Consider the following 72,089-nt stretch of genomic DNA (forward strand, 5'->3'; position numbering starts at 1 on the left):
AGAGGTCAGAGTAGTCGAACCCTGAAACAGGGGAGACTTTAATTAATAAACTGTACTAATTGGCCTGACCAAAAATTCTAGAAAAAAATTAGTAGATAGATATATGAGTCTAGTTTCAGGAAAAATTTACAGAATTGGATTTCGAGTTTCAGAACTCGAGATATGATTTTTAAAGAGACTGTGATGCAGTTAGCCAACTTGTCTAGAAATTTTAAAATGAATTGTATGAGCTGTTTAATTAATGAATTAAGTCCGTTAACACCTCGTGTTCGACTCCGGTAACGGTCTCGGGTATGGGGCGTTACAAGTAATGATTTGATGGTTGTTCCTGTGCCGATTAGAAAGATAATCAATGCTCTCAAGTGGGAACGATTTTGTGATGCTCGTTCACTTCTTGATGATGAACTAGTTCGAGAATTCTATGCAAGTTTGACGACACAAGATGCTACTGAGGTCATCATTTGAAAGTAAAAAGTACCTCTTACTTCTAAGTCCATCAATGATTTGTTTAACTTACCTAATGTTGAAAAGATGAGTACTACCCTATGATGAACAATATCAATTGGGATTTTCTTCAACAAGTGCTTGATGTTGTGACAAATCCAGGATTCCAATGGATTATAAGGAAGTATGGGAGCCATTCTTCCCGAAGGGAATACCTAAAACTAGTAGCAAAGGTATGGTTTTATTTTGTTCGCTACAGTTTTATGCCTATCTCTCATAGTTCCACCATCTCGATGGAACGGATGCTCTTGTTATATAAAATCTTGACAGAAAAGTCCATTAATGTTAGGAAAATTATTCTCAAGGAGATTCATGATTGTGCTAAAAAGAAGGCAGGAAGTGCTTATTTCCCATCATTAATCACTTCACTTTGCTTAAGGGCCCGTGTTAAAATACAAGAAAATTTGAAGGGGCGATATGTTCAAGGGTGCGTTTCAAATTAAGATCTTGAAAGGTTAGTAGAGAGGGTACATGAGCTGAATCAAGGCGAGCAAGAAGAGCCAACTGAGTCAGATACCAAGGAATTAACAAATGGAACTGAGACTGAACCTAATTCAGTTATAGACACTGAAGAGGAAGAATCTGATAAGGAACTAAACAGTCCTAAACCAGTTGAAGGATCTGAAAACCCTGAACCAAGGGTTGAGCCAAAAGAAGAACCAGTCAAGCTAAGTGTTAAACCTGAACATACAACTCCCATGCCGACTTCTACAAGTACTTCAAGGAAATCAGAGTTGTCAATTTTGATAGATATGTGCAAGTTCATACACAATCAACAATAAACTTACTGGAAATATGCAAAAATTAGAGATGACTGAATTCGAAATTCTTTTAAGAATATCTCTAATACATTTGTTCCTGTGTTTCCAAATGCTATCTTTGAGACATGGATGGAAGATATTGACGGAGATGGAGCTGAAAAAGACAAGGGGAATGAGTCAAGAAAATAAAACAAGGGACTCTTAATTTTAGGTCCTTAGGAATTTATTTCTTTCGTAATTAGGATTTAATTTCTGCAGAATAAAACATAGCAAGCATGAATAAACTTAACACTTCTTTAGAAAGGAAAAGACTAAGTGATGTGGTAATGGGAATGAACATGTCTAGAATTGGGTTATTTTGAAAGACTTGGTATTTAAGCAGTCTTAATGACTCACCTCTCTTTCTTTACAACCCTACGTGGTGTTCAGTTTTCATCCATTACTTTGTTCTTGCAATGAGAACATTTCTTCTTTTTAAAGGGGGTAAGGCAATAAATTGCTCAAACTTTTAAATTTTTTTCAAGTATGTTTCAATCATTTCTTTCATAAATATGTTTTAATAAATGAATGTTTAGAGATATTTTTTGTTAATGAGATAATCTGTATGCAAGTATGAATGATGATTTTATCTGAGTGAAAGTATGTTATCATGAAGAATGGAATGCTTGTATGTTCTTAGCCTTAGTAATATTTTCCATGAAAACTTAGTTTCTTTTGAGATTAGACATGCATGAAGGTTTATATGTTTAGAATTGACTTAGTAACTTTCTTAAGGCAAAATCCTAGGGGACATAAAAATCTAAAATGATATAGGCACTATTTCTTTGGACCGTTTGAGCCTTTTCAAGCCAACCCTATGATATTAGACCCTTGAAACTGAAATTTTTAGCTTAAAGGCCTGTTTGTTGCAATGAACCTACATTATAAGCCATATTACCATCTTTTAAAGTTATCCTAATTTTGTGCACCTATCTTAACTAAAGTTGTCTTGGTAATCAACATTTAAGGAAGTTTTCATAAAGATGTATGTGCTCATGCTTAAAAAAAAAGCGAAGAAAAGTTTGCTCAGTCTCCAAAAAGGAAAAATGTATGAGCTTGAGTTCAAAATAAGTTTGGGGGTGTTCAAAAGGTTCACTTAAAGAAAAAGGTTGTATTACGAGAAAACCATGACAAAGTTAAAGGTTAAGATTTTCTTTTAAAAATCAAAATGTCTCATCTCTTAAAATCTCTACCTTTAACCGAGCCCTATTACAACCTTATAAAAGACCTATTGATTTGATGATTATGTCACCTACATTAGTGGAGAGGAAGTCCTAACTTCATCATATGAAGATCATAAATAAGTCTTGTGATTGTTTTCTTGATTGATAGGAAATTATGTTGAATGAAGAATGTTGTCTATGGCTGTGAGTACATGCAAACTATGATTCATGTTGGCATATTTTGAAGCTTAGTGTAATCTTAAGGAATGTTTGCATGTGAATTACTTGTTAACAAAGAAGATCGAAGAGCATGAAGTTATTATTGCATGATTATGGGATAAAGATTGATGCTACTTACACAATTTGCAATTTTTGCCTTAGCAAGACCTTTTGTTATGCATGAACATTACTTGGGACGAGCAATGATTTAAGTTTAGGGGTGTGTAAACAGAAAAATATATAGGATTTTTCCTATGTAATTTATAACCTTTTTACTTAAATTTGTTGGTAAAACTAAGTAATTGTTTAATAAATTGATGAAATATGTGAAAATATGAAATTAGGACATAGAAATTATTAAAATGTGATTTTATGCTTTATTATATAGTTTTCATGCAATAAATGGCTTATTTTATATTAATTTGAATATATTATATTTTTTAAGACATAAAGTGCACCATGCATGATTAAATTAAATAATAAAATATAAAATTATATTTAATAATTTATTTTAAAATATTTTATTAATAATTTGGGTTTTAAATTAATTAATTAAATTGGATAAATTTTATTCTTTGGTCCTCTAACTTGTTAATTTATTCTGGACAGGTCTGATAGCTTTGCTAGATTACAAAACTATCCAAATTGGGGACCAAGTCAACCCAAAATTTGGCTGCACATGGTTTTCCATAAACCACTTTTTGGATTAATTGCACAAGGTCCTTGAGAGTTGAAGAAATTAGAGATTTACCTAAAGATTTGCACTTGACCGAGTCTCAGTCCTGAGTTGTTATGGCACTCAAATTGACCAAAATAAAGCATAAATCAGCTCAAATTCTCCAATTTATGGCCGGCCACCCATGGAAGATGCTTCAAAAGATGAAAACTCCAATTTTTAGTAAACTATCCCCCTCTCCTCACCTATAAATAAGACCTCATTCTCACATTTCTAGTCATCCCTCATCATTCAATCATTCTCTCCTTCCTAAATTCTCTTAGCATTCTTCTTTTCTCCCCACACCTATCATCATCTTTTCATAAGGATTTTAGTATTTGAGCCTCTTAAAGAACCCTTGGTCAGCCACATTGGAGAGCCATCAGTAAAGGAGCGAAACAAAGGAATGAAGGAGCTTTGTCAGTTAGAGTCTTGTGTGACAGCCACTCTGAATTGGGTTTAAAATTTCTTTTCTTTAATTTAATTTAAGAATGTTTGCTATGTGTTCAATGTTCTTGTTTACAATAATGATAGCTTAATTTTATTTAAGCTAGGATGATTGCTTTGATTAAATAATATTTATTAGATTCATGGCTATAATATTTGTGCCTCAATCGATCATGTTTTCAATTAAAATCAAGTCTGTATTTCGTTCAAACGTGATTGAAATGAACCTGAATTAGATGAGCGATCCTAATCAGATGACGGCTAGTGGACGCATAATAGAAATGTGCATGCTCAATTTAGATCCTAACCTGATTAAATTGCAAGTTGCATAACAACCCTAACCAGGCTCTGTTATCTGCATAGTTTTTAGATTTGTGTGATTAAACTGTTTCAAGCCTAACACGTCTCTATTACCTTCCACGAATGCTAAGAAACCCTTAATAAATAAAGATTCGTAAAATGCGTATTCACAAAGTAAAGGATTCCGAAAGGACCTTATGTGGTTTCCAAACTCATGAAAGATCAAGTTGTCATGGAATGGTTTTCCGAATATTATTGCGCATGTTGATAATTAATTGAGTTTAATTAAAGTAATTGTCCTAGTCTATTTATGTTATAATTGTTGCAAATTGTGTTTAATTTTTCTAAAATCTATTTCATTCATATAGTTTGCATACTTAGGATAATTTTCATCAGGGATCATTGCATTTAGTTTAATATATTTTAATCATCACTTTTCAACTATATTGTGTTTTTATTTACCAAATTGTTAATATAATTTTACAAATTACGTGACTTAGCACAAATACAATCCCTCTGGAGACGATAACTGATACATACTTATTACTTGATAACGACTGTGTACACTTGTACAAACCTATGCGTTACACATGTGCTTCCATTTCGAATGTTCACATGGCCTGTGACACGGGCGTGTCTGGTGGCCATGTGAGACACACGACCTGGTGTGTCCTCTATTTTGAGAAAACCTTTCTAAGTGTTCCAAATGTTTTAAAAGTTATCGGTTTAGTCCCGAACCAATCCCAATGTATTTTTAGGGCCTCATAGGTTTTTTTTTGGAACATGTTGAATGAGATTGAATGATGAATGTTTGAATTAAGAAAATGTATGCTAAAAGTATGTATAATTGTGTTGTAAGTCTGGTAATGCTCCCTAACCCTATTCTGACATTGAATACGGGTGAGGGGTTTACATTTATTGGTATCAAAGCCACTGTTTAGTCGATTATAGGACTAACATAGCATGTTTGAGAATCTAGCTATACATGCCATATATAAATTGTGGTAGTGTTATGACTCCTAACATTTTAAAATATATTTTCATATAGAAATGACTCTCAATCGAGCTATAGCTGATGAGTTTGAAAGTAATACGCCCGCTCTCGCTCAAGGGACGACGCCGTTTGATTCTAGACCCGTAACGGGCAGCTAGGGAGGAGAGGCCAGGGATGCCTTCTTCCAAATGATGAACAAGTGGTTCACACAATATATTTAAATGAACCCATCTGCTCAACAACCTTCACCCCCTCTTAATCCCCAACCTGTTCCCGTAGCTCCTCAAGGAATCGAGCTTCTAAGATTGAATAAGCCTCCAGTAAACAAGATCCGTTAACACGGAGCTGAAGAATTCAGAGCCAATGTTGACGATGATCCTGAGAGAGCCAATTTTTGGCTTGAAAACACTATTCAGTACTTGATGAACTTTCTTGTACATCGACTGAATGTTTAAAATGTGTTATATCATTGTTGAGAGACACTGCATATTAGTGGTGGAATACGTTAGTATCCGTGGTGCCGAGAGAGTGAGTCACCTGGGAATTCATTCAGACTAAGTTCCAAAAGAAATACATAAGTCAACGGTTATGGATCAGAAGCATAAAGAGTTTATAGAACTAAAAGAAGGCTGCATTACTGTAATCGAATATGAAAGAGAATTTGTACGCTTGTGCAAGTACGCTCGGGAGTATGTTTCTACTTAAGAAATCATGTGCAAGTGGTTCGTTGATGGGTTGAACGAGGACATTAAACTTCTAGTTGGAATTTTAGAACTGAAGTAATCTGTTGTTTTAGTTGACAGAGCTTGCAATGTCGATGAAGTGATCGATAAGTAAACCTTATCATTCCTCATCAAAGAAATAAAAAAATTATTTTAACCGATCGACCATTTGATAGGGATATTCCAATAGAGATCGCAAAAAGCAATCCATCAGTCCTAAAGCTCATGCTACATCGTATTGAGTGTTGGCAACATGAAAGACATAAAACCTGAGTGTTAAAAGTGTGGAAGACGATATTTTGGAGATTGTTGGGTGAAACCAAATAATAGAGGTTGTTACAGTTGTGGTTTGAGAGATCATTTTATCTAAGATTGTCCTGAGTTAAATAAATAAAGATAAATCTCAGGAAATGCAAGTGGTATTCATGGTACAAAGAAAGATTCTACAATGAGATCTGAGGCCAGAGTACCTGCTAGAGCTTATGCTATTCACGACCTCAAAGATGCATCATCACCAGATGTTATTACCGGTACATTTTCTCTTTACGACACTAATGTTATTGCATTGATTGATCCTGTATCGACTCATTTGTATATATGTATGAATTTGGTATCTAATAAGAGTTTGCTTGTTGAGTCTACTGAGTTTGTTATTAAAGTATCGAACCCCTTAGGCAAGTATGTTCTAGTTGACAAAGTATGTAAGAACTACCCTTTAATGACTCGGGGTTACTATTTTTTAGCTGAGTTGATGCTTTTACCATTTGATGAGTTTGATGTGATTCTAGGTATGGATTGGTTGACTTTACATGATGCCGTTGTGAACTGTAGATGAAAGATTATAGAATTGAAGTGTTAGAATAATGAAATTCTTCAGACTGAATCAAATGAATCGAATGAATTGCCTATTGTGATTTCGCCTACGTTAGCTCATAGATGTGTGAAAAAAGGTTACGAGGCTTATCTTACTTATGTTTTGGATACAAAAGTGTCTGAATCAAAGATTGAATCACTGGCAGTTTTCTGTGAATATCTGGATGTATTTCTTGAAGAATTACCGAGGTTGCCACCTATTAGAGAGGTTGAATTTGCTATTAAATTAGTGCTGAGAACTTCACCGATAACTATAGCTCCGTATAGAATGGCTCTAACAGAGTTGAAAGAGTTGAAAGCTCAATTGCAAGAGTTAACAGATAGAGGTTTTGCACGACTGCGTTTTTCACCCTAGGGTGCACTAGTATTGTTTGTTAAAAAGAAAGACGGGTAAATGAGAATGTATATTGATTATTGGCAGCTCAATAATGTTACGATAAAGAACAAGTATCTATTGCCAAGAATAAATGATTTGTTTGATCAGTTGAAAGGTGTAATAGTGTTTTCAAAGATTGATTTGAGATCTGTCTATTATCAATTGCGAGTTAAAGACTCAGATGTGCCGAAAACTGTGTTCAGAAAGAGGTACGGACATTATGAATTTCTTATTATGCCTTTTGGACTAACTAATGCTCCCACCATTTTATGAATTTGATGAATCAGATCTTTAGACCGCATTTAGATAGATTTGTTGTTGTGTTCATTGACAACATTCTGATCTATTCACGAAAAGAGTCTAAGCATGCCGAGCATTTAAGGATTGTGTTTCAAACCTTGAGAGATAAGCAATTGTGTGCTAAATTCAGTAAGTGTGAGTTTTGGCTCCGTGAAGTCATATTTTTGGGACATATTGTCTAGGTGGATGGCATTCGAGTTGATCTAGTAAGATTTTTGCAGTTATTGACGGGAAACCACCTAGAAATGTATCTGTGGTCAGAAGCTTTATGGGATTCGCTGGTTACAATCAATGTTTTGTAAAAGGGTTCTCGATGGTTGCTATACCAATGACCAGACTGCTACAGAAAGGTGTCAAGTTTAAATGGTCCGAGAAATGTCAAAAAAGTTTCGATCAATTAAAAGCATTATTAACTGAGGCACCAGTATTGATTCAACCTAAATTGGGTAAAGAATTTGTGATTTATAGCGATTCGTCATTGAACGGTTTGGGTTGCGTATTGATGCAAAAGGGAAAAGCTATAGCTTATGCCTCTAGACAATTGAAATAGCATGAAAAAAACTATCCGACGCACGATTTAGAGTTTGCCACTATAGTTTTTGCACTGAAAATTTGGCGTCATTATTTGTACAGTGAAAAATGCCACATCTTTACTGATCATAAAAGCTTAAAGTATATTATGACTTAGAAAGATCTGAATTTGTTACAACGGAGATAACTCAAGCTACTAAAAGATTATGAGTTAGTAATCGATTATCATCCGGGGAAAGCAAATGTAGTTGCAAATGATTTAAGTAGGAAATAGTTTTTTGCTTTGAGAGCAATGAATACACGGTTGACATTATCTGATGATGGTTCGATATTAGCTAAATTAAAGGCTAAACCAATTTTTATTCAACAAATTTGCGAATCTCAAAGGTGTGATACTGAGTTACAATCTAAAAGAGTGCAATGCGAGTTGGATAGTGATTTCGAGTATCAAATCAGATCCAATGATTGTTTGATGTTCCGAGATAGAATCTGCATATCGAAAATTCCAAAGTTGAATCAGAAAATTTTACACAAGGCACATAGTGGTCGCTTATCTGCTCATCTGGGGAGTACCAAAATGTACAATGATTTGAAGAAATTGTATTGGTGGTCAGCTATGAAACAAGACATTTCTGAGTTTGTATCGAAGTGTTTGATTTGCTAATAACTGAAAGCCAAGCATCAAGTACCTTCGGGTTTACTTCAACCTATGATGATACCAAAGTGGAAATGGGACAGGGTTACAATGGATTTTGTATCGAGATTGGCTTTAACTCCGAAAGAGAAAGATACTATTTGGGTTGTTTTTGATCAATTAACGAAATTAGTACATTCCATCCCGGTACGTATTAACTATTCAATCGATAGATTAGTCGAATTGTGCATTGTTGAGATTGTTAGGTTGCACAGGGTACCAATTTAGATTATTTCGGATAGAGATCTGAGGTTCACGTCGTGATTTTGGAAGAAATTGCAAGAAGCTTTGGATACAAAGTTGAACTTTAGTACAGCTTTCATCCGCAAACTGACGGACAGTCTAAACGAGTAATTCAAACCCTCGAAGATATGCTCTAATCTTATGTTTTAGAATTCGAAGGCAACTGGGAGAAATTTTTTCTGCTGGTTGAATTTGCATATAATAACAGCTTTCAATCAAGCATAAAGATGCACCGTACGAAGATTTGTATGGTAGCAAATGCCGAATCCATTGTATTGGATCGAGCTTAGCGAAAAATAGATTCACGGGGTTAGAGAAACTGAAGAGAAAGTGAAAGTAATTCGCGATTATTTAAAAGCAGCTTTAGATCATCAAAAATTGTACGTGGATTTGAAACGATAAGACATTGAATTTCAGATTGGTGACAAAGTGTTTTTGAAAGTGTCTCAATGGAAGTAAATCCTTCGATTTGGTCATAAAAGAAAATTGAGTTTGCGTTTTATCAGGACGTATGAGATTATTGAACGAATAGGACCAGTGGCATATCGGCTAGCATTACCAATTGAGTTAGAGAAGATTCATAATGTATTTCATGTATCAATGTTGCATCGTTATATATAGAATCCATCACATGTGATTTCTCCGTCAGAGATCGAAATTCATCCTAATATGACGTGCAACGAAGAACCGATTAGAATTCTAGCACGTGAGGTTAAACAGTTGAGAAATAAAATCATAGCTCTCGTGAAAGTACTTTGGCAATGTCACAGTGTTGAAGAGGCTACGTGGGAGCCTGAGGAAGCTATGAGAAAACAATACCCTAACCTTTTCATTGGTAAGATTTTCGGGGACAGAAATCCCTAAAGGGGCAGAGTTGTAACAGTCCGTTTTTAGTCAAATTGGAACAGTGGTTTCGGAACCACAAATCTAAAGTCAAAATGTTTATTTTATTATTATTTTAACATTTACAGCATGATTGAGTAATTGTGTGAAATTTTCATTAAGAAATTTTTGAATGTCAATTTGACAAAAAGAACTAAATCACATAAAGTGTAAAACTTGTCTTCTATTAGCTAAAGGTATCTAACAGCTATAGAACCTTAAAGTAAAGGTCCTTAAGTGATAATTAACCCATTTGAGAGATAGTGGATGATATTGGAATGGTATTTGGTGTAATTACTAATGTTTTTAAAGGTTAAATTTAGAAACTTATAATTTAAGATAAAATAAATTAAATCAAAACATTTTATCACCTTTTAATTTCTTCTTCAACCAAATATTAGAGTGCAAACTCCATTGTTGAATACTCAACATTTGACCAAGTTCATTTGTGCAATTGTAAGTTTGTTTTTGTCCTGTTTTTAATGATTTCTATGTTTTTGTGATCGTTGCAACTAGTTCTAGCTAGCCCAGGGACTATTTTGTAAAACTGTTAAAGGTTTTGAATGATGCCATTGATGAATAAGCATGTGTTTTGAAGTTTCTTGTTAGATTATGAATGTCTGTCAATAGATATACAAGTTTTGTTAAGTGATTTTTAGTGAAAATGCAAAATTGGGATTAAATTAAGAAATGTTGAAACTTTGTGGTTGAAATGTGAAATAAATGAAAAATATGGGTTGCTAGGGCATTATAGTAATTCAGCTAGCATGAGTTTATTTTGAATTTCATTAATTTGTGATTAAATGAAATAAGGACTAAATTGTAAAAGATGTGAAACATTAGGGGCAATTATATAAAAATACCTTAAAGTAAATTTTGGACTAAATTGAATAGAGAGGTGATTAAATAAACTAATTTTGATTGCATATATATCAAAAAAAGCAAAACTCGGATCTAGATTGAAGGAAAAACAAATTTCTCGACTAATCGATCAATTTAGATAATTTTACATCCGAGGTAAGTTTATATGTAATAAGTGTTATTATAATTATTCTTTAAATGCTTTGACATTGAATAAATTGTGTATATGAGACTACAGTCATATTTGACGACAATTTAGCTATGTATGGCACTTAATGTGCGACTTGAGATAGCTTCGGCTATGTATGGCACTTAGTGTTCAATTCGAGATAGCTTCGGCTATGTATTAGCACTTAGTGTGTTAGAATTCGAGTATTTGACATTTTCCATTTCGATATAAGTCTATTACAGATTGGTTCAGTTATGCATATGAATCATACGAGCTTTAAATTGAAGAAGTTATGAAGTTTGCATATAAGTATATGATTAAGCATGTGGAAGGTTTGTTAGTATTTATGAATTACAAATTAACAAGTTCAAATTGATGAATTGTGTATTTATGATTAGTTGAGTTTATTTTGATACGAGCTTACTAAGCTATAAAGCATACTTTGTTTATTTTTCACATCTTTTATAGTGATTTCAAAGCCAGCTCAGATTCGGGGATCGTTAGAGACTACGTCACACTATCCAACCATCACTTTGGTACTTTTGAGCTTATGGTCTAGTCATATGGCATGTATAGAATTATGGTCATTTTGATATGTATCTTGGTAGTGAGTTTTTCCATCTGATATGGCTTATGAATGGTTATGTTTTGTGTTGTATTTATAGCCATGAGACTTGGTTTAATTTGAATAGTTTGGTTATGTATATATAAGTGTGTATATGGTTTATAATGAGTGATTGAGGTTGGTTTGCAATGTTATTGATAGTTGATATTATAGATGTCAAATGGTTGATAATTGAGAAGCTATGTGCTTGTGGATTGATGTATGATGATGCATTATTGGAAAATGTTTAATTAGATGATTTGAATATGTAAAGTTGGTATGATTTGAATGAGTAAAACATGAGATAGTAAGCATGCTAGTTGTTGGAATAGAAATGGTATGTGTTAGCCTTGATTTTGGTTGAATTAGATGACCATTTATGCTGTGAGTGAGTACCATTTGAATTGTGTAGGTCTGCACAAAAATTGGGTGGCAAAATGACTTGGTAATTAGCCTATTTTTGTCCACGCGGGCAGAGACATAGGCGTGTGTCTCAGCAGTGTGTGACACATGATCATGTTACACGGCCGTGTGTCCCTTGGTGTTGAAATTGAAATGAAATCAGTATGCTCCACATGGTCTCACACACGGGCGTGTGATCGACTGTGTGGTGTAAGTCAGTATACCTCTTAATTTGTACACGGCCTAGCACTCGGGCATGTTGCATAAGTCAGTATGCCCTACAGGTTTGGCACTGCCTAGTACATGGCCTGGCACACGGGCTTGTGTGGCCAGTTCGAAGGGTACACGGGCGTGTGGTTGGTCGTGTGACCCAAGTTAGTAAGCTCACTTGTTTGCACATGGGGTAGGATACGAGTTGGGACACGACCATGTGCCTCCATTTCGAATGTTCACACAACCTATGACAAAGGCGTGTCTGGTGGTCGTGTGAGACACACGGCCTAGCCAGACAGGCGTGTGTCCCTTATTTCGAAAAAAATTCTAAGTGTTCCAAATGTTTTAAAAGTTACTAGTTTAGTCCCGAACCAATCCCAATGCATGTTTAAGATCTCGCAGGCTTGTATTAGGGACATATTGAATGAGATTGAATGATGAATGTTTGAATTAAGAAAATGTATGCTAAAAGTACGTATAATTGTGTTTTAAGTCTGGTAAATCTCCTTAACCCTATTCTAGCATTGAATACGGTTGAGGGGTGTTACAAGTCCACCGTTACAAGCCTAATATTAGGCGTTTTAAAAACAATAGAATGAAAGGTAAATAAGGTAAATGCAAAAAACAAGTGAAGAAAGGAAGGAAACTCTATTAAAGAGAGGTATCTAGTATAAATGTACAACAGACAAAATCTAATCTTCCCCTAAGCGGGAGGAGTGGTAGCATCTTCTTGAACTTCATCCTTTAGGCCAACATCTTCTGAGGAAACAAAGTTGGTCATTTCTGGTTCCTTAGCACAAAAGAGATTTCTTGATTCCTTTCATTTCCACTAGAATTCCTCTTATTTAGCCTCCGAGGGATTTAGAACATTGAATTCAAGGTCAATGTTGGTGAGTTTTTGCATGCAGTTGAAGTTCACGCAGCGCAAATGGAAGGGACCCATAATGACTTGTGCATGCAACATTAAGTTGGACCTTAAGCTAGGCACTTATGCTTGGATGTTCGCTTTGGTATCTACTTGTGACACCCCAAACCCAACCAAGAAGGACCGGTTTGAATCCGAAGTGACACAAAAGCCACCAAAGTGACTCTCTAGCTCAAGACCACCCAAAACACACTCTAACCTTATAACACCTCAGTTCTAATTAATTAACTATCAAATTTTAATGCGAAAGCGATTTTGTGAACCAATTTTTTAACTCATTCTAATTATTTAACCCTAAGGATATTTTGTTCATTTTACCATTTAAAGTTAAACAGCCTCGTTTATAGTTTTAAATGATTACCAACCTTCTTTCAGTCAATTTCTGCAAGCCCTAAAAATTTCAATTTCAATCGTGTTCATTTACTAAGTCTAATTATTGTCTTAACAATAGGAACTAAAACGTAAATTTTATGAACTTTTAATCCATTGCCCAAAATATTATCTAATAATATTTCTACCAAATTTTAACACTCACAAGTCTAATTTTAAAATATTATCGAGTTTCCCTATCACTAAAGGCTTCAATTAATCTAATCAAGTTTTAGGACTAAAATATAATCATACTTAGCAACCATCAATTATATCACAAAAGGTACATACCTCAGCCACAAGCATTCCACTCCATGGCAAGCTACAATTAAACTATGTTAGTTCGAAATACATGCCTCAAACAACATGTTCTCAATCACTGTATGAACTCTCATCAACATACCATCAACCACACTACAATTAAGCATAAAAATCAAGCATTAAAGTAATTATAATATCACCAAAATAAAAGTCCAAATAAATGTCCAATGTCCATTACAATTGAATTAAATCTAGTCCTAATAAGTGCCATAATGCCCCCTATTGTTTCTAAAGAAGAATGCTTAAGCTACTACCGAGCCTTAATCTTTGATCGGCCTTGCGCTTTCTCCTCAACTCCTCAAGCTGGAAAAGTCTCTGCACAAAGGTGTGAGGGTGTGAGCTTAAAAAGCTCAATGAATGATCATAAAAACAATAAGCAAATCGCACACAATTCATCCATAAATCTAGGCAAATTAAGCATTAAAATTTCAGTCACAATATGACATATTATAATCATAATAACATATGATATTCCATGAATAAAATTCATATTTAATATGGCATATGAAATCATAAATTAACTTATAAGCATACACTTATATTGGCATAATACATCCATGGCAATATTTAAATGTGTGATCATACATTGGATAAACGGATCTCCAAACTCCTACATATCAGAAATAGTCTTGGGTTGAGTAGGTCAAAGCCACACGCTCCCTTATATCACCTCACAGTCCCGTTGAGTGGAGACAAAAGCTCAACACTCCCTTATTCACTCCAAAAAACAGAACTTCTTGAGCCATATGCTCACAAATAACACATATAAAGGTGAGTACTCACAAATCCTATGGCATGCCAACTATATCCAGTGGATCCGCCATGTAATGTTGCCAATATAATCACACATACAAGGCATCAAATCTGATGTTTAAGTACTTAATTTAATATTTAAAAAAATGTCATTAAAAGCATGTAGCTTAACAATTTGAACATCAATATAATTAAGCACAACAAATGCCTTTGTCCATGAATCTTAAACCAATCATAACACAAACATCAAGTGCTCAAAAATTCAGTAACTCATGCTCCAATTAACAATCCATTCAATCCAAATTTATCATGCCAAAAGCTTAAGACATAATTTTCCAAAAGCTAATTGCAATAATGCTCTAGTAAAATAAAATTAATTTTTGCAAATCCAACCAAATAAGATGTGATTAAGTCATTAAAAACACTATTTAAAACTTCAATTTAACACATAACCGAGCAAATGTACCAATTGTAACACCCTTTACCCGTTTCCTATGCCGGCACAAGGTACGAGGTATTACTAGACTTAAATACAATCAATCATGTAAAAACTGGCCATAAAATTTTGCTCTATTAAAAAACTTTCATACATGTGCTTACCATCCCTTATATGGGCCTACGGGGCCCAAAACATACAATTGGGGTGGTTCGGGACCAAACCATAAACATATGAAACTTTTGCAACACATAGAAAATTTTCACACTTTGGAGAGTCACACACCTATGTAGGTTGGCTGTGTTGGTTTCAGACACCCGAATGGCTACCCTTGTCTTCAGCCCATGTAACTTTCTGTTTATGACGTTAGCAAATATTTAGAGTCACAAGGCCAAGCCACACACCCGTGTGATAAGGCCATGTCCTCCTCACGGTTGAGACACACAGCCGTGTCTCTGCCCGTGTGGTTAACACTTAGGCTATTTTCCAAACCTTTACGTTACCCTCAATCCTTCACATCTTTATACATACTAAGGACACATATCATGACATCATTTTAATGATTTAGTATCCCATATTAAGACACATTCATAACATTAATCCCACCCATATATGGCCAACAAGCATAATCACACCACCTCATCACAAGCATTAGAACATAGCATAGATGGATAGGTTCACAAACCATAATCAAAATAAGACACGCCTCTTGGCCATATACAAATAACTCAATATAAGCCAATTCATTTGGCTAATCATAATAACACATAACATAAAGATAAGTCCCTATACATGCCACTCACTTAAAAATGTTTAAAGTATATCAATATTACAAAGGTGATGGCTTGATAGTGTGATACTGCCTCCGATGATCTCCAATCCCGAGCTAACCTGACAACACTAAAGAAAAGGAAAGGTAGGGAGTAAGCTTCATAGCTTAGTAAGACCGTATGAAAAATAATAAACAATTATCAACTTGCTTCTCAAGGTAATACAACCATATTTGTACTTTTATTTATGTTCACGTTAAGCTATTTTCTCAAGTCATAGTCATTAAATTATTTATATCCAGAGCTACAAAACTCCAAATTAAGATCTACTAATTTTCCTTGAATATAGACTCACATATCTTATTACCATATAAATTTCAGAATTTTTGGTCTAGCCAATCAGTACAGTTTATTCTTTAAATTTACCCCTATTTTGATGTCCAACAGTTCTGACCTCTCTTCACTAAAAATTAATTATCTCTTCACACAGGATTCAAATGATGTTCTTTTTTTCTTCTTTTAAAAATAGACTCATTAAGGATTCTAATAATATAAATTTTAACTCATAATTAATTCTGTGATATTTTTAATGATTCTCCAAATCAGGATAGGGGATTTCGAAATCATTCTAGCTCTGTCCCACAACAATTTAAATATTTCACAATATGAAACTCTTTTGCTTACACCTTTTATTCTATATAAAACTAGGCTCATTAAGCTTTAATTTCATATTTTATACAGCCTATAACTCTATTTCCACAATTTTTGGTTGATTTTCAAAGTCACACAACTACTACTATCCAACACTATTTTAGTGCAATGTAATGATAACTATCATAAGTTCACTTTCAACTAATCATGAACTCACCATTTCATGAATTTCATGTTCAAATGCACAATATAAGTTAACATGGTATTTCAACAAAATTTATATTCATAATTCATACATCTTAGCTCACAGATGTTTCAACATTTTAAAGTCTTAATAACCATAAGCTTAGTGTACATACCTGTACTCATCGTAATATATCATATAACCATACCTCTTTAACATGCCCTCCTCAGGACTTTCATCACATCTATTTCATTACCAGTTGAACCCTCAGAATACTATTGGATACATGGGAAACTTGCACATAGTGCCACATATACATACGTAGCCAAAGCTACCTCATAACATGTAGCACTCACAATGGAGCTACTCACGGGTTGCTCACACAAGCTGCCAGGTATCTGACCAACTCAAGGATTACCTAGCCACTGGCAGGACACATATGACCATCGCTCGGAACCTAATTACATGTATCGCATCCATGATCTCAAACCAATTCAACAAGTTTGGATGCTCGCATCCGTAATGAACTCGGACCAACTTAACGAGCTCAGATGCCTTATATATATCATGAACTTGGACTAACTCAACAAGTTCAGATTTCTTAATTCCTAGTGACATGTCATTTGTACCCTAGACTGTTCATAAGGTTTAGATGGGATTTTTTGATACTCCATCTCTGTTGAACTTACTCGAAGTGTCGATCTCACTATCCATAGTATCAATTGTCCTTTCATAGCATAATAAGGCATAACTCAAATAGAAAATAAGCTTTCAAGAATTTACATAACATATATCACATATTGCTTATATCACTTGTCATGGATCATCATTTTCTTGCATTTTATGTAATATTCTTCCATGTCATATTTCTACATCATATACACCATTTCATCAACTTTTCCAATATATATTAAATCATACAATATATGTAATAATAGTGAAGAATTATAATTCAAACATAACATTACACTATTATTATCATATGAACTTACCTTTAATGCAAATTTCGTCCAATTCTTTCATTTTAGTCCATAACTTAGTACTTTTCGATTTAAGCCCTAATCTCGATTTTCTTGATCCAACATGATGAAGTTCACTCATTTAATCACTACATTAATTAAAACATTCCATAATTTATACTTTGGGAAAAAGACCATTTTGCCCTTAGACTTTCACAAAAATTACGATTTTACCCCTAGGCTTGTAAATCGATTTTAATCAAATTTTCTTATTACCCAAGTCTAACCCAACCTTTATTACTCTTGTAGAAACTCAAACTTTAACAAACTTTACAAAATGGTCCACAGTAGGTGTTTTCATGAAAATCCTTTCACAAAAGTTGTTTATTACACAACCAAACTTATTTTCTTCCACAAAAATTTAGCAAACAACATAAATATTCACACGGAAAAACCCTATACTTTCAATCATTTTGCAAAATAATCCCCCTATTAGCTAGATTAAGCTACAAGGGTTCCAAAAATACAAAGAATATTAAAAACTAACACCAAAATGACTTACATGTGGGGGTTTATTTTGCTGAAAAATTTCAAGCTTCATGGAGGTTTTCTCTTCAAATTTTTGGTGGAGAATATGGAGAAGAAGATAGCCTTTTGTTTTATTTTTTTTATTAATCTAGGCTTTTGTCATCAATTTACCAACTCCTACCCAAAATGTTGACTTTTCAATTTTTATATTTATGTACAGTCATACACATATATAATGGCTTAATTTTTCATTAAGTACCTCAACTTTTAATTTCTATAGCTATTTAACACATTTAGCTAATATAACACAACTTTAGCATTTTACGCGATTTAGTCCTTTTTCACCAATTAAGCATTTAAACGATAATATTTCTTAACAAAAATTATTACACCATCATACTATCATGCTATAGACCTCAAAATAACATTAAAAATAAATTTTTGTGACCTCAGATTTGTGATCCCGAAACCACTGTTCCGACTAGGCCCTAAATCGGGATGTTACACCAATAGCCTTTAAAATCACTCACCTTCACACTTCGTTTTTCAAACAAAAGTGTGTTCAAATAGGTAAGTTTCAGCTTCAAATCCGGTTAGAATCATCCTTATCTCAGTGTGAAGCTTTAACAGAGACAAAATATGCATTACAAAATAACATTAACATTGAGAAAGTCGAAATTTCATACACTATATGGATCTAAATCATTTCTCTAATCTACCTTATCGAAATTGCATAATTAAGCTGAAACTAAAATTCAACAATTAAACCACCTTTTCAACACAACAAAGCGCTTCTAAACTTCATTCCTAGTCCATTAAAATAAAACAAATTTATCAAAATTGATTAAAATGAGTTAATTTAAACTATTAATTCATTTTAAAATTTTCTGGAAAATTAACTCATCTTTTTTATTAAAAATGAATTTATCAAAATTGATCTACCAAACGAGTTTGATCCTTGTATTATGATTAAAAACCTCTTGAAAAATATATTTTGAGCTTAGACATCCATTAAAACTTGGATTCCAACTCAAAATCATGGATTCACCATTGTTGAGTCCCATGTTCAAGAAAGAAGAAATAAAAACTTGAAAATCCAATTTAATCAATTTAAATAGCAAATAATGATTGAAAACAACTTAAAACTAAATTTAGAGTTGAGAATTACCTTCAATTGATCTCAAATCATCAATTTAAAAGGTTGAATCAAGATCTTTGAAGAAATTTCGAATGACTTTTGCTCAACTTTGGAAAACTTTATGGAGGTTTTGGAGAGAATTTTGAGAGAGTAAAAGTGTAGATCTATTCTTTGATATGTGGTCCATGAAAATGAACAAAAAACCGAGAGAAAAAACTCTTAATTCAAGTAAAAATGGTGTGCAGAATGAGGTAGTTGCAGTGTTTTTAAAACTCAAAACCCTCACATGATTTTCAAAAAATGGGAAAATTGCCATCAGACCACTCCTACATTTCCTTTGTTTTAAAAAATAGTCATTTCCCTCCAAAATTCTAAAAATAAGGATAATTTTCTATAAAACCACTCTGTAACGCCCCGAATTTGGTCCTAAAAGTATTGGGCCACCTTGAGTATGGGTCCATAAAGAGGTTGTATATAAGTATTTAATTGTGCAACGAAATAACACAATTAAATGTCTTCTTTAGTGGTTAATAGCCTTGAGAAGTGTTGGAGAAATCTTGGGTTCAAACCTGGGCTTTAGCAAAACTTTTGGTTTTAAGTGAATAAAACCCTAGATGCTTGGAAGTAGGCTTTTTAAATTATTCTGTTAAGTAAATGACACAAGGAAGCATGTGGTCTAGTAGTTGTGGCATCATTAAGGTTGTAAGGGAGCCTGGGTTCAAGTCTTGGCTCTTGCAATTTATTTTGGTTTTTCTTTTAAAGAAACCTGGACTTTGGCCTATAGACTTTATAATTAATTGAGGCTAAAATGGTGAAAGAATGAGCCTGTGGTGAAGTGGCAAGGTGGCGTGCTGTGTAACTGTGAGGTCTAAGGTTCAAGTCTTGGGATGCGCAATAGAGTATTTATTTTGTTGTTTGAGCTGTGTTGGAGATGGAGTTGGACTGGAACTCTGTGGTTGAAGTAGTCATAAAAAAAGAAAGAATTTACCTAATGGTTGAAAGTAATCCCACATCGGGAAGCTAACACGAGAATTGGCGAGAAGCTGGCTTTAAATAGAGCGAATAAGATGAGTTGGTGATCACTGGGTTTAGGAGGAATTATTTTATACCTGCTTAACCAAGGTTGGTGATCATGGACTTCGACGCATTCTCATAAACAGGTGTGTATTCACGTCTTTCTTTGTTGGAAGTTGGTAAAAGTCGAAAAGCCAAAACTTCGACATTTGAGGCCTCACGAGTGTACGATCGCTCGTGGGGTAAATAGAGCCCACGAAACATGGGCATACATCGAGGAAGGCCACATGAGCGATCTCATGCAGGCTCGTGGGCCCACTAGGTAAACTTCACTGTTAAGCGGGATAAACCGAGCCCACGAAACGTGGGCGTACGGCGATGAAGGCCACTATGAGCGATCTCATAGGCCTGGGCTGTAATGGGTTGTATGGACCCATCGACCAGTGTGGGTAAACTTCACTGTTAAGTGGGACGTAGATAGACTTGTCATGCCAGACACACGACTTAGGTAGTTCTGGGCCACGTTGGGCCTAGATGGGCCATGTAGGCCCACTGGGCTTGTGGGCCCACATGAACTAAATCTGCAATTTGTGATAATTATTGGACTGGGCTATGTAATTCAGATAGTCGTATCTAAATTTGGGGCTAAATGGGCCACACGATGGTGTAGGCCCACTTGGGCCGAGTAATGGGCGGCCTTAGGTCCATTTGCACCATTATGACTATTTAGGTTATTTAAGATGCTCGAGGTGACGGTGGACCTTCTGTTGGGTCGTTAAGACCCCAGTTTGTAAAATCACTGAAATACCCTTGTAGTGTAAAATGACCGTAATACCCCTGTATGGTAGAATGACGATTATGCCCTTATGTTTCGTATGACTGAAGTGCCTATGATTTACATATATGATTGTACTGAGTATGACTTTGCATGCACGTAATATTTATGGTATGACAAATTGCATGGGGTTGGGTTATTATGGAAGGAGGAAGTGTACGGCTTGCAACTGTTCTGTACAAGGCTTTCAGCCTTTCTGCGATACTTATGGCTTATAATCGTTCTGTTAACTAGCAGCGTTGCTACAATATTTACGACCTTTAGCCATTCCATCTACGACATTGAGCCATTCTGTTGACTTAGTGCCGCAACATGTGCTAAGCTTGGTGTGTTGGCTGGGTGGGTCGATTTTATCCCCACATGGTGTGTTGGTTGGTACGGGTGGTGTATTGGTTGGACTGGGCTGGATATTTGTCTGCATATTTGCATCTGATATTGACTCTATATTGGGCTTAGGCCCACTTGATTCTGTTAATGGGCTAGGCCCAACTATTACTGATATTGAGGATGGGCTAGGCCCAATTGATTCTGATGAGGGCTGAGACCCAAGTGAAATTGCACATAGCTTAGGCCCACACTCATTGTTTTGTTATTGTAATGGGCTTCGAGCTAGACTGATTTTAAATTCTGTTTGTTTACTAACTGTTTTAATTTAGAAAGGGATTACACACTGAGTTTTCATAAACTTACCCCGTTTATTAACTGTGCAGGTAATCCCCAGCCTTAGGCAATTTGGAGCCGCGAGAGACTCAGAGGTGGCCACACGACTGCTGATGCTCTGTTGTAGACTTTTTATTTTAAATTTCATATAGGGTTTTGGATTATGTAATAAGGCCTTAGGGGGTTTAAGTTTTAAGTGGGCTTTTGATTTCTTATATTAAACTGCTAGTCTAGGAAAACTCGAGTTTTCAAAATATTCACAGTTTTAAAATTGGTTCTGTAATTTAAGTTGAATTAATATTCCAATGACAAATATTTTGGAAAATTTTTGTGAAGAGATGATTTGCTAACCCCATACAAAAGGTTTTAATTTTAGAAATAAACTTTTAATGACAACTCGATTCTTGAACGACGCTTTGATACAACGTGCCAGATTCAGCCATAACGTCTAGGTCGGGTTTGGGTTGTTACATTTAACGGTATTAGAGCCAAGTTGCAAAACTTAGCTGTGGAATGTATTTTTGAAATTTTTAATTTCTCAAAGAACTGTTTCAAATTAATTGAAGAATTGAAAATATTTGACTAATCGTGTGGCACACTGAGTCTCCGGCGCCGAATCCGTAAGTTTCTAAAACTGCTATTTGTTTTCATTGAAAAGCAGTAGATAAAAACACTGTGATTTCTTTAGATATTGGACTGTGTTGCTACAATTGAATTTAGAGTTTGTATTTATTCTGTGTTTGTTCCGGAAACGGTATGCATGGGATATTTATCCGCTCCGATGGATAGATGGTTTGGTGCGTGCTTCTATTGTTAGGATCAGAGTGTGCAGCGAGAGTGTTGTGTGGTAGGCTAGGTTGTACGACTATTCTGATAGTTGGAAATTTTGAGGATGAAATTTCTTTAAGGGGTAGAATTGTAATGGCCCGAATTTGGGCCTAGAAGTATTGGGCCTTGAGTATGGGTCCGTAAGGAGGTTGTATATAAGTATTTAATTGTGCAAGGAAATGACACAATTAAATGTCTGCTTTAGTGGTTAATGGACCTGCGAAGTGTTGGAGAAATCTTGGGTTCAAACCTGGGCTTTAGCAAAATTTTGGTTTTATGTGAATAAAACTCTGGATGCTTGGAAGTAGGCCTTTTAAATTATTGTGTTAAGTAAATGACACAAGGAAGCATGTGGTCTAGTAGTTGTGGCATCATTAAGGTTGTAAGGGAGCCTGGGCTCAAGTCTTGGCTCTTGCAATTTATTTTGGTTTTTCTTTTAAAGGAACCTGGACTTTGGCCTATAGACTTTATAATTAATTGAGGCTAAAATGGTGAAAGAATGAGCCTGTGGTGGAGTGGCAAGGTGGCATGTTGTGTAACTGTGAGGTCTAAGGTTCAAGTCTTGTGATGCACAATAGAGTATTTATTTTGTTGTTTGAGCTGTGTAGGAGGTGGAGTTGGACTGGAACTCTGTGGTTGAAGTGGTCATAAAAAAAGAAGGAATTTACCTAATGGTTGAAAGTAATCCCACATCGGGAAGCTAACACGAGAATTGGCGAGAAGCTGGCTTCAAATAGAGCGAATAAAATGAGTTGGTGATCACTGGGTTTAGGAGGAATTATTTTATACCTGCTTAACCAAGGTTGGTGATCGTGGACTTTGACGCGTTCTCATAAACAGGTGTGTATTCACGTCTTTCTTTGTTAGAAGTCGGTAAAAGTCGAAAAGCTGAAACTTCGACATTTGAGGCCTCACGAGCGTGCGATCGCTCGTGGGGTAAACTGAGCCCATAAAACGTGGGCGTATGTCAAGGAAGGCCACCATGTGCGATCTCATGGGCCTAGGCTGGAATGGGTCGTATGGGCCCAATAGGCCTGTGGGCCCACTGGGTAAACTTCACTGTTAAGTAGGGTAAATTGAACCCACGAAATGTGGGCATACGTCGAGGAAGGCCACCATGAACGATCTCATGGGCCTGGGTAGTAATGGGTCGTATGGGCCCAATGGGTCGGTCGGCCTGCATGAGGAAGCTTCAGTGTTAAGTGGGACGTAGATAGACTTTTCATGTCGTGCACACGACTTAGGTAGTTTTGGGCCACGTTGGGCCTAGATGGGTCGTGTGGGCCTAATGGGCTCGTGGGCCTCACACTGACTAAATTTGTAATTTGTTATAATTATCTGACTGGGCTATGTAGGTCACATAGCCGTATCTAAATTTAGGGCTAAATGGGCCATACGAGGGTGTAGGCCCACTTGGGCAGAGTAATAGGCCTTAGGCCCAATTGTACCGTTATGACTGTTTAGGTTACTTAAGTCGCTCGAGGTGACGGTGGACCTTATGTTGGGTCGTTAAGACCCGGTTTGTAAAATCACCGAAATACCCTTGTAGTGTAAAATGACCGTAATACCTCTATATGGTAGAATGACGATTATGCCCTTATGTTCCGTATGACTGATGTGCCTATGATTTACATATATGATTGTACTAAGTATTACTTTGCATACGCATAATATTTATGACATGACATATTGCATGGGGTTGGGTAATTATAGATGGAGGATGTGTACGGCCTGTAGCCATTCTGTACAAGGCTTTCAGCCTTTCTACGATACTTATGGGTTATAGCCATTCTATTAACTAGCAGCGTTGCTACGATATTTATGACCTTTAGCCGTTCTATCTATGACATTGAGCCGTTTTGTTGACCTAGTGCTGCAGCCGGTGCTAAGCTTGGTGTATTGGCTGGGTGGGTCGATTTTATCCCCACATGGTGTGTTGGTTGGTGCGGGTGGTGTATTGGTTGGACTGGGCTGGATATCTGTCTGTATATCTGCATCTGATATTGATTCTGTATTGGGCCTAGGCCCACCTGATTCTGTTAATGGGCTTGGTCCAACTGTTACTGATATTAAGAATGGTCTAGACCCAATTGATTCTGATGAGGGCTGAGACCCAAGTGAAATTGTACTGGGCTTAGGCCCACACTCATTGTTCTGTTACTGTAATGGGCTCTGGCCTAGACTGATTCTGAATTCTGTCTGTTTACTAACTATTTTAAGTTAGGAGGGGATTACACACTGAGTTTTCATAAACTCACCCTGTTTATTAACTGTGCAGGTAATCCCCAGCCTTAGGCGATTTGGAGACGTGAGAGACTCGGAGGTGGCCACACGACCGCTGATGCTTTGCTGTAGACTTTTTATTTTAAATTTCATATTGGGTTTTGGATTATGTAATAAGGGCTTAGTGGGTTTAAGTTTTAAGTGGGCTTTTGATTTCTTATATTAAACTGCTAGTCTAGGAAAACTCGAGTTTTCAAAATATTCACGATTTTCAAAATGGTTCTGCGATTTAAGTTGAATTAATATTCCAAAGACAAATATTTTGGCAAATTTTTGTGACGAGATAATTTGCTAACCCCATACAAAAGGTTTTAATTTTAGAAATAAACTTTTAACAGCAACTCGATTCTTGAACGACGCTTTGATGTAACACGCTAGTTTCGGTCATAACATCTAGGCCGGGTTTGGAGTGTTACACACTCTTAGATTTCCATTGTGTTGCAAAATGGTCCAATTTAGTTAATATTTTAAATTCTCTCAATTAAACCCCCAATTTAATTTATTTTTCAATTCTAATTAGACCCAAAATATTTATTTTACCCAAAAAAAATTTAAAACCATAAAATTATTTTTTTCTAAAATTATTTTTATTTTTTGGAATATTATTTATCGAATTTTAAAAGAAATTAAGTAACTAAATTAAAAAAAGTCACTAATAAACTCGAATAACTCCTAATTTTCACTTGGAAGCTGGTAAACTTACCTAAAACTACTAGACCTATTTTCAGGACCTACACTACTTTGAATCTTTCTAAAGTCTCGTTATTTCCCCTCTGAACCTATTCATTCTCAACGAGGTGTTGTTTTTCGAGGGCTTCTAGTTGGCGAACCCTCTCTCCCAACTCTTTTGCACGGACCTTTAGAGATTGGTACTTAGTCTACCAAGTGGAGACAGAAAGTGTAAGCTCATGATTCTTGTGAACAGTAGCCACATATGAGTGGTTGATCTACCGTAATTTGGTATAGCAGATTAAACTAGTTTTCATATTTGAGGAGTTTGAATACAAGCATTTTAGTTAGGTTTTAGTTAAGTTTTCAGAAGTTTGTTTAAATTCATTAAATTGTGTTATTTGAGTCTTTATTGACCTTCAGGGCCAAATGAGGCCCAAGGGTGAGCTAACATGCTTTGTGAGTGTACAGGAGACCATTAGAAGTTGTGCAAACTCGATACTGGTCATTGTGTTTCAACACAAAGAGTTGCATGTCGCAACATAGGGAGCACAATAGAAGAATTTCAAGACTGCCTTCGGTGTCATGACACAACCTTTGGATGTCGCAACAAACCCCTGAAGATACCCTAAAGATGAGCATACTCCCTTTGATGTCGCGACATAAGACTACTATGTCGTGACATAAGACTACTATGTCGTGACATCGACTATGTACAGGAAATAATTATGATCCAGGGGTGTTTTGGTCTGCACAACCAAACATTAAGCACGGACGCGTTAGCTGACCTAAGGTTAAAGACGATGGCCACACTAATTATATAAATTGTCTTATTTAACACATGTTATGGACAACTTTTCATATTGTATAACTTTCTTTATATTTTTAGTCTTTAGTTTTCTCTTTTCTTAGGCCTTAGGATTATTTTCAATTTTTTATTTGCTTTCGTCTAGAGATCCGATCTGTGGAACTCAATCAACTCTGTGTTGATTAGACATTATCTTTAATACAATTCAAGCTTCTCCTAAACTTTATTCTCTTGATTCGTTACTCATGTCTATTTTCTATATCACGTTTATCATGTTTATGATATCCATGAGGAACTAATCCTTTTATAAGGGACTAGTGAGTGGAGTTATGATTAATTGATTATTATGCAGGGTTTTCTTAGCAAATCAGTTGTTTGGGAAAGGAAGAATTTAAACACTATGCTTGAGAACCCTAGGAAGTCATTTAGGTGGCAATTAACCCAAAATTGGTATGGCCTATCCGTGAACACTTTTACCTCGAACTAGTCTAGATTGTGAGATCGAGAAATAAGTAGTTCTTGTTAACTCATTATTCTAATGGAAGATCAAAAGATCCTTCTAAGGAAATGACTAGTTGATTGAATAGGGAACCTGAAGCAACAGTTAGTTATGATTATCAAAGCGAGCTAGTCACCCATGCTCAAATCTGATTAAGTTTCCATAGCAAATTTCCCAAAGTTTTCCATCTATATTATTTTATTTCTTTAGTTACTAAAAACTCTTTCTTTATGTTTAGTTGTAATATAATTTATTTAATGTACTAATTAGCTCTATTTATGCTTAGGTTAGGATAGTGCTCGCCTTCCATGGGTACGATCCTTGGAGTATTCACCTACTTCGTTATAACTATATTACAACCTAACTTGTATACTTGCAGATATCGCTTATTTAACATATTTTATGTAGGATTTCAACTCTGGACATTGGTACGTCCAGAGGCAGTCAAGTTGCTGGTGTCGTTGCCTAGGAGGAAACGTCACTAGTTCAATTTTAATTTTTGCATTTAAGAGAATAATTAGGAAATTGATACATTATAGATACGAATTGTAAACCTCAGCTTTACTAAGATTTCTTTATTTCTTTTTATTTCAGGAAATAGGGACATACCTATAGAAGATATTTACGTAGTCAAGAAAACTAACGAATAAAGTTCTTCTAGTGGTACAGAACACAACTTACGAGGGAATAATATTTTCTTGCTTATAAGTAACCATTAATAGTATGATTCAAGCATTAGGAACATTTTTTATGTAGGCTGGTTCTTCTCAAAATACTCTCTCAATTCACCCAAAATTATTCTCAAAAGTAGCCAAAAATATTTTGAAATTTCCCAAGTTTCTTGAATCAAGATTTTCAATCAACGAATTTAGAGCGAATCAAAGGTAATCTTCAATCCTAAACTTGTTTTTATGATGATTAGAAACATTTTTACATGATTTGGGAGTCAATTAAAAGATTTTTATCAATGTCAACTTCTTCCAAGAACACATGGTTCTTTAATAGTGGATCTTGAATTTTGAGAGGAAATCCACAAATTATTGGATGTTCCAACTCAAAATGGTTTTTAATCTTATTTATCAAGATTAAACATGATTTGTGAGGTAATTTAAAGAAATTTGAATTTCATCATCTTCATGAGCCAATTTTCTGGAAGTTTGTGAAATTGCTTTAAAGATTAAATTGATGTTTAGTATAAGTGTATTTGGTCTAGTATTAATGATTGAAAGTGTTTTGGAGGGCTGGAGAGATCGATTTTGTAAGGAGTCGAGTTTTCAACTTGATGTTACAAATCCAATAAGGTATCTTTGTGAGAGGATTTCGATTAGTATATGATGGTCACTAAACTAACTAAAATTACGACAAAGGTATTAATAATATAGCTATGGTGAGTTGAGAATATCGTATCATGAGGACTAAAAGTTTTAATAATGACTATTTTTCTATTATTTAGCCAAAAAATTAATGGGATTGATTTTAATCTAAAATTAACTAACTAATTACTAAGAACACAACAGATAATGAATTAGGAAAATATTTGAAGAAAACCAATAAGATAGATAATACCCAGGAAAGAATCCACCTAGACTTCACTTATTATTCTAAATCTGAATTAAACGATTTATTCACTTGCGCCTTGATCCGTAGAAATCCCTAAATTATGTTAATATCTCTTTCGAGAGTAAAAACAAATGACTCTAGGTTGATTACTTGAAATCTCTTTCTAACTAAAACCTCTATTGTCTCATTAACTCAATCTATGGATTCCCCAATTAGATTTGACTCTAATCCAGTTTTCTAGGATTGCATGCAACTCCACTCAATTATGCTAGATTTACTCTTAAACAAGGACTTTTGGTCCACTGAAATAAGTACATTAAGCATGAATTAATGTTCTAAAAATATTAAAACACGAAATAAGCATACATAATTGAGAACAGGAATCAAGTATTTATCATGTAATCCAGAAATCAAATAATAAGGTTCATATAGGTTTCATCTTCCCTAGTTATCTAGGGAATTTAGTTTATAATTTGGAATTACATCATCTCAAAGTTAGGAAAACAACAAGACATAACGAAACCCAATAAAACTTCTAAAGAAATTGAATAGAGATCTTCAATCTTGAAGGATATTCGCTTCTGAAATGAATCCAATGGCATTCTTTGAGTCTTTTCTTCATTCTTCTCTGCGTCCTCCTCTAGGTCCTCTTCTACTATGTATTTATAAACTTTAGAATGCTCATAATCCCTAAAAATTGGCTTTTTCTGAGTAAAAGAGAAATAGGGTGCAAATCGACACGGGCTGGCACATGGGCGTGTGGCAAGCCCATGTGTCTAACCCGTTGTGTGCCCAGCCTGTGTAGAAATTGCTCAGGCTGTGTGGATCCTGAAAACAGCTCTTTTTGTTCAGTTTTGGCCCATTTTTCACTCCTTTCTCTCCCCTATGCTTACCTAAGTATAGAAACATGAATTTAAAGGATTAGGAGCAACAAATTCACTCATTTACATAATAATTCATCCAAAAACGCATCAAAAATGGGATTAAAAACATGTTACTTTTATAGCTTATCAGTATAGTTAATTAAAATTCGTGTTTATTATAGCATTGGAAAGGTGGTAATGTCTACTTTATCTCTGTTGAAGCTCCGAATCTTGAAGATGACTGAGCTAACCAGAATTGAAGCTTGGATTTTCTTGGTTTATCACTTGTTTATGGTAGAATAAATTGTATGGTGAGCATTTCTAAGGGCGATAAGGTAAATTAGCCTTTATTTATATTTAATTTGTAGCTTAATTGATGATTTCAATTGATTAATTATGGTTGAATGGTTGATTTTTTCAAGATTGATATTAAATGTACAAGAGTTGAATTTTTATTGAATAATGGTAAGCATTTAAGTGGTTTGTGCAATTTAAATAGGTTAATTATATTGATGATTAAAGCATGTTTACTGGAGTTTTTCATCATGATATATTGGTGTTACAATTGGTAATTGAACATTGGAAAATGGTAAATGAAATGCTTGATTTAATTGGATGTTAAATGGCTATGTTACATGTTACACATAAGCATTTTGTCACATTAAATTGAGCACAATAATGAATGATTTATATGCTATGTTTGACTGAATATATTGGCAACATGCATGGTGGATCCATTGGATATAGTTGGCATACCATAGGATTTTTGAGTACTTACCTTTATTTTTGACATTGTGAGCATATCGCTCTAGGTAGACTAATTTGTCTGGAGTAAATAAGGGAGTGTTGAGAATAAGTCTCTCTGTAACACCCCAAACCTGGCCAAGATATTATGGCCAAATCTGACGTGTCACATCAAAGTGTCATTACGGAAACTTTAGAGGGTTAGGTTCTTTGCTGTCACCAAATCATCTTGTCAAAACGTTTTACCAGTTTTATTGCCTCTTATATGCTAAACTATTCAAGATTTGCAGAAGCTTTTAAAACCTTGGAGTTGAAACATGTGTTTTTGAAAAATACTTATTACTTTGAAACCATGTCTTCTTAAAACTAGCAGCTTTCAGTGAATATATAAAAGCCCAATTAAAAATTATAACCTATAAATGGCCTCATTTAAAAAAACATAAACCCAAAACGAAACTTTAAGTATAAATAAAACCAAATATAAATTAATTGCAGTCGTGTGGCCACCTCCGAGTCCCTCGTAGAACCAAATCGCCTAAGGCTGGGGATTACCTGCACAGTTGAAGAGAAAGAGTGAGTTTACGAAAACTCAGTGTGCAATCCCCTATCAATCAATCACAAAAACATCATACAGTAATATTCTGGGCCTCAGCCCTATTCAAAAATAGTGCAGAGTGGGCCTTAGCCCAATACAGTAACAAAACAGTACAGTAATGCAACCCAACCCAATCTAGCCAACACACCACTCCACACCACCAACACACCATGTAGGGACAAAGTCAATCCACCCAGCCAGCACACCAATATCACAGCAAAGCTGCTAGTAATAATATCGCAACAGAGCTACCAGTATCAGTATATGTGGCAAAGGCACCAGTAACAATACACTTCCTCCATAACAGAATCCCTACCCCATATAGAATGTCATGTCATAAATCATACATGTATGCAGAATGTCATGCTCAGTACAGTCAATCATAGCACAAATCAGTCATTTGCCCTCGAGGGGTAAAATAGTCATTTTACCCTATAAGGGTATTTTGGTCATTTTACCTACCTTGGGGTCTAGGTACTCTTCTTGACCCATCAGAAGGTCTACAGTCGCCACGATCGACTTGTTTAACCTTAACGATCCTAACAGTGTAAATGGGCCTAAGGCCCATTATACGACCCAAGTGGGCTCACATGGTCGTGTGGCCCATTTAACCTAGGTTTAGCCATGGCTATGCGAACCACACAGTCTAGCCTAGTATTTTCCACGTATCATGGATCCCATCCGTGTGGAGCCCACGAGCCCATTGGACCCACACGACCCATTTCGACCCAACATGCCCAAGATAGCCTAAGCCTAGGAGAACGCCGATGGTGGCCTCTACAGTCTTACGCCCATGATTCGTGGGCTTGGTTTACCATACAAACGATCGCATGCTCGTGTGGCCTCAAACGCCGAACCTTCGGCTTTTCGGCTTTTTGACTTTTGTCGTTTTACAGTTGAAAGGGGTGTGATTACACACCTTTTTTGACATCGAGCGGAAAGAGCAGAAGCCTCCAAGCACACATCTACATTCATATAAACCATTTCATTAGCCGCTCAGCAACTATACAAAACATCTCCCTCATAATACCTAATCCCAGAACATTAGATACCTGCCTTGAGAGAACACTATTTGCTTAAACCACTTAAGCTGCTGAGTAATATTACTCACTTAAATTTCCTAACAAATCGATAGTAGAGAAAGTGTTAGTCACACCATTAGCATAACAAGGAGAAACTAAGAGAAAATTGAATGAGTAGAACCCAACTGAAACAGTGAAACAGGGGAAACTTTAAGAAAAATCTGGTATTGATTGGCCAAACCTAAAATTCTGGAAATTTTATGGATGGAAGATATACGAGTCTATATTCAGGAAAAATTAACGGAAAGTGATTTGGAGTTTTGTAGCTCCAGTTATAAATAATTTAGTGACTATTGCTCAGTAAAAATAGCTTGTGCTGAATTTGAGATTATGTTGTGAACCTTGATAAACTTGTTTTAGTTGCTCATAAGCTATTGATTAAACCCATACTTGAATTTTAAATCGTGATATTGTAAGTTTATGAGTATTCGAATATGAAATGATAGTAAGGCCTAATAGCCGATGTGATGAATGTGAAAGTGTATATATGTGATAAGGCCTAATGGCCGATGTGATGAATGTGAAAGTGTATATATATGTGATAAGGCCTAATGGCCGATGTGATGAATGTGAAAGTGTATATGTGTGATAAGGCCTAATAGCCGATGTGATGAATGTGAAAGTGTATATGTGTGATAAGGCCTAATAGCCGATGTGATGAATGTGAAAGTGTATATATGTGATAAGGCCTAATAGCCGATGTGATGAATGTGAAAGTGTATATATATGTGATAAGGCCTAATGGCCGATGTGATGAATGTGAAAGTGTATATGTGTGATAAGGCCTAATAGCCGATGTGATGAATGTGAAAGTGTATATGTGTGATAAGGCCTAATAGCCGATGTGATGAATGTGAAAGTGTATATATGTGATAAGGCCTAATGGCCGATGTGATGAATGTGAAAGTGTATATATGTGACGGGGCCGAGTGGCCAACGTGATGGATGTGAAAGTGCATAAATGTGATAAGTCCCGAAGGGCATTTGTGTCAGTACTATATCCGGGTTAAAACCCCGCAGGCTTTATGCGAGAATATTATCACTGATTAATGTCCGTAAGCTTCGTGCTCGTACTATATCCGAGCTCTAAAGACCCGATGACTACGTGTGGGAATTTTGTCCGGGTAAGACCCGATAACTTCGTGTGGAGATTATGTCCGTGTAAGACTTCATAATAAGAATTGCTTATAAATATATTCAATGCGAAAGGTTAAACAGGTATGTACTCCCAGTTTATATGTGAGCTTGATTTGCACTAAATCATAAGGTAGTTATGTGATGCATACGAGAGCAATCTATGAGACTATTCCTATGATTATGTGACATCGGATCAGTGTGAGAGGTGATGTGAAATCATACGATATATCTATGTCACATGAGCTCACTTTTATGTGAAAGTTTAACTGCCTATTGTATATGATGAGATGTGCATATTCGGTAAAGGGATGGTATGCCCGAAGGAAGAGTGAAATAAAAATACGAACAGCTATGTTATAATTTGATTGTTATCTGTTGACACTGCTTAAAACTTACTAAGCATTGTAATGCTTACTCCGTTTACTCTGTTTCCTCTGTTTTATAGATCTCATTGCGAAGCTACAGGCTCGGGGATCGTCAGCAACTAGTCACACTATCACTATCCACTGTTTGGTACTGCTATGTTTTGGATTATCTTATGGCATGTATAAAATAGACTAGTGGCGGAAGAATATTTTGGTTAATGTATATAGCCATGCGAAAATGGCTTATATATGTTTGAGCATAATGTTATAATCATTTGGTATGGAATGGTTAATCACTATCATAATTTGTGCTATTTATGCTAAAAGGGCTAGTTGAATCATGGAAACTATGAAATAGGTAAAGTCTACCTTAAAGGCAGATGCTGGCAGCAGCAGTGATGTAGATTTGGGAAAATCACTAAAAATAGTAGGATTGGAATTAAATAATGAATAAACTATGTAAACAAACCTTGATGAATCTATTTTCATAGGAAAGTAACGAAACGATCATATGGACAGTATGTTAAGAGATATTCAGGTTCTCGTGAGACAGGGCCAGAACGGTTTCTGGATTCCCTGTTCCGAATTTTGAAATTCATTATAAATTAAACAGAGATAATTAGGAGTCATGCCATATACGTATAGATTCCTCTCTGAGTCTAGTTTCTATAGAAACAAACGGCATCAGTATTGAAGCTCTGTGCAGGGAGATATCCAAGTTGTAATGCGCAAAGGTCAGTGTAGTCGATCCCTGTAACATGGGAGACTTTGAATAATAAACTGTACTAATTGGCCCGACTAAAAATTCTAGAAAAAATATGTAGATGGGCATATGAGTCTAGTTTCAGGGAAAATTTACGGAACTGGATTTCGAGTTTCAGAACTCAAGATATGATTTTTAAAGCGACTAGTACGCAGACTGGCAGCTTGTCTGGGAAATTTTTTTTAAGTGGTTTGAAGTCTGTTAACACCTCGTGTTCGACTCCGGCGACGGCCTCGGGTTCGGGGTGTTACAAAAAGTACCAAAATGATGGTTGGATAGTGTGACGTAGTCTCCGACGATCCCCAAATCCAAGGTAGCTTTGAAATCACTATAAAACATGAGAAAAATAAACAAAGTAAGCTTTATATCTTAGTAAGCTCATATGAAATAAACTGAACTAATCAAAAATACACAATTCATCAATTTGAACTTGTTAATTCGTAATTCATCAATACTAACAAATCTTCCACATGCTTAATCATATACTTATATGCAAACTTCAAAACTTCTTCAATTTAAAGCTCGTATGATTCATATACATACCTGAACCAATTCGTAACAAACTCATACCCAAATGGAAAAATGTTGAATACTCGAATTCTCGCACATTAAGTGCCAATACATAGCCGAAGCTATTTTAATCTCGCACACTAAGTGTCGTACATAGCCAAAGCTATCTCGAATCGCACACTAAGTGCCATACATAATCGAATTGTCGTCAAATATGATTGTAGCCTTGTATACACTATTTATGCAATATCAAAGCAATTAAAGCATAATTATAATAATGCTTATTACTTACGAGCTTACCTCAGATGTAAAAAGAGCTAAAGTGATCGATTAGTCGAGAACTTTGTTTTTCCCTCGATCTAGATTTGAGTTTCACTTTTCTTAACCTATATGTAATCAAAATCAGCTTATTAATCACTTCTCTATTCAATTTAGTCCAAAATTCACTTGAAGAAATTTTTAAATAATTGCCCCTAATGTTTCACATCTTTTACAATTTAATCTTATTTCATTTAACCACAAATTAATGAAATTCAAAATAAACATGTAATATCCCGAATTAGGGCCTAATCAGAATAGTGGTTTCGTGACCACAAATCCAAGGTAGAAATAATTATTTTATAATTATTTTGATGTTTATGATATGATTGCATGATTGCGTGGAAATTTCGTGATGAAATCTTATGCCTAAAGTGCTTAAATTGAAATTAGGGACTAAATCAAATAATTTGCAAAACTTGCATTCTAGGAGTTTTTAGTGTGAAATTGCTTAGGAATATTAATGAGGAGGTCTTAAATAGCAATTTGACCAATTTCTAAGTCTATGGACAAAAATTGGACATGGATGAAATTTTTGAAAAGTTTAGTAGTAAGGGCATTTTGGTCATTTAGTTATTAAAATGAATTAAAAACAAAATTAAAAGCAAATTTTTGTCCATCTTCTTCATTAGGCCGAAATTTCAAGGGTTCTCTATAGTTAGGGTTTGTTTGAACCTTTCAAGCTCCATAGTAAGTGATTCTGAGCCCCGTTTTTAATGTTCTTTACGTTTTTGGAATCCCGGTAGCTCGATTAAGCTTATGCTAGCAATAATTCAACCTAGGGTTCATATTTGGAAAAATACCCATGGTGAAATTTGTGTATTTTGGTGTTTTATGATAGAATATGAGGTTTTAAATTATGTTAGACAACTTGTGCTACTCGATTTTAAGCGAAAACGAGTAAAAGGGCTTAATCGGTAAAAATACCTAATAGTCATAAGTACATGTTAGAGTGTGAATTTGATGTTGTCATAGAAGGGAAAAATGATCAGCATGTCATAAAACATAAGAATAAGGGATGAAGTTTAATTCCCGAGCCTAGGGGCAAAAGTGTAATTATGCAAAAGTTTAGGGGCAAAAATGTAATTTTTCCAAAGTTCGTATTAAAGACTGTTTTGATGAATGTATGTATTAAATAAGATTAATTGGGCATTATAGATCAAGAGAAACGAGATTCAAGTCGCGATCGAGGGAAAAATAAAGTTTACGAAGAATAGGCTCGATTGCTAATAATTTTGTACCGAGGTAAGTTCATGTGTAAATGTAGTCACATAATTGTCATTTTAAGTAACTTAATGATATTTATATGATATGATGATTATTATTATGATATATTATGCTTTGTGGTTATTGTTGAGTAATATGCAAATTAAGTTTATTACTTGTTAAATATGAATTGCTACCGAGTATCGGTTTCAATATTTCGTGGAAGACGGTAGAGATGTGTGATCGAGAAAAAATCCCATTTGAACCTTGGGAATAGATTAGAATACAAGTGACATGTCACTAGGATATTTGAGTTCTGAACTCGTTGAGTTGAGTCCGAGTTCGTGAGATGTAAGTAGGCATCCGAGCTCGTTGAGTTGAGTCCGAGTTCACTTATGGATGCGAACGCCCGAGCTCATTGATTTGAGTCTGAGTTCACTTATGGGCGGGTTACATGGTAGCTTGGCTACATAAGTTCCGCAGGCTATTGAGTTTGTCTAGCTGCGGGTATGGCTCTTATGTTCATGAGATCCGCGTATTTGAATTATATTCCGATGTGTTCAACGGGTGAACCTTAAGTGAATAAGAAGAAGGCCTAAAATGAAGGTGACATGTTTGTAAGTGTGGTAAATGAGAAAATTTGATAGGTATGTGCTTAAACCCTCAGGTTGAAAACTTGGTATGATGAAATCGAAGAAAGATATTAAATACAAATGAAACATGAATGTCTTGGTGTTGTTTATGCAAATGATGTTTTATGTGGGATTGTGTGATTATGTTACTTTCTATTTGCATGTGAACTTACTAAGCATTTATTCTTACCCCCTTCTTTTCATTCATTGTAGTTGTTGACAAGCCGGCTTAAGAATTGGGATAGGTCAAAGACTCGTTCACACTATCCGAAGGCCTAAATTGGTAAAATGGCTTGTGTGTTTTGAATGTGGCAGGTATGGCAAAATACTCACTTTGTGTAAATGATCTTATGATATGGCTATGGTTTGACAAGAAAAGGGTTTGTAAATGATTAGCCATTGGAATGGCCAATCTAAGTCATTTTTGATGTTATGTATGTTTGAAATGCTATTTAGTCCATGAAAATATATAGTAAAGTAAAATTTGCCATAAAACAGAATCTGATAGCAGTAGTGATGTAAGTTTGAAAAATCACTAAAAATAGTAGAAATGGTATTAAATGATGAGTAAGTTATGAAATTGAAGCTTGATGAGTTTATTTTCATATGGATTGAACAAACTGGTATATAAATTATATTTTATGAGATATTTGAATTTTTGTGAAACAGGGCCAGAGTGATTTCTGGATCCCCTGTTTTGAATTTAAAAATTAATCATAAATTTTTAAAAAATAATTAGAAGTCATTCTTTATATGTACAGATTCCTTATTGAGTCTAGTTTTAATAGAAATAAACATCATAGACATTGAAACTCTGTACAGAGAGATATCTGATTTGAAATACACAGAGGTCAGAGCAGTCGAACCCTAAAATAGGGGAGAATTTAACTAATAAACTGTACTAATTGGTTCAACCAAAAATTCTATAAAAAAATTAGTAAATAGATATATGAGTATATTTTCATGGAAAATTTACGGAATTGGATTTTGAGTTTTGGAACTCGAGATATGAATTTTTAAGCGACTGTGATGCAGATTGCTAGCTTGACTGGAAATTTTAAAAATAAATTGTTTGAGCTGTTTAAGTAATGAATTAAGTCTGTTAACACCTCGTGTTCGACTCCGGCGACTGTAATAGCCTAATTTTTAGTGGTGTCGGAACAGTGATTCGAGATCACTAAATCCGACAAATGAGTAGGAAATATTATTAATTTAGTGAGTATAAATTAAATGTGAAGTTAGGAAAATTTTTGAAATAGTGAATAGTGTACTAAAAAAAATAAAAAATAAATATTAAAATAATTAGAATCAAAAATGAGGTATTGAGACCTCGAGAATTTTAAATCGAGCCATAAATATTTTTATAAATATTTATGGAGTGCTAATATGTTAGTATTAAAGTTTCGTCAAGAAATTTTAAAGTTTTGATAGTTAATTGAACAAAAAGGACTAAATTGTATCAAATATAAAATTGTGAGAAATGATTAAATAGCTTAATTGATAAAAGAAAGAGGGTTTAAAAGGAAAATAGACCCAAGGTCTATTTGGGCCGGACGGCAAGGGCATGAAATCAGCAATAAAATAAGGAGAATTAAGGGCAAAATTGGAAAATTGTAAAATTTACTTAATAAAGCTAGGACTAAAGTCGAATTATCTACATTTCTCTTTATTTTTCTGCATTCTCATCAGAAAAATGCCATGGAGGAGTTCTATTAAGCTGGTTTTTCATATTTTTACTCCAAATAAGTTCAATTCTTGATTATTTCTTGAAATTTTTGTGTTTTTGTTACTTTTACAACTAGGTCCACTTGTTGAAATCATTAGTTTTTGATTCTATGAAAGAAATTGAAAGTTTCTATACATATGTGCTGGAAATATATGATGTTTTGGCATGGAATTAGAGCTTTAAATTGTTTATGTGTTGATTTTATTGTAAGAATTGAATAGAAAGTGAATGTTTGTGACCTAATTGTAAAAGAGTTTGAAGTTAGAGTTTTATGTGGAAATTATGAATTTCAATAGTTATGAAATAACTTATAATGTTTATGAAAAGTATTAATTGAGAAAATTATCTTAATTGAGGGGTTAATTGAGCAAGGACTGAATTGTATGAATTGTGAAATTTGGGGCAAAATGGAAATCAACATTTTGCACTAAAACTGTTTTGGACAGCAGCAGTAATCTAACTTTGAAAAATCACCAAAAATTTTATAAATGGAATTAGAGGATGAATAAAATATGAAATTAAATCTTATTGAGTCTAGTTTCTTATAAAAGAAATTATGTAAGCAATGGAATTGTAAATTATGAGATACAATAACTTTTGTGAGACAAGGTCAGAATGATTTCGGGTTCCCCTGTTCTGACTTTGTAAAATCATAAAAAATTGGATAAAAATAATTAGGGGCTTAAATTAATATGTTTGGAATCCTGAATTAGTCTATTTTCAAGATAAACAAACGGTAACATTATTTGAATCTTGTACGAGGAGATAATTAATTTTTAGTGAAGAAGGGTCAGAACTGTCAGACAGCAGAATAGGGGAGACTTCAATGAATAAACTGTATTAATTGGCCCAAGAAAAAATTATGAAAATTTTATGGTAACAATATAGGTGAACCTAGTTTCTGGGAAAATTTATGGATATTAATTTGGACTTCTGTAGCTCAAGATAAAAATAATTTAGTGACTATGACACAGATGGACAGCTTGAATATTCACATAAGTAGATAGTCAAAATTATGGATAATGTTACCTACAAGTGTGTTGTTTATACTAAGGATGTGGACGGAGAGGAGGAGGAGGAAAATATACAAAAAAATATATGAATGACTCGTGTATAAATTGATCACATGCCCGATTATAATCGATAAGTGTTGAATTAGAAACGATATAATGTTTTATTTGGAATATTTATTATGAAATTATAATTATCGCTATAATACAAAAATCGAACTTGTGAGATTTAGTGACCATTTGTTAATATTATTAAATTTCAATATTATTTTATGAATGGTGATTAATATTTATGTATGTTAATTGTTGAAAATAAGTAAATTATGTACAAAAGTTATGAAATTAAACTAAGAATTTCGGAGGAACGGAATGCAGGAAATGAGTACAATCTTTCAGTGAAAAAGATGAATTGACGGTAAATTACCCAAGTAAACCGAGATTCAACATTTGTTGTGAATTCTCATGTTTGCTTTTCGTTTAGCTCTTACGAGCTTCCGTTAACTCATATGAGTTTCAGTTAACCCTTTTGGGGTTTTAGTTCAGCTCTGGTGAGCTTCAGTCAGCCTTCGGGCTTCCGTTTAGCACTTCTGTGCTTCAGTCAGCCTTTGGGCTTCCGTTTAGCACTTCTGTGCTTCAGTCAGCCTTCGGGCTTCCGTTTAGCACTTCAGTGCTTCAGTCAGCCTTCGGGCTTCCGTTTAGCACTTGTGTGCTTCAGTTAGCCTTTGGGCTTCCGTTTAGCACTTATGTGCTTCAATTAGCCTCCGGGCTTCCGTTTAGCACTTATGTGCTTCAGCTAAACTTCGGGCTTCAGATTACGAAGGACTCAATTCCTTAAGACGTTCTCTAATTTGACAAAGATTGGTAAGTGAGATATGAAATTAGTATTGGTAGACTTATGGTTATTATTGATATTGATCTGAAATAAGTGTACCCATTGATATTTAAATGATTCAAGGGGTAATGTTTTATATGAAATAATATGAGTTTGAAATGAATTATTACCGGTATATACCTGAAATATATGGAAATAATGGTACGTGAAATATTAATATAATGAAATGAATGATAAATGTTTATACAGAAACAGCAAAAGAATGATATGTATCATGATATGTAAAAACATAATTATCTTTAATATGTTGTTACAAGGGAAATTATGTATGTTGAGACGACCAATAAACTCAAGTGTGATATGATGAGAAAATAAGTTTATCTATGTTGAATTTATATGAATATGTTCAAGTATGCTAACAAGTGTTGCTATTGATGCTTAGACAAGTGCCAAGCTATTGGTTATTGGTTAAATGGTAAAATGTTTATTTTTGTATGATGTGTTGAAAGGGTAAGCGCTCAAATGAAAATGTACTTATGCTCATGAGAGAGTGTCAAGTTTTAAGTTATGCAATATCTTATGAAATGACTTATCATGTGATTAATTGAAAAGAGTTATGTCCAAACGCACTAGCTTGTGGGTATGATGGCATGGTATGCTTATAACTGGTGTGTTATACATAAAGAATGAGTGTGGAAAGTAAAGAAATACATATGAAAATAAAGGAACTCGGAAAAGTTAAAATTTTATTAAGCTAGAGATGATATGTATAAATAATGTTGTGGATTTATTTATTTTGTGAATTGATGAATATAACTTCCTGAATATTGTGTGAACCACACGACCTAGCCACACAGCCTGTGACCCCTTACATTATTAAAAAAAAATTTAAATATTTTCGAAAAAAATTTCTAAGTTCTCGGTTAAATCCTGATATATATATTTTGGGCTTCGATGGCTCACATAAGAGACACTATGATTAAATATGATTGATTTCAGGTATGAATGTTATGTGAAGCGAAATTTCTGTTAAATGATCTGTAAATTTTGGTAATACTCCAAATCCCTATTCCGGCGACGAATACGGGTTAAGGGTGTTACAGCGACGGTCTCGGGTATGGAGCGTTACATTTGGTGGTATCAAAGCAGGTTTAGTCGGTTCTCGGACTAATGTGTTGTATGTACGGGTTTGGCTATACATGCCATATATATATTGTGATAGTGTGACGACTTCTGACCTTTTAAAAGATTTTTTATATAGTAAATGGGTCCCGATCCAGTTGCGGCTGATGATGTAGAGAGTAATGCACTAGCTCTGGCTAAAGGGGCAGTGCCAACTGAAAATCCACCTCCTACTGTTGGTCAAGGAGGATGAGAAAGGGCTCGAGAAGCCTTTCTGCAGATGATGAATGCTTGGTATACTGAGTTCGTTCGTACGAACCCGAATGCACAACCTCCCCCACCACCCCTGATTCCTCAACCTGTACCCCCGATGCCTTAAGGTGTAGATCTGATGAAATTTCACTGAACTCCAGTTGACAGAATCCGTAAACAAGGGGCCGAAGAATTTAGGGCAAATATTGATGATGATGCCGAGAAAGTAGAGTTTTGGCTCGAGAATTCTATTCAAGTATTTGATGAATTGTCTTGTACACCTGAGGAATGCTTGAAATGTGCTATATCATTGTTGAGGGATTTAGCTTATCATTGGTGGAAGACATTGATTTCAGTAGTATCGAAAGAGAAAGTAACTTGAGAGTTCTTTCAAGAAGAATTTTGGAAGAAATACACCAGTGAAAGATTTATTGATCAGAAGCATAAAGAGTTTCTTAGATTAAAACAGGGGAACATGACAGTTACTGAATACGAAAGGGAGTTCGTCAGGTTGAGTAAGTATGCTAGAGAATATCTTCCTACAGAAGCTAAAATGTGCAGACGATTTGAAGACGAACTCAATGAAGACATCAAAGTATTTTTTGGGATTCTTGAATTAAAAGAAATGGTAGTACAGGTTGATCGAGCTTGCAAGGCTGAAGAACTACTTAAAGAGAAGAAAAAAGTAGAGGCTGAGACTAGAAATTGGAAGAAAAGACCGATGAGCAATTCATTCTCACAGCAATCCAGAAAATCTAGAAATATGAATCCTCATTCATAGGTTTCGGCTGGAAAATCATATGGAAATTTTAAGAAGCAAAATGTGGGTCCTAAATCTCAGACTACTTCTGCGGCTAGTATGGGAAATACGAGATTTGTTAAGCCCGAGTGCCAGCGGTGTGGCAAAAATCATTTTGGCCCATGTAGAGCGAATGAATGTTTTCGGTGTGGTTCTCCAGATCATTTCATTAGAGACTGCCCAGAGAGAGCTGAAAAGGAAAATTTTCAGAGTGTAAAAGCTAGTGGTGCAGACTCGAGGAGAAGATATTCGAGAAAAGCTGGAAATGAAGCAAGCAGCAAAAATGTAGTCAGAGATTCAGTAGCTAAATCTGAAGTAAGGGCTCCAGCTAGAACTTATGCTATAAAGGCATGTGAAGATGCTTCATCACCCGATGTGATTACTAGTATATTTTCTCTTTATGATGTTAATGTTATTGCTTTGATTGATCTCGGTTCTACTCATTCATATGTATGCATGAAACTGGTGTCTAGTATGAATATACCTGTTGAGAACACAGAATTTATGATTAGAGTGTCGAATCCGTTAGGCAAATGTGTGATAGTTGATAAAGTATGAAAGAAATGCCCTTTAATGATTCAGGGTCATTACTTTTCGGCCGACTTGATGTTGTTGTCGTTTGATGAATTTGATGTTATTTTGGGTATGGATTGGTTGACATTGCATGATGCTATAATAAATTGCAAAGAAAAGGTTATAGAATTAAAGTGTGAAAGTGGTGAAATTCTGCGGGTTGAACCAGACAAATCAGAGGCATTATCTAGTATGATTTCTTCGATGTCGGCTCAGAGATATTTGAGAAAGAGTTATGAAGCTTATTTGGCGTATGTAATTAATACAAAAGAAAGTTGAATCAGTGCCGGTTGTGTGTGAATTTGCAGACGTATTTCCAGGTCGGGTTTGCCTCCAGTTAGAGAAGTAGAATTTGATATTAATTTGATACCGGGAACAACTCCAATCTCGATTGCTCCATATAGAATGGCACCAGCAGAGTTGAAAGAATTAAAGTCACAGTTGCAAGAGTTGACTGATAAAGGCTTTGTGAGACCGAGTTTTTCACCTTGGGATGCTCCCGTGTTATTTGTGAAAAGGAAGGATGGTTGTATGAGGTTGTGTGTTGACTATCGGCAGTTAAACAAGATGACAATCAAAAACAAGTATCCGTTGCCAAGAATTGATGATTTATTTGGTCAGCTAAAAGGAGCGACATGGTTTTCAAAGATTGACTTGAGATCTGGGTACTACCAGCTGTGAGTAAAAGAGTCAGATGTGCCTAAAACTGCTTTTAAAACAAGGTACGGTCATTGTGAATTTTTAGTTATGCCATTCGGGTTGACAAATGCTCCTGCTGTGTTTATGGATTTAATGAATCGCATATTTCGGCCATACTTGGACAAATTTGTTGTGGTGTTTATAGATGATATTTTAATTTATTCAAAAGATGGGACAGAGCATGCTGAGAATTTGAGGATAGTTTTGCAAACTTTGAAAGATAAGCAGCTGTATGCTAAGTTCAGTAAAAGTGAATTTTGGCTCCGGGAAGTTGGATTTTGGGTCATATTGTTTCAGGTGATGGTATACGAGTTGATCCTAGTAAGATTTCAGCCATTTTTTATTGGAAACCACCGAAAAATGTAACCGAGGTTAGAAGTTTCTTGGGGCTAGCTGGGTATTATCGGCGGTTTGTAAATGGATTTTCTATGATTGCTGCTCCTCTGACTAGACTACTTCGAAGGATGTTAAATTTGAATGGACGGAAGAATGTCAACAGAGTTTTGAAGAATTGAAAAAGTTATATACTGAAGCACCAGTGTTGGTACAACCCGAATCAGGTAAAGAATTTGTGGTGTATAGTGATGCTTCTTGAAATGGCTTAGGATGTGTACTTATGCAAGAAGGAAAAGTGGTGGCTTATGCTTCGAGGCAGTTAAAATCTCACGAAAGAAATTATCCGACTCATGATTTGGAATTGGCTGCTAAAGTGTTTGCTTTGAAAATTTGGCGACATTATTTGTATGGTGAAAAGTGCCGAGTATATACCGACCACAAAAGTCTTAAGTACTTATGTCACAAAAAGACTTGAATTTGAGACGGCGAAGATGGTTGGAGTTATTGAAAGATTTCGAGCTTGTTATTAATTACCATCCAGGAAAAGCGAATGTGGTTGCTGATGCTTTAAGCATAAAATTGCTATTTTCTTTGAGAGCTATGAACACTCGGTTAAAGATATTAAATGATGGATTGATTCTAGTAGAGTTAAAAGCAAGACCGATGTTTTTACAAGAGATTTCTGAAGCTCAGAATAATGATCAAGATTTGCAAGCCAAGAGAAAGCAGTGTGAAGCTGATACGGGATCAGATTTCAGAATCGGTTCTGATGGTTGCTTGATGTTTAAAAACCGGATTTGTGTACCGAAAAAAATGACGAGTTGATTTAAAAGATTTTGCATGAAGCACATAATGGTTGCTTGGCGGTTCATCCGGGCAGTACGAAAATGTATAATGACTTGAAGAAAATGTACTGGTGGAGTGGAATGAAAAGAGATATTTCAGAGTTTGTATCAAAGTCTTAGTTTGTCAACAAGTGAAAGCTGAACACCAAGTACCTTCCAGATTACTCTAGCCTATCATGGTCCCTGAATGGAAATGGGATCAGATTACTATGGATTTTGTATCAGGGTTGCCGTTAACTTCGGGGAAGAAAAATGGCATCTGGGTAATAGTTGACAAACTGACTAAATTGGCTGATTTTATTCCTATACGTACGGATTATTCTCTTAATAATTTGGCTGAATTGTATATCCGTGAGATTGTTAGACTTCATGGAATACCTTTGTCAATCATTTCGGATAGAGATCCGAGATTTACTTCACGGTTTTGGAAAAAGTTTCAAGAGGCATTAGGTACGAAGTTAAATTTCAGCACTGCCTTTCATCCACAAACTGATGGACAATCAGAGAGAGTAATTCAGATTCTTGAAGACATGCTCAGATGTTGCGTATTGGAATTTCAAGGTAGTTGGGAAAGGTACTTACCGTTGGTAGAATTTGCTTATAATAATAGTTATCAAACGAGTTTGAAGATGGCACCTTATGAAGCATTGTATGGTCGTAAATGTCGGATGCCATTATATTGGATTTAACTCAAGGAAAATCAGATTTATGGAGTTGATCTAATAAAAGAAACCGAAGAAAAGGTGAAAGTGATTCGAGATTGTTTGAAAGCTGCTTCAGATAGACAGAAATCTTATGCGGATTTAAAACGAAAAGAAATCGAGTTTCAAGTTGGTGATAAGGTATTTTTGAAAGTGTCTCCATGGAAGAAAGTCCTTAGATTTAGACGGAAGGGCAAGTTAAGTCCGCATTTTTTTGGACCGTATGAAATAATTGAAAAAGTTGGACTCGGTAGCATATTGGCTATCATTACCACCTGAATTAGAGAAGATTCATGATGTGTTCCACGTATCTATGTTACGTCGGTATCGTTCGGATCCTTCACATATAATTTCACCGACAGAAATTGAACTACGACCGGATATGACTTACGAAGAAGAACCAATTAAGATTTTAGCTCGAGAAGTCAAACAACTAAGAAATAAAAGTGTCGCTCTCGTGAAAGTATTGTGGAAAAAGCACATGGTAGAAGAGACTACATGGGAACCTGAAGAAACTATGAGAAACCAATACCCACACCTATTTACCAGTAAGATTTTCGAGGACGAAATCCCTAAAGGGGGGAGAGTTGTAATATCCCGAATTAGGGCCTAATCAGAATAGTGGTTTCATGACCAAAAATCCAAGATAAAAATAATTATTTTATAATTATTTTGATGTTTATGATATGATTTCATGATTGTGTGAAAATTTCATGATGAAATCTTATGCCTAAAGTGCTTAAATTGAAATTAGGGACTAAATCGAATAATTTGCAAAACTTGCATTCTAGGAGTTTTTAGTATGAAATTGCTTAGGAATATTAATGAGGAGGTCTTAAATAGAAATTTGACCAATTTCTAAGTCTATGGAAAAAATTGGACATGGATGGAATTTTTGAAAAGTTTAGTAGTAAGGGCATTTTGGTCATTTAGTTATTAACATGAATTAAAAACAAAATTAAAAGCCAATTTTTGTCCATCTTCTTCATTAGGCCGAAATTTCAAGGGTTCTCCATAGTTAGGGTTTGTTTCAACCTTTCAAGCTCCATAGTAAGTGATTCCGAGCCCCGTTTTTAATGTTCTTTACGTTTTTGGAATCCCGGTAGCTCGATTAAGCTTATTCTAGCAATAATTCAACCTAGGGTTCATATTTGGAAAAATACCCATAGGTGAAATTTGTGTATTTTGGTGTTTTATGATAGAATATGAGGTTTTAAATTATGTTAGACAACTTGTGCTACTCGGTTTTAAGCGAAAACGAGTAAAAGGGCTTAATTGGTAAAAATTCCTAATAGTCATAAATACATGTTAAAGTGTGAATTTGATGTTGTCATAGAAGGGAAAAATGATCAGCATGTCATAAAACATAAGAATAAGGGATGAAGTTTAATTCCCAAGCCTAGGGGCAAAAGTGTAATTATGCAAAAGTTTAGGGGCAAAAATGTAATTTTTCCAAAGTTCGTATTAAAGACTGTTTTGATGAATGTATGTATTAAATAAGATTAATTTGGCATTATAGATCAAGAGAAATGAGATTCAAGTCGCGATCGAAGGAAAAACAAAGTTTACGAAGAATAGGCTCGATTGCTAATAATTTTGTACCGAGGTAAGTTCATGTGTAAATGTAGTAACATAATTTTCATTTTAAGTAACTTAATGATATTTATATGATATGATGATTATTATTATGAAATATTATGCTTTGTGGTTATTGTTGAGTAATATGCAAATTATGTTTATTACTTGTTAAATATGAATTGCTACCGAGTATCGGTTTCAATATTTCGTGGAAGACGGTAAAGATGTGTGATCGAGAAAAAAGACCGTTTGAACCTTGGGAATAGATTAGAATACAAGTGACATGTCACTAGGATATTTGAGTTCTAAACTCATTGAGTTGAGTCCGAGTTCGTGAGATGTAAGTAGGCATCCGAGCTCGTTGAGTTGAGTCTGAGTTCACTTATGGATGCGAACGCTCGAGCTCATTGAGTTGAGTCCGAGTTCACTTATGGGCGGGTTACATGGTAGCTTGGCTACATAAGTTCCGCAGGCTATTGAGTTTTTCTAGCTGCAGGTATGGCTCTTATGTTCATGAGATCCGCGTATTCAAATTATATTCCTATGTGTTCAACGGGTGAATCTTAAGTGAATAAGAAGAAGGCCTAAAACGAAGGTGACATGTTGGTAAGTGTGGTAAATGAGAAAATTTGACAGGTATGTGCTTAAACCCTCAGGTTGAAAACTTGGTATGATGAAATCGTAAAAAGATATTAAATACAAATGAAACATGAATGTCTTGGTGTTGTTTCTGCAAGTGATGTTTTATGTGGGATTGTGTGATTATGTTACTTGCTATTTGCATGTGAACTTACTAAGAATTTATGCTTACCCCCTTCTTTTCATTCATTGTAGTTATTGACAAGCCAGCTTGAGAATTGGGATAGGTCGAAGACTCATTCACACTATCCGAAGGCCTAAATTGGTAAAATGGCTTGTGTGTTTTGAATGTGGCATGTGTAGCAAAATACTCACTTTGTGTAAATGATCTTATGATATGGCTATGGTTTGGAAAGAAAAGGGTTTGTAAATTATTAGCCATTGGATTGGCCAATCTAAGTCATATTAGATGTTATGTATGTTTGAAATGCTATTTAGTCCATGAAAATATATAGTAAAGTAAAATTTGCCATAAAACAGAATCTGACAGCAGCAGTGATGTAAATTTGAAAAATCACTAAAAATAGTAGAAATGGTATTAAATGATGAGTAAGTTATGAAATTGAATCTTGATGAGTGTATTTTCATATGGATTGAACAAAACAGGTATATAAATTATATTTTATGAGATATTTGAATTTTTGTGAAACAGGGCCAGAGTGATTTCTGGATCCCCTTTTCTAACTTTAAAAATTCATTATAAATTGTAAACAAATAATTAGAAGTCATTCTTTATATGTACAGATTCCTTTTAGAGTCTAGGTTTAATATAAATAAACTTCATAGACATTGATATTCTTTACAGAGAGATATTTGATTTGAAATACATAGAGGTCAGAGCAGTTGAACCCTAAAACAGGGGAGACTTTAACTAATAAACTGTACTAATTGGTTCAACCAAAAATTTTAGAAAAACAATTATTAAATATATATATATATGAGTGTATTTTCATGGAAAATATATGTAATTGGATTTTTAGTTTTGGAACTCGAGATATGAATTTTTAAGCGACTGTGACGCAGATTGCTAGCTTGACTGGAAATTTTAAAAATAACTTGTTTGAGCTGTTTAAGTAATGAATTAAGTCTGTTAACACCTCGTGTTCGTCTCCGGAGACGGTCTCAGGTACGGGACGTTACAAAACCCATGCTAGCCAAATTACTATAATGCCTTTAACGGCCCATATTTTTCATTTATTTTACATTTCAACCACAAAGTTTCAACATTTCTCAATTTAATTCCTATTTTACATTTTCACTAAAAATCACTTAACAAAACTTGTATATCTATTAACAAACATTCATAATCTATCAAGAAACTTCAAAACACATGCTTATTCATCAATGGCATCATCTAAAATCTTTAACAGTTTTGCAAATTAGTCCCTAGGTTTGCTAGAATAAGCTGTAACGATCTCAAAAATGTAGAAATCATTAAAAAAGAGACAAAGTCACACTTACATTCAAGGTAACAATGTATCTAAATGTTGAAGCTATATTAATGGTGTTTTCTTGGCTGATTTTCGGTGGATGAATGCAACTAGGAAGATGACCAATTTGTTTTTCTTTATTTTACTAAGTTTATTACCAATTTACAACTTTAACCTTAATTAATAAAGCTTAAAACACTTAATATTATGCCCATATTTTTCCACTCAAATAAATAATTGTCTTATTACAACATAATGACCTATAATTTAATATTCCATAGCTATTAGACACTTTTAGCTAATAGAACATCACTTTTTCACTTTACGCGATTCAGTCTTTTTTCTCAAATTGACCATTTAAATGATAAAATTTCTTAACGAAATTTTCACACAATCATCATACCATGTTATAAACATTAGAATAATAATATAATAAATATTTTGACTTTGAATTTATGGTCCCGAAACCACTATTCTGATTTGACCAAAACACGAGCTGTTACAAAGCATATGGAAATTAAATTGACATGTTTCTTTATTATGGATGATAATTGGTGATTGATTGGATGTGATTTAAGCATGATTTGTATAACATCCTGATTTTGGGCTTAGTCAGAACAGTGGTTTCGGGACCACAAATACGATGAGGAAAATTTCATTTTTGTTATATTTTTATGGTCTATGATTTCAAGAAATGATTTCGTGAAAATTTCGTTCGAAAATGTCGACGTTTGGGCACTCAATTTAGTAAAAAGGACTAAATTGTAAAAAGTGTAAAAGTTGAGTTCTAGATGTTAGAGGTATCAAATTGTTATGAAATTTTAAATGGGAGGTCCTTAAATGATAATTAAACCATTGTATAACTTTTTGGACAAAACTGGCCTTGATTGGGTAAATTTTGAAAGAAAACTAAAAAGGGCATTTTAGTTATTTAGGGGTAAAATGAATTAAAAGACAAATTTTAAACTCCAAATATGTCCCTTTCTTCTTGCTACAGTAGAATGTTCCAAGAGAAGCCATGTTTAGGGTTTGGCCAAGCTTCCAAGCTTAATAGTAAGTGATTCCGAGCTCCGTTTTTAATGTTCTATGTATTTTTGAAATCCCGGTAACATGATCTGCTCATTTCTACCATTATTTGGAGCTAGGATTTATGTTTAAAAATTTACCCATGAATGATATGCATGTATTTTGATGTTTAATGGTAGAATATGAAGCTTTAAATTGCATTAAACAACTTTTGCTAAGCGATTTTACGTGAAAACGAGTAAAACGGTATAATCGGTAAAAATACCTGATGTTCATAAGTACATGTTAGAGTGAGAATTTGATGTTTCCATAGAAGGGAAAAATTATCATCATGTCATAAAACATAAGAAAATAGGAAGAAGTTTAATTTCCGAACCTTGGGGAAAAAGTGCAAATATGCAAAAGTTTAGGGGTCAAAATGCAAATTTGTAAAAATATGATTTTTAGACCCATATGAATAGTGTGACTAATTAGTAGGCTAAATGTGATATTATAGATCAAGGAAATCCAGATTTGGGCTTAAATCGGGAAAATACAAGGTTATGGACTAGAATGGTAAATTGCCATTTCTGGATCCGAGGTAAGTTTGTATGTAAATAATTTATTGATTCTTTTTATTTTATTATATTTTGTTATCGTATGAAATGTGGCTGCCTATAGAATGATTATTTTTTGCAAATTGCAAATTGAAAAAGGACTATGAATAAATTGTAACATGTTGGAAAGTGAGGAATTTCCCAGTTGAGCCTTCGGAATAGAAACGATACGAATGATCTACTGTGAGGTCATGTGTATAGTACTAAATGCAGGCTACTACGTGTACCAGATAATTGGCCGCATGTGTAGTACTAAGTGCAGACTACTATACGTACCCGATAACTTCGATCACGTGTGTAGTACTAAGTGCAGGCTACTAGTGTATTAGATGGCCAGGTCACGTGTGTAGTACTAAGTGCAAGCTACTACGCGTATCAGATAATTGGTCGCATGTGTAGTTCTAAGTGCAGGCTACTAGTGTATTAGATGGCCAGGTCACGTGTGTAGTACTAAGTGCAAGCTACTACGTGTATCGGATAATTGGTCGCATGTGTAGTTCTAAGTGCAGGCTACTATGCGTACCAGATAGCTTTGGCTACAAGTGTGAAAATATGTGCAGGCAACTGAGTATCAATTATTATTCCGAAGAGTTTAACGGGAAAATCGATTAAGTAAAAATACATGTGAACATGATTATATGATGAATAAGTGCAGGTATATGTTTACGAAAATTTTGAGCAATATGCTCTATATTTGAGTGAACTTCGATAAGACAAAATGGATTAAGTGAAATTATGTAAGAGTGAATTTTAGTAGTAAAACAGTGTTAGACGGCAGCAGTTGTGTGAATTTGAAAATTCACCAAAAATTTTTTAAGTTGAATTAAATTTCAAATAAATTATGTAATTAAATATTAATGAGTCTATTTTCATATATAGGAAACAGGGGGAGAAAAAGATTGTATATTATGTGATATTCTAATTTTTGTGAGACAGTGTCAGAATGAATTTAAGATCCCCTTTTCTGACTTGGAAAATTGTTAAAAATTGTATAAAAATAATTATGGGTTATAATTTATATTCCTAGAATTTTTATGAGTCTAATTTTAATAGAAACAAATGAGAACATTATCCGAGTCTCGTACTATGATATAAATAAATTTTAGTGAAGAAAGGTCGAAGCTGTCAAATAACAAAACAGGGGAGACTTTGAATAATAAACTGTACTTATTGGCTAGACCAAAAATTCTAAAACTTTTATGGTGGAAATATATATGAGTCTAGTTTCTAGGAAAATTTACAAAAATTAATTTGGAGTTTCTTAACTCTAGATATAAATGATTTAGTGACTGTGACTCAAGAAAGCAGCTTATCCAGAACATGTGTAAATGTACAATTGGGTTAGTTTTACTATGGAAAACATGTTAGTAAATTGCTTATTATTATTTCATGCGAGCTTACTAAGCGTAAAGCTTACCCCCTCCTTTCCATTTCTTTTAGTGTTGTCAGGTTAGCTCAGGGTTGGAGATCATCGGAGGCAGTATCACACTATCAAGCCAACACCTTGACAGTATAAACACATATGCTAGAATTATCAAGTGAGTGGCATGTATAGGGACCTAGTTTTATAACATGTGTTATTATAATTTGGCCAAATAAATTGGTCTTTAGTGAGCTAATGAGTCTGACTTATAAATCTAGCTATTTATGTTATGTTTGATATTGGTGATGTGCATATGCTTGTTTGCCATGCATGGTTGGTAATATGTTATGTGTTGCTATGAATGTTTAAGTCCGTTAATGCCTCAAACCCTATCCCGACGTTGGATACGGGTGAGGGGTGTTACAATTTGGATGTTTATTTACCTGTCATTTTTATTAACATTCACTGAGCTTTTTAAAGCTCACATCCTCACAATTCGTGTAGATAATCGTCAGGCTTGAGGAGCTGAGAAGCCGAGCAAGAGAGTTCCAAAAGAGTTAGGCTTGGTAGAGACTTTATTACACGTTTTAAAAACTATAATTGAGCATTGTGGAATCTCTAGGAATTAGTTTAATTTTGGTTGTAATCGGACTTTGGACATTGGACATTTTGTTTTGGATGTTTTATAATAATTTTGAGGCATGTTTTAGTTTAATTATTAAACGATTTATGGTGTATTATTGCTTGATAACACAGTGTGTGAGGCATGAAATTTATACTAACAATTGTTTAAATGAAGCTTCCATGGAGTGGGTTACTAGTGACTAAGGTACGCCACTTGTTTAATTTATTCAGTGTTTGTTATGCATCAAATTGATTACCTAATTCTATATAATTGAGGCTTATTTGATGTCAATAAATTCAATTGAAGGTGTATGCATATGTATATTAATTAATCATAGTTAAATCGGGTTTAATTGGCCATTAAAATATGCAAAATTAGGTTTTAAAATGAGATTTTCGCAAAAATAGGTGCAGTGATTTTCACACAAGTGTGTGACTATCCACACAGGCGTGTTAGGGGTGTCACACGGGCATGTGGGTAAGTGACATGAGCGTGTGGAGACTGGAGCTATCACAAACAAGCATGTGCGATTGGCTTAAAAGTTTTTCACGATGCAAATACGATCGATTAATGACAGGTGGTATAAGGGACACGACTGAGTGGGTTTTGGGGTTTGAATTTTTGTCTTTTTAAATTGGTATTCTAATTTGTTTAAGTTACAATTTAGTCCTAAAATTTGATTAGTCTAATTGGAGCCTTAGATGATAAGGAAACTAGGTAAAATTTTAGGATTAGTCTTGTAATGGGTAAAATTCGATAGGAACGCACTTAATTTATAATTCGAAAGCGGTCCTAATAGTTTGTATTTGTTACACTTTAGCCTATAGTAATAAAACGTGATTTAGACATTGTAAATGAACTCAAATTAAGTTAAAATCTTTATGCTTGCATAATTTGACTAAAAGAAGCTCGGTAAACACTTAGATCTAAAATTGGGTTAGTTTTACCATGGTGGTAAAATGAAGAAAATGTCATTATGTTAAATTACCAAAGAAAAGTTTAAAATTGGCTCATAGTTTGCTTCCAAATTAATAAATAACTAATAATTAGATAAGATTGATGTGTTATAAGGACGGGGTGTATCTTGGATGGTCGTTAGCCGGAGAGTCACTTAGGTGGCTAATGTAATGCTTCAAATTTGGGTTGATCCATCCCAGTTGGGTTGGGTTGTCACAGAATTTAAACCTTAAACTTGACAACCCTCAGAAGTCATTTAGGTGGAAATTAACCCAAAATTGGTATGGCCTATCCATGAACAACTTTACCCTAAACATGTAACAACCTAATTTTAGCTAAACAGAACAGTGGTTTCGGAACCATAAATCCAAGGCTGTAAAATAATTTTAATATTATTTTGTGTGTTTACAACATGTGAATATGTATGTGTGAAAATTTCGTTAGCTAATTTTATCGTTTAATAGCTCAATTTGAGAAAAAGAACTTAATCGCGTAAAATGCAAAAGTAGCATGCTATAAGTTAAAGTGCCAATTGCTATGGTTTATTAAATAGGAGGCCCTTATGTTGTAATTAGACCATTAATAGCTTGAGTGGACCATTATGGACATGTATTATTTAGTTTTCATATTATATAACTAAGGTTAAATGTGTAATTTAGTAAATTAACATATAATAAGTAAAAGCAAAAAAATCAAAATCATGTTTAATTATCATCTTTTTCAACCAAAAATTAGAAAAGGAAGATAGGGTTTGAAGCTTTTTAATTTTGGCACTTCTCTAGCTTGATTGAGGTATGTATTTTGCTCAGTTTTTGATGATTTCTATGTTTTTGTGATCGTTGTTTAGTGTTCTAGCTAGCCCGTACCCTAATTTTTGAAAGTGTTGATAATTTTGAAAGTTTCCATTGATGAATTCATGTGTTTTTGGATGTTTGATGATGAAATATGAAAGTTTGGTGTTCAATATATATGTTTTGTAAAGTGATTTTGAGTAAAAATGCATATTAGGGATTAAATTGTGAAAAGTGTAAATTGAGGGGTTAAATTATGAAATAAATGTGAAATATGGGCTACTAAGGGTACTATAGTAATTCGACACACATGGGTTTAAATTGAATTGTGTGAATTTTGTGTATTTATGAAATAGGGACTAAATTGTAATGATGTGGAACTTTAAGGGCTAAAGTACAAATATGCCCAAATATGTGTTTATGGACTAAATTGAATGTGTTGATAAATAAAAGAGTGAATTTTGAATGTATATAGATCAAGAACAAAAGAAATAGGATTTAGATCGGGAGAAATCGAAAGTTATCGAATAGTTGATCCAACTATGAGGTAAGTTCATATGCAAATAAATGTCTTTGAATTGAATTATATATGTTTTATTATCATTGAATTTCTATGAATGACAAACGAGAAAATACGAGCATGAATCGACGAAGTTACAATATCCGAAAGTATCGTACAAACCTTAGGAATAGTATAGGATACGAATGTAATGACATTAGTTTATCGAGATGTGATTACATGTAAGATCATGTCTAAGACATTGGCATTGTATTGAGATTACGTGTAAGACCATGTCTGCGACATTGGCATCATTAATCGATTTCGTGTAAGACCCTGTCCGGGACAGTGGCATCGATATGTAATAACATGAAAGACCATATCTGGGATATGGCATTGTACGAGCTTATGTGATTTGTGAGTATCCTAAATGATTCCGAACGGTTCAACGGGAAAAGTCAAGTCAAGAAAGAATATGTGAAAGAACTAAGTGACTCAGGTACATACAAAATTCATACGAGTATTGAAAGGGGGAAGTATTTGATGAACTCGATAAAGACATTGATTATATGTTCAATGAGAAAAGGTTTGTGAATTTGAATGAGATTACCCATATTAAGCATATTTGAATTGATATTTAAATGTCATGTGATGACTTTATTTGTATATGGCCTACTAAGCTTTTAAAGCTTAGTTTAATGTCATCTGATGACTTTATTTGTATATGGCCTACTAAGCTTTTAAAGCTTACTTTGTGTGTTCTTTTCATTTTTTTTAGATTATCGAAGCTAGCTCGAACTCAGGGATCGTCGGGAAATGTCATCACACTATCGATCATCTCGTTGGTACTTTTGAAGCTTTGTATATATGGTATATGGCATGTATAGGCTAATTTCATTTTAGTATGTTTTGAGTTGTGATTATAGCCATAAGATTTGGCTTGTAAATGTTGGAATATGGCCATTTAAGTTTGCTAGAATTCTATGTTTGATAAATGATATATGTGATGTATATAATGTCCTAAGTGTTGGCTTGTTTGGAATTGTTGTATGGATGCTCTTTTGGATAGTTATATGTTGTGCTATTATTGCTTGGAAGTTGGTATACTTTAGTATGATTTGAGGATGAAGAATTAATATGTTTGAGAAGTACGATTTGGTTGATAAAGAAATAGTGAGAAAATTCATTTAGGAGTTATGTGAGTTTGATGATTGTGGCATGTTGATTAGGTATGTTTTGAATATGGAATTTAGTAGTTGAATTGATTGATGATAGATGGCATAATATATGTGTGAACTGGCATGTTTTGACTGCCTATATATATATATATATGTTTAAAATGATACCATTTTGATGGTTAGGTGTGCATAAAAAAAAGGGTGGCAAATTGGCTTTGCAAATGTCCTATTTTGTCCACACGGATAGAAACATGGGTGTGTGTCTCAGCCGTGTGGGACATACAGTCATGTTACACGGTCGTGTGTCCCCTAGGGTGCCCTTTCGAATTAAGTCAGTATACCCTACAGTTTTGACACGGCCTAGACACATGGGCGTGTCTACTGGCCATGTGTGACACATGGGCTAGCACATGGGCGTGTGGTCGGCCTTGTGACCCAAGTCAATAACCTTCCAAGTTTTCCCACAGCCATGGCATACAGGCGTGTCTTCGGTCGTGTGGTGCAAGTTAATATGTATGCCCTATTTTCACACGGCCTATGACATAGACATGTCTGGTGACCGTATGAGGCACACGGCCTATGACATGGGCATGTCTGGTGACCGTGTGAAGCACACGGCCTTTTTACATTGGCGTGTGACCCTTAAATGTTTAAAAATTTTCTAGGTTTCCTTAAGTTTGAAATTATTATCAGGCTAGTCCCGAACCACTTCTAAGCATGTTTTAAGGCCTTTAGAGCCTTATAAGGGACATTGTGAATGTTTTAAACAGATTTTGATAATGAATGTATAATTGTATGTGAATGTTTTGTTCGATCGATAATGCCTCTTAACCCTAATCCAGCGACAAACACGGGCTAAGGGTGTTACAAAACCAATCTGGACTGTGAGGTTGAGAGATAAGTAGTTCTTATTGACTCATTATTCTAGTGGAAGATCGAGAGGTCCTACTAGTGTAATGACTAGTTGATTGAACAGGGAACTCAAAGCAATAGTTAATTATGATTATCGAAGCGTAGTCACCCATGCTCAGATCTAATTAAGTTTTCATAGCGAATTTCCCAAAGTTTTTCCATTTATATTCTTTTATTTCTTTAGTGATTAAAAACTCTATTTATGTTTAATCATAATATTAAGTACGAATTAGCTCTATTTGTGCTCAAGTTAGGATCAATTTACTGCCTACCTCCCTTGGGTATGATCCTCGAAACACTCACCTACTTCATTGTAATTATATTACAACCTGACCCATATACTTGCATATACTGCCTATTTAACTTATTTTGTGTAGGATTTCTACTATGGACGTTGGTACATCTGGATGCGATCAGTGGTGGAGCTAGCTAAGTGATTGCTTGCCAGAGTGAATAATCCTCTCAGATTATGCCCGTCAAACCTCGTTCTTAGTATTGGCTCTTTGGAGGGCCTAGTTCATGAGTCTACATTCCATTACCAGCATAGAAAAGGAACCTACCAACACTGAAATGGTAGTTTTATGAACACCATAGGAGGGAGAAGAGGAGTAAGTGAAATTTTTTAACTCTTGAGGAAATCCATGTCTTGTTTTTGTTGAACAATAACAAGAGAAAAATGATATTGCCCCACACTAATGTGTTTTCTCCATGAGAATATGGTTTCCATCTCACCTGAAGGAGGAGTATAGTAGAAAGCACCAATTGGGGAAATGTGCGAAGCTGGATGAGAAGTGACCTAGTTTGGAGTTTTGAAAAGAGGTGTCAAAATGTGTGTAGGAAGGTCTACAATATTGGCTACTTCAATGGGAGGCTCGGGGAAGACTGAGGAAGGAACAAAAGGTTTTATTTTTGGGATTATTTTTTCTTTGCCTAGCCTATGGTGAACCAATCTATCCTCGCACTAGAAGACACTCTTTCTAATCTCAGTCTCTTGTGGCCACTACTACCCAGCCATGCCCTAGCATTAGTTGTTTCAACAGCCTTTTGTGCACTCTCCATAAGGGTCACCACATCCATGTTTAGTTGTGCACAATAAGAACTTGAGGAATTTGGAAAGCTTGCAATAGCAACAAAATGGCCAGCCACATTATTAGCCAAAGTTCTACCTGATGACCATCCTTAAATCCCGATGTTGAGGTAGATTGGCGTCGGGGAGATATTGCAAACAACGTAAAATAAGTTAGTAGGATCCCTCCTTCTTCCAACCAACACCCAAGTTAATTCATTGTTGGCCCCATATGGCCACGCCTCTTCAACGGACTATACCATCCTTGGGCTCACATTGAAATTAAGATCAACTACTTGCCAACTATTTGGACTTTTTTTGTCTAAGCAATAGCAAAAGATGTTTCTCACCTTGGGGAGCCTTTTCAGTTCTAGGGTACAACCTGGATGTAATCATTTCACTTGCCTGGTGGAAATTTTTCTATTCAAGCTTTGGTGCTAGAGGCAAGCAAATTCCTTAGGGATAGACCATTTGGTGGGAATGCGGAATGCAACAGCCCGTTTTTAATAAAATCAAAATAGTGGTTTCAAGACCACAAATTTGAGGTCAAAAATTTATTTTATTATTATTTTATGGTCTACAGTATGATAGTGTTATCGTATAAAAATTCCATTAAGAAATTTTACCGTTTGCTTGCTCAATTTGATAAAAAGGACTAAATCGCATAAAGTGTAAAAGTTGAGTTCTAATAGCTAAAGGTATTAGATAGCTATGTAACTTTAAAGTGGCAGTCCTTATATGGTAATTTGACCATTAGTATGTTAGTGGATGATAATGGCTTGGCAATATTGTAATTTAGATTAATTTTAAAGGTAGATTAAGTAATTAAATAATACATGATAAGTTAAAATAAAATCAAATTTGCTATCATCTTTCTTCATCAATTTTCAATCTAATATTGAACAGAAAGAAGCCATTTTTGCTCAACTAGGGTTCGGCTACTTTGAAGCTCAATTGGTTACTAATTTTAGTCTCATTTTTAATGATTTCTATGTTTCTGGGATCGTTGTAGCTCAATCTAGCTAGCCCGGGGACTAATTTTCAAAATTGTTAAACTGTTACAGCTTTACCATTGATGTACATGCTTGAGTTTTGAATTTTGATAATAGAAAATGAATGGTTGTTGTTAGATAAACAACTTTTGTAAAGGAATTTTTTGTAAAATTGTCAAATAGGGACTAAGTTGAAAAATAGAAGAATTATGTGGTAAATTTATGAATTTGTGAAAATATGGACTACTATTAGTATGTATAGAAATTGGCTAGGCTTGGGTAAGGGAAAAATTGCATGAATTTTATTTTCTGAGCTTAAGGACTAAATTGCAAAGAATTAAGCAAAATAGTAATTTTTCCAAAATTACATGTTGGACTAATTGAATGTGAAATTATTAAATTGAGTTAGATTTATCTGTATAGATCAAGATAGACCTTGTCCGGAGATAGATCGGGGCAAAGGAAAAATCTCGAATTAATCGCGTCCGTATTTACGTATACTGTCGAGGTAAGTTCGTGTAATTAAATTATGTAATTATATACTTAAATTGAATTATATGTATGTGGTTTGCATTATTGTCATCTATGAATACCAATCGCAATTCCGATGACGTACAATGACTACCGAGTCCCATTTGAACCTTAGAAATTCGTATAATACAAATGACATGTCATTAGGGTTGCCGATTCTTAGCTCAAGAGAGCTTACTGATATTCAGCTCGCATGAGCTTACCGATATTTAGCTCGTATGAGCTTACCGTTTACATCTCATAAGGGCCTACCGATTCAAAACTCGTATAAGCATACATGTACAAAAATTCATGAATTACAGTTCAGTACAGCTTATGTGTGCTACTCGAGTATCCAACGATATTTTAAATGGTTCAACGAGCACAATTCTGTTACAAGATTATATGAGTTCGATACGAACTACTACAAGTAATTACATGAAATACATGGAAATGATGCTACATGATACATTGATATATGAAATGGATGATACATGTTTAGGCAACTTGAATAATTGTGGAGTTCATCCCTATGTATTGGCTATTATATGTGTTTCGCAAGACTAAGATGTTGGTGGATATGTGTTTAGGCATTAAGCGAAATTGAGTTGGGATATGATATGTTACTTACCTAAATTATGATTAAATGGTAAGTTAAATTCTATGTTATACGAACTTATTAAGCTTAAATTCTTACTCTGTGTTATTTTTCGTGTTTTATAGTGATTCGGAAGCTCGTTTGGGTTGGAAGCTTGTCGGAGCTATATCACACTATCCATCGGCTCTTTTGGTACTTTTAGTTGGTTACATTTTGCTTATAATGGTATGTATAGGTTATTTTGGCTAAATGTTGGCCTACATGTGTTTTGTTGACATTAACCACTTATTTGGCTTGTGTTTTGGTATTTTGGTATGTGTATAATTTGCCCTATAAGATTGATGTGTAGATTGATTTGTGGTTGAATAATGAAAGGCAAAATAGTAGTTGAATATGCATATAAGGTATGTTTTAATACTTGGTGTGATTTGTTGCTATACTATGGTAAGCATATATGTGTGTTTGATGTTATTGAATAAGTGGTACAATTGATACTAAATGGTAAGTTTTGATATATAATTTACATGTTATGTATTGATGTAATTATACATAAAATTTGGTTGATTACTTGGTTACATGGATAACATGGTTGAACATAATTATACTTGTCATTTGAAGTGCCTAAGGGCATATTGCAAGCATGTGAAAATATCACATGTCTAAACCTTACTCATGCTTGTTTTGGATGCTTGATTATAGCTAGTGTATGTGTGCATTTTTGGGTGTAGGTTGGTGCCAAATTGGGTCAAAAATGTGTCTTCTAAAATGGTCTATTTTCGTCCACGCGGTTAGAGACACGGGCATGTGTCTCAGCCATGTAGCCATGTGTCCCTTGTAGTTTTAAAGGGTTACAAGTCAGGCTGTTACACGGCCTAGCACACAAGCTGGCACACGGGCGTGTAAGGATACTTTGAAGCGTACATGACCTGGCACATGAGCTTGTAGCTTGGTCGTGTGACCCAAGTCAGTGAGTTACACGAGCTAGGACATGGCCGTGTGTCCCTATTTTGAATGCCCACATGGCCTAAGACATGGGAGTGTCTCTTGGGCCGTGTAAGTCATGTAACAGCCCATTTTTAGGGTTAATTGAAACAGTGGTCTCGAGGCCACCAAATCCGACGAGTAGGTTTGTAAATATTATATTTAATATTTACGAGTTAATTGTGATTTTAAAAATGTTTTTGATATTGTGATATTTGTTTTATAAGTGATTTATTAAGTTCAAGTGGTATGACCCTAAGGTCAAGTGGGTTTAGGAAATGAGGTATCGGGACCTCATTTATATAAACCGAGTCGTAAATGTTTTTATAAATATTTACGGAGTGGCAAAAAGATGGTATTAAAGTTTCGTTGAAAAATTTTATCGTTTCGATAGTTAATTAAGAAAAAAGAACTAAATCGCGGAAAATGAAAAAGTTACATTCTAATTGTTTAAGTGTTTATTTTCCATGATTTACTAAAGTATAAGTCCCTATTTATCAACTAAACCATTACTTTATGATAGTGGAGATTGGTGGTTTGGCATATATGAAATTATGTATTATTATAAAGGACAAAAAGGTAAATGGAATATTAAAATGTATTAAATAAAAATAAAACATAAAATGGCCATGCAAATTTTATCTCTTGGCCGAATATGGAGGAGAAAAGAAAGCCATTGAAGCTTCCTTAGTTTTAGCATTTGCATGAAGTGATTTAGGTATGTTTTGTGTTCGGTTTTTGATAATTTTTATGTTTTTGAGATCGTTGCTTCATATTCTAGCTAGCCTGTATCTCTGATTTCAAAACTGTTAAAGTATTTGAATGTTTCCATTGTTGAGTGCATGAGTATTTTGATAGTTGATGATGGAAAATAAATTATTGTTGTTGGATATACATGTTTTGTAAAGTGAATTTTGGTAAAAATGTCAATTTTGGATTAAATTGTGAATTATTGAAATTATGTGTTTGAAAGTGTGAATAAATGAAAATATGGGCTGTTATGAAGTAGTAGTAAATTTCTCTAGGCATGGGTTTGGCCAAAAATTGAATGAATTTAATTTTTTGACCTTAGGGACTAAATTGTAAAGAAGTTGAAATATCAGGGGCAAAAATGTAATTTTGCCATAAAGTAATTTATGGGCTGTTTTAATACCATGAATATTCGGTTAAGCTTAATTATGGTTAAAAATAGTTAATTTGCATTTTTTTTAGCTCAGTGACTAAATTGAATAAAAGTAAAACTTTAGGGGTAAAATAGTAATTTTACCAAAATATGAAAGTGAGTTAAAATGAATAGAATATGAATTGTAATAGTTGAATTTGATTGATTAGATCAAGTTAAGCCTCGTACGAGTCTATAACGAGGGAAAAACGAAGTATCGGATTCGTCGATCTAATTTATCGTTACCGCGAACGAGGTAAGTTCGTACGCAATAAGCATTGTTAAATTTATGTTTCTAATGCTTTAATATCGTATAAATTGTATATACGTGAATTATTTAACGACTGATGACATATCGACAAAATGTGGCACTCAGTGTGCGGGGCAATCAAATATGGTACTTAGTGTACGAAATATTGAGAATGGCACTTAGTGTACGAAATATTGAGAATGGCACTTAGTGTGCGAGATATTGAGAATGACACTTAGTGTGCAAAATATCGAATGATTAAATAGAGCAAAGTGAACAGGTATACATGCTATATTATATGAATTGTTTATGAGACGACTTTATAATGGTGATATTTGGGCTTTGAGCCTAGCAAGCTTTAAGCTGGTGAATAATATTATCGGGTTTAAAACCTAGCAGGCTAAATGCCGGTGATTTGATAAAAGTCTAAGACTATGAGACCTTGTGTTAAATCGGCAATTGAATTTGTTCAATGCATTAAGTTGGCCAGGTATGTGATATATTCTTATGCATGTTAGATCGATTGGAATTGAATCATGAGTGTGAAATGAGAAGCATAGGTGAAAATGCCTATGTCATATATGTGAGTAAGGGCAAAACCATCGTAAATTATCGATAATGGTGGACTATGTGCAGAATCATCTTATAATTGCTAATTTGAATGGTTGTGTGCGAATCATTGAGCATGATGTATTGTATTGAGATTATGCTTGAGTGAAATTATAGATATGTGACGAAATTGATTGGTGATATACATGTTTAAATAATGTGAATGCAAAGAATGTGTGAAAGAGTAAATTTGTAATAAATCTGCTTGGGACAGCAGCAGTAACGTGATTTTGGAAAATCACCATAAATTGTTGGAGTTGAGTTAGAAGCTGAATAAATTATGTAATTAAAGATTAATGAGTCTAGTTTGTTATAAAAGAAATCATGTAAGCAAAAGAATTGCTGATAATGAGATATTTGAAGTGGCGTGGGATAGAGTCAAATGACTTCGGGGTCCCCTGTTCTGTTTTTATAAAATCATTATAATTTTTACAAAAATGGTTATAAGATAAAATTTATATGCTTAGACTCCTTAATGAGTCTAGTTTCAAATGAAATCAAATAAAACATATTTTGAATTCTGTACAATGAGAAATTTGATTCGTAGTGAAGAGTGGTCAGATTAGTCAAACATTGAAACAGGGGAAACTTTAAGAAAAATCTGGTATTGATTGGCCAAACCTAAAATTCTGAAAATTTTATGGATGGAAGATATATGAGTCTATTTTCAGGGAAAATTAACAGAAATTGATTTGGAGTTTTTTAGCTCCAGTTATAAATAATTTAGTGACTATTGCTCAGGAAGACAACTTGTAGTGAATTTGTGATTATGTTGTAAACATTGATAAAACTTGTTAATGAGTTGCTTATTGTTCTCTTATGAACTTACTAAGCGTAAAGCTTACTCCCTTTTTCTTTCCCATATTCCCTAGGGTTGCCAGGTTAACTCTGGTTGAAGGCCATCAGAGATATTATCACATTGTCAAGTCTACGCTATCGGCGTAAATAAATCTTAGTGTTTTGAGTCTATGGCATGTATAGGGTTGTAAAGTTGAGTAAGTAAATGATACAAGACTAAGATATTGGTAAATATTTAATAATGCCTCATGAATATTTTGGGCCTTGTAAGCCCGATTAAATGATAATATACGTGTGTATGAAAAGTTTAAAATTGATCAAAAATTTTTACGGTCTGGTTTTATATAAATGGATGAGTTTAAATCTGGTAGCACCTCAAACCCTGTTCCGACGAGGGATACGGGTGAAGGGTGTTACAAGTCACATGGCCAGGCCACATGGCCATGTGATCCCTACAGCTTTGAAATTTTGCAATGTTTTCTGAAAAATTCTACGAGTTTCTGATTTAGTCCCGACTTGTTTCTAACGCGTATTTTGGGCCTCTAAGGCTCGTATAAGGGATAGTATGAATGATTTTGATTAGTTTTATTATGAATATTGATAAGTTATAAAATGATCAAAATTCTATTTGTTGGTATTGTAAACTCTGGTAATACTTTGTAACCCTATTCTGACGACGGATACGAGTTAGGGGTGTTACATTTATTGCTATTAGAGCTACGGTTTAATGGATTCTCAGACTGAACGTAGCGCGTATGAGTCTAGCTATACATGCCATTATAAACCTGTGATAGTGTGATATCTCTTGACCATTTTAAAACATGTTTTCATATAGCAATGACATCCAACCGAGCTAATTCCGATGAAGTAGAAAGCAACTTTCAAGTTTCCATTCACGGAGTACCTTCGAGTAGTATGAGGCCTGTATCTGAGGGTCAGGGAAGAGAGGCTCAGGAAGCCTTTTTTCAGATGACGAATGAATGGTTCACCCAGTTTGTAAGGACGAACCCGACTGCTTAACAACTTCCACCCCCTATTGTTCCCCAACCAGTTCCTATGATTCCTCAAAGTAAGGAACCAATTTGGGTTAGTAAGCCTCCTATTGATAAGATTCGTAAGTACGGGCTGAAGAATTCCGAGCTACTATCGAACATGATCCTGAGAGAGTTGAATTATGGTTAGAGAATACCATCAGGGTTCTTAACGAATGATCTTATTCACCGGTTGAATGTCTTAAGTATGCAGTATTTCTACTAAAAGATTCGGCTTATCAGTGGTGGAATACATTCACTTCTATAGTGCCGAGAGAATAGGTCACTTAGGAATTCTTTCAAATCGACTTTCAAAAGAAATATATCAGTAAGAGGTTGCTGGATTAGAACCGTAACGAATTGCTCAAGCTAAATTAGAGTCGTATGACAGTGTCCAAATATGAACAAGAATTTTTTTGATTGAGTAAATATGCTCAAGAGTGTATTCCAACCAAGACTAGAATGTGTAAGCTATTTGAAGATGGATTAAACGAGGATATAAAGCTTTTAGTCGGGATCCTTGAGTTGAAAGAATTCATTGTTTTAGTTAACAGAGCACATAAAGCCGAGGATCTGAGTAAAGAGAAAAGACATGCTAAATTTGAAGCTAAAGATTCAAGAAAGAGATTGACGAGAAAGTCATACCATTCAGCATCAAAGAAATCAAAAGAACATCACTACCATTCTACTGCTTCTATGGGATATTGTAGTAGAGACAGAGGTACCATACGCTCCAGTCCTAAACCACAGGCTACATCTGTAGCGAGTGTAGATAGTGTCAGAGATGCCAAACTTGAATGCAAGCACTGTAACATACCACATTATGGTAAGTTTCAAGTGAAGAGCGGAGCATGCTTCGGGTGTGGTTCCTTAGACCACAATCTTAGAGATTGCCCAAAGAAATTCGAGAAAGAGAAAGCTTAAACCACAAGACTGAACAATATTGCGGTGAGAGGTAGACCACCTCGTAATCTCAAAAATATGAATGGTAGTCGTGGCATGACGTAAGACTCTGCTGTGAGATTCGAGGCACGAGCACCAACTAGGGCTTATTCTATTCGCACTTGTGAGGACGCTTCTTTGCCATATGTTATTACTGGTACTTTCTGTATTTATGATACTGATCTAACTGCTTTGATTGATCCAGGATCAACCCATTCATATGTTTGCACGAATTTAGTATCTAGTAAAAATTTACCTGCTGAGTCCACTGAATTCGTGGTTAAAGTGACAAACCCTCTAGGCCAGTATGTGATAGTTGATAAAGTTTACAAGAATTGTCCTTTGATGACTCGGGGTTACAGTTTTCTGGCTAATTTGATGCTATTACCGTCTGATGAATTCGATGTGATTTTGGGCATGAATTGGCTAACTCTGCACGATGCTGTTATAAATTGTAGACAAAATCTAATTGTATTAAAATGTTAGAACAGTGTGACACTTCATATTGAATCAGATAATCTAAATGGATTGCCTATTGTGATATCAGTTATGTCAGTGCAAAAACATGTGAGAAAAGGTTGTAATGATTACCTTGCTTCTGTATTGGATACTAAAGTTTTTGAATCGAAGCTTGAATCAGTGCTAGTGGTTTATGAGTACTCTGATGTGTTTCCAGAGGAGTTACCTGGATTACCACTAATCAGAGAAGTTTATTTTGCTATAGAACTTGTACAATAGCACCTTATAGAATGCCTCTTACCGACTTAAAAGAGTTAAAAGCATAGTTGGAAGAGTTGACAGATAAAGGTTTTGCTTGACCCAGTTTTTCACCTTGGGGTGCACTAGTTTTGTTCGTTAAGAAAAATGACAGATCGATGAGATTATGTATTGACTACCGTTAGCTCAACAAGGTTAAAATTAAGAACAAATGTCCACGGCTTCGAATTGAGGATTTGTTCGATCAGTTGCAAGGTGTCACACCATTCTCGAAGATTGATCTCCGTTCCGGTTACTATCAGCTTTGAGTGATTCAGAACCAGGTACAGACAGTATGAATTTCTTGTAATGGCGTGTGACAGCCCAAAATTGACCCTAGCCGGGAAGTGGTTTCAGGACCGCTAAACCGAGTCACCGAAATGTTTGAATGTGATATTTATTGTCTAGAATATGTAATTATGAATGTGTGAAAATTTCAAGCTTCGATTTAGTCGATTGCATGTGAGTTTTAGTAAAGAGGACTTATGTGAGAAAATTTTGAAATGTGATAGGTCAAAGCATAAGGACCTATTAGTGCATGTTGAAAAAAGGGGGGACTTGCATGTCAATTTCCCCCTCTCTATTAGTAGTGGCCGGCCATGACAAGCATGGTAGACCAAGTGTGATGGGCAAGAACATGTCATAAACATGTTGAGTTAGTGTTTCCTGGGAAGTATGATAAAATAAGGAGCATGGGCATAAAATAATGAAAGGGAATATGATGAAAACAAAAAAAAAGTGTGTGGTTGTTTCCCCTCCCCCCATTTTGCCGAAACTAGAAAGAAAAACAAAAAAAAAGTGTTCATCCTTTGGTTCATCCTTGGCCAAAGAAAATTTTAAGGAGGAAGGAAGAAGAAAGGTTGAAGAGGTCCGGCCATGCATGTAACTAGGCTAAGGTATGTTTGATGATGTTCCATGAGATGCATGCATGTTTTAGTTGTTAGCTTGAGTTCTACCTAGCCCATGGTCTAAATCTTGCTATGTGATGGAAATGACACTCGGCCATGGATGCATCATTCTTGGTTGATGTTTGATGTTGTGGTGATGAGGCATGAAGATGAGTTAAGTTTCGGCTAAGGTGGATTTGTGTTGATGTCATTTGCATGCTAAGTGTAAAGCTTTGTAATGATACATGTGATGGTGATTGATGACTCTTGGATTTTCTTTTTGACATTTTTGAGTTAGACATTAAGTTCTTTGTGTAACCCATGACCAAAATTGAATGGTATGGTGTCTTGATGCATTCGGCCATGGTAGAAAATAGATGTGAAATGGTAGTAAGGTGAAGTGCAAAATGATAGTATTTGATTACTAGTGTATATATGTGTGTATTAGCCAAGTTTTCAACTTGAAACAAAATGGTGTTTAGTCAATACAAGTGACCATAGTTGTAGAATGTATTAAGTGTTGCAATCGGCCCCAACATAGACATGCATATTCGGCCATAGGAAGGAGATTGGTGTTGCATGTATTCGGTTAGAGGCAAGCATATTGATGCTTTTGTCTTGGATTAGAAAATTCGGCCAAGGGGGAAAATTAGCTAAAATGTTGAGTTTGATTCATGATTCCGTACATATGTGACTTTAATGTCTAATGTATAAATATGGGCTAAGTGCCTTGTGTTCCTCTTTTTGATGCTCAAATGATTAAAACAATTTATTTGTTTAATTAAGCTCAAGAGCAAAGAGGAACTAAATCCGATAAAGGGAAGGAAAAAGTGGTCGAATAGCTATCGGAATCGTTCGACAACATCCGAGGTAAGTTCTTGAGTAAAAGAGCTTAAATTATGATTTGATTAGATCATGTTTTAAGCAAATCAAAATCATGCTCTTTGTGTGTGGCTATTGAGCCAAAATTGCAAGAATGATAAGTGTCTTGTGTTTGAGTTTTGCTAACGAAAACGAAATACGAATGTGCCATGATTTATTGTTAAATGTGCATGGTTATTTGAATGATGTCTGGGCTAAGTCCCGAAGGCTTTGTGCTAAGTGACCATATCCGGACTAAGATCCGAAGGCATTTGTGCGAGATACTAATTCTGGGCTAAGCCCGAAGGCATTTGTGCGAGTTACTAAATCCGGGTTAAGTCCCGAAGGCATTTGTGCGAGTTACTATAACCGGGCTATGTCCCGAAGGCATTTGAACGAGTAGCTATATCCGGTTAAATTCCAAAGGTACGTGATTTGGGAATGAATGATCTTGCTGTAAAAATTTCAGTTAATACGCTTGAAACATCCCAACATTGAGGTATGTTTCGTTTGTGCTTTGAATTAGTTGAGCCCTTACAAATAAGTATTCGCTCAGTTGATAAATGAGCTACCGGCCTTTGGCTAAGTTGATCTTTGTGTATGAATAAAAGGGTTGGTAATGTGAAGTAAGTATGATATTGAAAAATTGTGCATATGAAATTATCCGTTTAGCTACATGAATGTTATACTTTTGTTGTGCTGGAATCCCTTGCTCAAAACTTACTAAGCATAAATTGCTTACTCTGTCTCCTTGATTCTCTGTTTTATAGATTTTAGTTCTCCAGCTATCGGACTCGGGATTTTGAAGTCGAAGTCGCCCACACTATCAAAGCCCCCCCCCCTTTTGGTATAATTTTCGTTGAACTTCGAAATGGCATGTATAGGACTACCCTTTTTGTTGGGGATCATGGACCCTTTGGACTTGTATAATTTTGGATAGCCATGCGAAAATGGCTTATATATGTTTGAGTATAATGTTATAATCATTTGGTATGGATATGGTTATTGAGAGGTGTGGATATGCTTAACAAGGATTGGCCATGGGAATGGTTAATCACTATCATAATTTGTGCTATTTATGCTAAAAGGGCCAGTTGAATCATGGAAACTATGAAATAGGTAAAGTCTACCTTAAAGGCAGATGCTGACAGCAGCAGTGATGTAGATTTGGAAAATCACTAAAAATAGTAGGAAGGGAATTAAATAGTGAATAAATTATGTAAACGAACCTTGATGAATCTATTTTCATAGGAAAGTAGCAAAACGATCATATGGACAGTATGTTAAGAGATATTCAGGTTCTCGTAAGACAGGGCCAGAACGGTTTCTGGATTCCCTGTTTCGACTTTGGAAATTCATTATAAATTAACCAGAGATAATTAGGAGTCATTCCATATAAGTATAGATTCCTCTTTGAGTCTAGTTTCTATAGAAACAAACAACATCGGTATTGAAGCCCTGTACAGGGAGATATCCAAGTCGTAATGCGCAAAGGTCAGTGTAGTCGATCCCTGTAACATGGGAGAATTTGACTAATAAACTGTACTAATTGGCCCAACCAAAAATTCTAGAAAAAATATGTAGATGGGCGTATGAGTCTAGTTTCAGGGAAAATTTACAGAACTGGATTCCGAGTTTCTGAACTCAAGATATGATTTTTAAAGCGACTAGTACGTAGATTGGCAGTGTCTGGGAAATTTTTTTTATAAGTGGTTTAAAGTCTGTTAACACCTCGTGTTCGACTCCGGTGACGGTCTCGGGTTCGGGGTGTTACATTTGATTGGTATCAGAGCTACGGTTTAGTCGATTCTAGGACTACCGTAATGCGTTGGGTCTAGCTATACAGGCCATTTTATGTGATTATTTGATAGTGTGGTGATTTCTGACATTTGCAAATGTGTTTATTTATAGTAATGGATCCCGATCCCGACCGAGCGGTAGCTGATGATCTTGAGAGTGTAGCGCCTGCTCCCGCACAAGGGACAGCGCCGACGGACTCTCAACCTAATGCTAGTAACCTGAATGATGAAGCTAGACAAACTTTCTATAGCGTGATGAATGATTGGTTCAACCAATACATTCGAACTAATACGGCTGTTCCACAACCTCCATTCCCCAACTAATACCACCCCCGCACCTACAATACCTCCGGAAACTAACCAAATAAGGTCAAATAAGCCCCCAGTTGACAGAATCCGAAAACATGGGGCTACTGAATTTAAAGCTACGGATAGCGACGATGCCGAGCAAGCTGAATTTTGGTTGGACAACACTATCCGGGTACTCGATGAGCTATCTTGTACACCCGATGAATGCCTAAAGTGTACTATCTCCTTGCTACGCGATTCTGCCTACTATTGGTGGAGTACTCTGACTTCTGTTGTGCCCCGAGAGCAAGAAACTTGGGAGTTTTTCCAAACTGAGTTTCGGAAAAAGTATATCAGTCAGAGATTTGTTGATCAAAAACGGAAGGAATTTCTTGAGCTTAAGCAAGGTTCTATGTCAGTTACTGATTACGAGCAAAAATTTGTTAGACTTAGTAGGTACGCTCGGGAATGTGTTTCGTCCGAGGCTATCATGTGTAAACGCTTCGAGGATGGGCTGAATGAAGATATAAAAATGTTCGTGGGCATTCTTGAAATACGAGAGTTCGTAGTACTTGTCGAGCGAGCTTGTAAAGTCGAAGAGCTTAGAAAAGAAAAACAAAAAGTTGATGTGGGAACTGGAGAGTTTCGTAAAAGATCCTCGGGAAAGTCTCTTCAACAAGCATCGAAGAAATTTCGAGATGATGTGGGCCGGTCTAGAGGCACTTCGGGCCTTTTTAGACGAGATCGTGATTGACCCCTTGTGGGTACACGAGGCACTTCGGTCGCCAGTGTTGGGAATGAACGTCGAGACAGAACGAAATGTCGATATTGCGGTAAATGGCATTCGGGGAGTTGTAGATTCCCTGACCGCTCCTGTTACAAGTGCGGATCAGTTGACCACTTCATTAAAGATTGCCCGAGGTTGTCTGAACAGAATGTAAATCAGAGTGGGAAACCGGGTGCTACCACTGCTCGAGGTAGACCATCTGGAAATACGGGCAATGCTAGTGGTGGTCAGAGAGGATCTAGAGATGCTACGACCAGATCCGAGGCTCGTGCGCCTGCTAGAGCTTATGCTATACGTGCCCGCGAGGATGCTTCTTCGCCTGATGTTATTACCGGTACTTTTACTCTCTTTGATACTAATGTAATTGCTTTGGTTGACCCCGGTTCTACTCATTCTTACATATGTGAAACCTTAGCATCCAGTAAGACTTTACCTATTGAGTCTACTGAGTTCGTAATTCGGGTGTCAAATCCCTTGGGTCGTTACGTGCTTGTCGACAAAGTGTGTAAGAAATGTCCCCTAGTAATTCGAGGTTCCTGTTTTCCGGCGGACTTGATGCTTTTGCCGTTTGATGAATTTGATGTTATTCTTGGTTTGGATTGGTTGACCGCGCATGATGCGGTTGTGAATTGCAAAAGCAAGACTATTGATTTGAGGTGCGCAAATAACGAGATAATCCGAGTTGAGTCTACGGACTTAAAGGGGTTGCCAGCTGTAATATCCTCAATGTTGGCCCAGAAATATGTAAGAAAAGGGTGCGAAGCATACCTTGCGTATGTACTTGATGATAAAGAATTAGAAAAGAAACCCGAATCTGTGCCGGTGGTTTGTGAATACCCGGATGTTTTTCCTGAAGAATTACCAGG

Source organism: Gossypium hirsutum, chromosome A10, assembly GCF_007990345.1.
Source record: "Gossypium hirsutum isolate 1008001.06 chromosome A10, Gossypium_hirsutum_v2.1, whole genome shotgun sequence".
NCBI classification, from domain to species: Eukaryota; Viridiplantae; Streptophyta; class Magnoliopsida; order Malvales; family Malvaceae; genus Gossypium; species Gossypium hirsutum.